Source organism: Staurois parvus, unplaced genomic scaffold (assembly GCF_062004578.1).
Source record: "Staurois parvus isolate SC_StPar_1 unplaced genomic scaffold, SC_StPar_1.0 ptg001302l, whole genome shotgun sequence".
In the NCBI taxonomy this organism is placed as follows: domain Eukaryota; kingdom Metazoa; phylum Chordata; class Amphibia; order Anura; family Ranidae; genus Staurois; species Staurois parvus.
The window spans coordinates 2,205,882-2,257,814 of NW_028319098.1; the positions used below are offsets into that span (position 1 = coordinate 2,205,882).

The window sequence follows — 51,933 nt, forward strand, 5'->3', positions numbered from 1 at the left end:
AGTTATGACAGGTTAAACGTAATCATTAATGAGGACAGTGATTGCTTTACAGCCCACCTTTCTCAAGGCAACAGACACCATGTTGCCTACTATATATTTTTCTGCATCATGCCTTTTGTGTGGAGCACCAAGACATTTATTTTGGATAGAGTGCCATGTGTGTGTATATATGTGTATGTTTTTAACATGTCACCATTTTTCTCAGTAAATATATTTCTAAAGGTGCTATTGACATGAAATTTTCACTATATGTCGGTAACAGCCCATGCATTCCATACATACAAAGAAACCAAAACAAATAAGTTCAGCAATTAACCACTTGCCCTGCTGAGGATTTACTCCCCTTCCTGACAAGGCCATTTATTGCATTATGGCGCTGTGTTACTTTAACTGACAATCGCAGTCATGCAACGCTGCACCCACACGAAATTTACTTCCTTTTTTTTCCCACGAATAGAGCTGTTTTGTTTTTGTTTTTTTTGTTTGTTTCTTTTTTGGTGGTACTTGTTTGCCTGTGCATTTTTTATTTTATGCACTATAAAAAAAAGACCGACAATTTTTAGACAAAATGTTTTGCTTTTTCCTACTAAACATCCAGTAAAAAATTTTAAAAATCAAATTTTGTCATAAATTCAGGCCAAAATGTATTCTGCTACATGTCTTTGCTAAAAACAAAATCCCAATACGTGTAAATTAATTGGTTTACGTGAAAGTTAAAGCGTTTACAACTGGCGGTATATATACTGGGATTTTTTTTAATGGCGGCAATCAGCGACTTATAGTGGGACTGCGGCAGGCATTCTGACACTGGGGGGAACCAGTGACACCAATACAGTGATCAGTACTAATAAAAACCACTGACACTGTACTAAGGACACTGGGCAGGAAGGGGTTAACATGTAGAGTGATCAAAGTGTTAACTGTGTGCTATTTTACACTGCGTGGCTGTGTTTGTGCTTCACTGTAAGCACACTGCTTTGCATGGCTTTGCGTTGGAGATGCTCTGCAATCACCAGGCACCGGTGAGAATTCAGTGGCCGGGACCCGATGATTGACACCCACAAATGGCGGCGCGGGTAGGGTCACGTGCGCCCCCTCCCCGGAAATGCAAAATCACGTGTACATATATGTGATTTTGCACACCCGTGCCGCTCTGTAGCAGTACTTCTGATCTAGGGAGACAAGAAGTGGTTATGTGTAATAAAATGGAATGAAACAGGGAAAAAGTATTAAACATACTAACTGAAATTTATTTAATGCTTCATACAAAATTCTTTGTTGGTAATGACAGCTTCAAGACGTCTCCTGTATGGAGTAACTAGTCGCGTGCATTTATCAATTGTAATTTTGCCCCATTCTTCCACACAAACAACCTCCACACACAGATTCTTCAAATCTTGAAGGTTCTGTGGGCCTCTTCTTCTATGAACTCTGATCTTTAGTTCTTTCCAGAGATTTTCTATTGGATTCAAGTCAGATGGTTGGCTGGGCCATTCTAGCGGCTTTATATACGTTCTTTGAAACCAATTGTGAGTTTCCTTGGCTTTGTGTTTGGGATCATTGTCTTGCTGAAATTTCCATCCTCGTTTCATCTTCATCATCTGATGGATGACAGCAGATTTGTATCAAGAATGTCTAGGTAAATTTTTCCATTCATTCTTCCTTCAATGACATGAAATTAGCCAGTACTGTATGCTGAAAAACAGCCCAGACCATGATGTTCCCACCTCCAAACTTCACTGTTGGTATGGTGTTTTTGGGGTGCTGTGCAAACATGGTATGTATTATGGCATCCAAAGAGTTAAATTTTGGTCTCATCTGACCATTTATTATTATTATTCTTATTATACAGGATTTATATAGCGCCAACAGTTTGCTCAGCACTTTACAATATAATGGGAGACAATACAGCAACAATACAGTTCAATATAAGAGGGATAGGAGGGCCCTGCTCCTTGGAGCTTCCAATCTAGGAGGGAGGGGCTAGTGGTACAAAAGGTAGTAACTGTGGGGGATGGACTGGTAGCTAACAATGGAATTTTCTACTCTTCCTGCCGGCAGGATAGGCTTCCTTGAAGAGAGAGGTTTTCAGAGATCGCCTAAAAGTGAGCAGAGTAGGCGATAGTCTGATAAATTGGGGTAGAGAATTCCAGAGGATGGGGGAAGCTCTAGAGAAGTCCTGGAGACGAGCATGGGAGGAGGAGACAAGGGAGCTAGAGAGACTAGGAGGTCGTGCGAGGAGCGGAGAGTACGGTTTGGGTGATATTTAGAGACAAGATCGGTGATGTAATTTGGGGTAGAGTTATAAATGGCTTTATATGTTATTGTTAGTGTTTTAAATTTTATCCGTTGGGCAACAGGAAGCCAGTGGAGGGATTGGCAGAGAGGGGTGGCAGATACAGAATGGTTAGTAAGGTGGATGAGTCTGGCAGCAGCATTCAAGATAGACTGAAGAGGGGATAGCCTGCGATGAGGTAGGCCAATGAGGAGGGAGTTACAATAGTGAAGGCGAGAGATAACAAGGGAGTGAATAAGTTTCTTAGTGGTTTCCGAGGTTAAGAACGCGAGTATCTTGGAGATGTTGCGGAGGTGAAGTCTACAAGATTTAGACAGCGATTGGATTTGGGGCTGAAAGGACAGATGGGAGTCTAGGATTACACCTAGCACCCTGGCATGAGGGGAGGGACTGATGGCTGTGTTATTGATCGTGATGGAGAAGTCAGAGGAGGGGGCATGGGCTGGGGAGAATACTAAGAGCTCAGTTTTGTAAAGATTGAGTTTGAGGAAGTGGAGTGACATCCATGCCGATATGTCACTTAGTAGGTTAGTAATGCGAGAGGAGACTGAAGGGGTGAGGTGAGGAGTAGAAAGATAGATTTGTGTGTCATCAGCATAGAGATGTACTTAAAGCCATGGGAGTTTATCAAGTGACCAAGGGAGGAGGTGTAGATGGAGAAGAGTAGGGGTCCAAGGACAGAACCTTGAGGGACCCCTACAGAAAGAGGAAGTGAAGAGGAGGAGGCAGCATTATGGGTAATGCTGAAGGAGCGCTGCGATAGGTAGGAGGAGAACCAGAAGAGAGCAGTCTCGGGGGCCAAGGGAGAGGAGTTTTTTTGAGTAAGAGGGAATGGTCAACCGTATCAAAAGCCGCAGAGAGGTCAAGTAGTAAGAGTACAGAGTAGTGGCCATTGGTTTTAGCAGCTAGTAGATCATTAGTGAGTTTTAGTAGGGCAGTTTCAGTGGAGTGGAGTGAGCGAAAGCCAGACTGTAAAGGGTCAAGAAGGTTGTTGTCGGTGAGGTGGGAGCTCAGGCGATTGTAGACTAAGCGTTCTAGGAGTTTAGACCAGACTATATTCTCCTAGTATTTCACAGGCGTATCTACATGTTGTGCAGTAAACTTTAAACGAGCTTCAACATGCTTTTTCTTCAGCGATGTAGTCTTTCGTGATGAGCGTGCATACAGGTCATGCCGCTTGAGTGCATTACTTATTGTTTTCTTTGAAACAATTGTACCTGCTAACTCATGGTCTTTCTGGAGTTCTCCACAATTGGCCCTTGGCTCTTGGACAACTCTTCTAATAATTCTTTTCACTCCTCTGTCAGTAATCTTGCAAAGAGCACTTGATTGTGGCCAGTTTATGGTGAAATTATGTTCTTGCCACCTCCGGATTATGACCCCAACAGTGCTCACAGGAACATTCAGAAGTTTAGAAATCCTTCTGTAACCAATGCCATCAGTTTGTTTTGCAACAATAAGGTTGAAAAGATCTAGAGAGAGCTCTTTGCTTTTACCCATCATGAGATGTTTCTTGTGTGACACCTTGGTAACGAGACACCTTTTTATAGGCCACCAATTAAGACTGAAACAGCTGATATTAATTTGCACTGACAAGGGGCAGGATTGCTTTCTAATTACTGATAGATTTCAGCTGGTGTCTTGGCTTTCCATGCCTTTTTGCACCTTCCTTTCTTCATGTGTTCAATTTATTATTTCCCTGTGTCATTCCATTTTATTACACATAAATTAATTTCTGAACTTATTTGTTTTGGTATCTTTGTATGGATTGCATTGCTTGCTACCGACGTGTTGTGAAAATGTCATGTCAATAACACCTTTAGAAATATATTTATTTAGAAAAATCTTCATGTGTTTAATACTTATTTTACCCGCTGTATATATCTATTTGTTTTTTTTTTAACATTGCTTTGACACACACGGGGGAGATTTACTAAAACTGGAGCACTCAGAATCTGGTGCAGCATGGTAGCCAATCTGCTTCTAACTTCAGCTTGGTTAATTAAGCTTTGACAAACCTGGAAGCTGATTGGTTTCTATGCAGAGCTGCACCAGATTTTGCACTTTCCAGTTTTAGTAAATATCCTCCACAGCCTAAGTAGCGAAATACAAATTGGATGGTGTGCTATAACTCTTAATGACCAATTAGAAATCCTCTTTCAGAAACTTCTATCCAACATCTTTCTACACTTAACTGATCCTAGTCCTGTTGTCTGATATGGCTTCTGTATTTTTCAGTCTGAAAGGGTCTACTTCCAGGTCTTGCTGCCTAAAGGTGGAAAGGAGAGAAGCAAACCCATCTTCTTCTGCAGGAGGTGGAGTATTGGTAAGGCAGTGGACTATGCAGCTTCATTAGCAAGCCTGAGGAACGACAATGACAAGGCAACAGCAAAGGTATGTTCTAAATAACTTTTCCAGCCACAGCTGAGGAAACCAATCTGTTATACTGGTAAATTGTATGAACTGTTATAGAATGCTGAACATTATTTTAAATACGAACTACCTATGACTTCACGTATGTAATAAAATCTGTTTTAAAAATTCAGCAAAATTCTTTAGGAATTTGTATTGATCATATGCAGATGCTAACCCTCCCGCTGCCACTGACGTAAGTGTGTGTACACTGCACTAGACAACTGTCAGCTTTCTGATGAAAGCAACTCAGCAGCTGTACAGCCTCCCAATCACTTTCTGTGACCTCTGTAACTGTGCCCATGCTCCCCCTCCCTCCCCTAAAATGTTGGGTGCTGCCGAGTGGTGGGGAGGGAGACCAGCAAACACCCGTTCGCTGGTCTCCCCTAGCTGTAAAGAACCCAGAGGTGATGTATACAGTGTCATTTCCAGTATATGTTATCACTTTCCTTGGTTTCTGCAGCCAGGGAATCAAACAAATTGACCATGATCTGCACTCCATTAGTTTCAATGGAAGGCAGATGAGACAATCTGGACTCCATTATTTTCAATGGAAGGCCAGTGAGACAACAGGGGACCGCTGAAGGAGAACCTGTCACAAAGGAACCCCTAAAGAGAACCTGTCACAAAGAAATTATAACATGGGAAATGTTTTGTCCCCTAAGTGATATAAATTTTTAGTGAAAAAAAAAAAAAAGTGTCAAAAAATCGTTACACCTAAGCACCCCCAACCCCACCCCCTTGAAAAAATGGTAAGCCAGCACTGCCCCCACGTATACGCACACATGAATGTAAACACAACCATCAGGGGCACCTATGTATGAAAACATTGCTTGTGCTGCACATGTTGCATACCGCCGTGCATGTCATAGTGAGAGCATAATTCTAGGGCCATTATTGATGGCTAATTCTAAACTGATGACCTGTAGGGGTTTTTTAAGCATTGCCTATGGAAGATATAGGGTGCCAAAGTTTGTCGTTGTATTGTGGGCGCATGCAGTTTTAAAGCTTAACATGTTGGATATTTTATATATTTGGCACAACCTAATCTTTTATAGTCATGGCCAAAAATATTGGCACCTCTACGTTTCTATTAGATAATGCACCACTTCGCCCAGAAAATTGTTTTAATTACAAATGTTTAGGCATTCTCATGTTTTTCTTTTGTTTGTATCGATATGATATAAAAAAGTGGAGAAACAAAATGCCAGATCTCAGTCCTATAGATCACCTATGGAGAGATCCCAAAACAGCAGTTGGGAAATGGAACCCTTCCAATCTGGGAGACCTGGAGCAGTTGGTGAAAGAAGAGTGGTCCAAAATTCCAATAGAGAGGTGTAAGAAACTCAATGATGGCTACAGGAAGTGATTGACTTCAGTTATTTTTTCCAAGGGGTGTGCTACCAAATATTAAATTGAGAGTGCCAATAATTTTTTCCATTCCATTTTTGGGGTTTTGCGTGGAATGTGTCAGATTTGGCTTTTTGTTATCCACTTTTTTTGTGTCATATCAATACAAACAAAAGAAACATGAGAATGCCTAAACATTTGTAATTGCAACAGTTTTCTGAGCAAAGTAGGGCATTATCTGACAGAAATGCAGGGGTGCCAATATTTTTGGCTATGCGTGTATATTACTATAAAATTGGGTAATTTATCTGCCGTAAAATCAACTTTAGTTTTTATTAGTTTATAAAACTGCCGGGTTGGAGGAAAGCATGTACGGGTACTTGCAGGTATGGCTTTGTGCTTTGTTGTTCTAAAGTATGTACAAGTTTACTTTAAATGTATATTTTTATTGCAACTAGTGTAAGTATATGATTTAGTTTTCTTCAGCCTTTTAAATTCCCCTGTGCAACAGCACTCTGGGGAGAGAGAGACACAATATGAGGTGCCAATCAAGCTCTGCTGCATGTACCCATGACCAATATGTGCTGCTGTTACAGTGGAGGTCAGGATCTGGCTATGCTGTCTGGCAGTGGTGTCTAGTTTACAAAACTGATTGCACCATATTAACAATCTTTTCAATAAAACCGTTACTATATATGTATTTCAGTTGATTCTGAACCTGAAGTACTCCCTGGGTTCAAGAACCTCTATGCCTACTATATCCTTGCACATTTTCGAGCACAGGATTGAAGTTGGATAACAGAGGATTTTGTAACTAGTGAATATAGCTCTGGGGCTCTCTGAAATGCCTTTTGAATCTGGCTGCTAGACATTGGTAAAATGAGTGGTTTTTCCCTCCTTTGATACATACACACTGGGGCTGATTTACTAAATCTGGAGAGTTCAAAATCTGGTGCAGTTCAACATAGTAACCAATCAGCTTCCAGTTTTTTTTTGTCAAAGCTTAATTGAACAAGCTGAATTTAGAAGCTGATTGGCTGCCATGCACTACTGCTCCAGAATTTGCTGTCTCTGGTTTTAGTAAATTTCCTCCACTGTTCCCTGGATATAATTAGCCTTTCATTAGTTTTATTTGTTGCTTGAAACTGTAAAGAGCATTGATGTGTATTGAACCAAAACACTTAAACAGGTTTGAAACAACTGGGAGTTTAGTAAAATGTGATTCTGAACATTGCTTCAGTTTGCACACATATATTTTCCTTATTAAATAAAAACCCACGTCAGTAAAGTTCCATTATAATATGGTTAGTATTCTCTGATCATAGTGTTGAATTAAATATATTGCAGTGATATTGTGCAGTCTAAACCAGTGTGTCTCAACCTTTTTTTCAGTCAAGGCACCCTTTAAAATTATGGACAGTCCTGAGGCACCCTTTAAAATTATGGACATTCTTGAGGCTCCCCATTCTAAAATGTGAAAAACTATTCTGATAGTTTCATATAACGCAGCAACATCCACATATGTAGGGTACCCAACAATAGAGGTGATTTTATTCTTCCAAAGTAAATACACTTTTGCATACTGGTACCGACCAGTATTCCAATGTTTCTCTTCTCCCTCAGTTTTTCTCCATCACTGAGCTAATGGGACCCTAGCATTGATGGAGAGGGGCGGGGAAGGGTCAAACTCAGGAGTATATTTACCACAAGGCAAACAAGGCATTTGCCTAGGGCAGCATTTCTCAGGGGGGCAGCACTGCCCCTCGGAAGAAGGGGCACATGAGGCATGGGGACCTGGTGCGTTCCGAGAGAGGCTGCGGGTTTCATGATGGTGTATGCACAGCTTAACTCGTTCCCGGGGATGTCTGGAGCTGTTAAAGTGAGTGCCTCTCTCGCCATTGTGGCTGGTGTATGGGGGGGCAGTGGTAGTGGAAGGCTCTCTCGGATGGGAGGCAGGGGTATTTTTGGTCAATCTCAGGCTTTCTCTGAGGGGGGTGCCAATTTTTTTGTTGCCTAGGGCAGCACAAAACCTAAATACACCACTGGTCAAACTAGGATGCTGTGCTGGCAGCTGACATCTTCCTTATCAACTAATGATGTCATTGGTTGTCAGGATACCGGCGGCTAGAAGGTCATAATGGTGCCCAATGAAAACCTGTGGCTTTGTGTAACTAAAAGATAGGCTTGTTCTACCCACTGGCTTGTATACAAGTTTTGGGCCATTTATTTTTGCCAAGGTACCCCTGCAGAAACCTCAAGGCACCCTGGCTGAGAGAGGCTGGTCTAAACATCTCTATCACCTTCACATAAATTGATGCCTAGTTCACACCTATGTGTTTTTCAGTGTGTGTGTTCAGTTTTGCAGAAATGCACTACTGTCCATTTGCCATGGTTTCCTGTGGTTGCGTGCACACCTGCATTTTCTACCAAGCGTTTTTGGAAAGGGTTTTTTTCTTGCAGCAGGTTGTATTTTTTGTTCCAGACAATGGAAATGCAGCTGAAATGCATCAAAATGCAGTGCTTACGTTTTTTATGTGTTTCTGCTCTGTTTTTGCTGGTTTCTTCCGCAGGACAACAGACACCTCCCAAAGACACAAAATGGATCAAAAATGCATATGAAAAAAAATGCAAAACACATCATTCGCAACCTGCACAGGTGTGAACCAGGCCTAACACAGGTTTTCATCCTCCACAGAGTATACCATACCCCCAAATTCCTACATTTGATTGGTTTGTAAGCTAACCACCACTGTCATGAATAAGTTAAGTTTAGACAGCTCAGGATAGTGATCTGTGTTTGGCTGGAGCTGGTCACATGGTAAAGGGTGCTGTGATTGGCCCCATGTATCATGTGACAGCTGTGGGCCAATCACAGCTCACTAGGAAGAGGAGCAGAGCTGTTATGAATGAGATTAATTCATAACAGCTTTGCTTACAATGTGATCACATGATCACTGGGATCTTCATTCCGCTGTGTCCTCTGGACACAGCAGTCACGAGGGTGGAACACAGGGTCCCCTGTGTTAGTGCAGCCAGAGCGACATACAGGTTGCCTGTAGCTGCCGCCCTGCCGCAGTGCATTGCAGGAAGCGGTTAAGGGAATTTCATGCACCTTCTTGGGATACTGGGAAGGGGTGAATAAAACGCTTAATGACCTTTTTGTTATTAATGTAGTAGTAGAACCACTCACCTGTTTTCTAGGTTACTTTGTTACTTCACTTATGGATGACTGTCTATCCCTGGCTGTCACTAGATCACTTTTTGTTGCTCACATGAAGCTTGCACTATGCTTGGATATCAGCTACCCCTCTGTCAATAGAGCATTGGATACCCGAAGTGAGTGGATGCATTTCATTTGAAAAACGCACATACATCTTGTGGAATGCAATGCATAAATTGGACTCCATCTGATCTTGCTGGATGGAGCCGATGTATCCCCTTCTAACCTAATATTGGAGTTTCTGACTCTTTCTCTTATTGCTATGATACTTTTCCTATTGTATATTATTGTACGATGTTCTGTTATCACAAAGGTAAGACCTCTATTATGGAAGAAAAAAACAAACATTGCATTCTAAGTCCAATCTTTTGTATTTTGTAGAAGCTAAGAGTGTGTCACCCAGAGACAGGACAGGCTCTGCCTTTGGACAGTAGAGTGGAAACGTGGCTTTCAAGTCCAGAAAATGCTTTGTACGACGGCGGAAATATTATCATAGAGTACCTGGATAATGACTGCAGTGTTGTTGAAGATGCCAGTTCCTACATAAACCAGTAATAGCGAACACTGGATCAACTCTCACATTTTGTACTTATTTATATATACAATAAATATTTTGTTGAAATATATGCAATTAGACTGTACTATAACTGCTTCTTTACAAAGAGATTACAAGATATTATTTGGGTGTAACAGAAAAAAAAAAAAAGTTTCAAGAATATGGAAAAAATACACTGAAAAACTAAAGTGGTTCTAAAGGCAGAGGTTTCTTACCTTAATGCATTCTATGCATTAAGTTAAGAAAACCTTCTGGGTGCAGCTTCCCCCCCTTTTCCCCATATACTTACCTGAGCCTGATCTCAATCCAGCGATGTGCATGAGAGCAGGTCTTTCTCTCCTCCCAGGAGCCGTCGGCTCCTGTTGCTGTCAATCACAGTGAGTGAGCCAATGAGGAGAGAGCTGGGGGTGGGGCGGAGCCAAGCCACACTGTATATGAATGGACAAAGGAATATGCTCGGGAGTAAGCCTGCTCAAGTGCCCCCATAGCAAAGGCTTGCTATTGGGGCACTCGGCAGGGAAGAGGAGCTAAGACCGCTGGCAGGGGGACCTAAAAAGAAGAGGATCAGGGTTGCACAGAGCAGGTAAGTATAACATTTTTGATTTTTTTTTTTTTTTTTATTACAACCTTTAGAACCACTTTAATGTACTAATATAAAAAAGTAGAGCTCTGTTCCAATCGCAATGTGGAATAGGGGTTTAAGAGGTGATTTAATGAGGTGTTTAATAAAGTAAAAAAAAAGAGAAAATCTTATTAAAAAATAGACAATGGTTTGATAGACAGTTCTTTAACAATCTAAGAGTTTACGTTAACTTTAGATTAATTGCAAGCTTTTAAAACAGCACTTTAAGTTTTATACAATTGCCCGACAAAGTAATCGAACCTGTTTTTTTTTTTTTTTTTTTTTTTTTTTTTTTTTTTTTTTAAAGCTGGCCCTTTTGATAACTAAAGTTAGCCTAAAAAATATTGGTTAAGCTCCCAAATCTGCTGGAAATGCACGCAACTAACCTCCAAAACCAACAGGGTGAAAGTGCTGCCATTCTGCATTTTGACACTAGGCGGCAATGGTGAACTGCATTCTAATGCGTCTTAACCATGCACACCCTTTAGCATCAGCATGGTAAGACATTATTTAACCTACAGTATTTATTTATTATTTATTTCAGGTACTTGTATAGCGCCGTCAATTTTACGCAGCGCTTTACATATACAGTGGGGATCGAAAGTTTGGGCACCCCAGCTAAAAATGTGTATTAAAGTGCATAAAGAAGCCAAGGAAAGATGGAAAAATCTCCAAAAGGCATCAAATTACAGATTAGACATTCTTATAATATGTCAACAAAAGTTAGATTTTATTTCCATCATTTACACTTTCAAAATAACAGAAAACAAAAAAAATGGCGTCTGCAAAAGTTTGGGCACCCTGCAGAATTTATAGCATGCACTGCCCCCTTTGCAAAGCTGAGACCTGCCAGTGTCATGGATTGTTCTCAGTCATCGTCTGGGAAGACCAGGTTATGTCAATCTCAAAGCTTTTAAATGCCCAGACTCATCTGACCTTGCCCCAACAATCAGCACCATGGGTTCTTCTGACAGTTGTCTAGAAAACTGAAACTGAAAATAGTTGACGCTCACAAAGCTGGAGAAGGCTATAAGAAGATAGCAAAGCGTTTTCAGATGTCAATATCCTCTGTTCGGAATGTAATTAAGAAATGGCAGTCATCAGGAACACTGGAAGTTAAAGCAAGATCTGGAAGACTAAGAAAAATATCAGACAGAACAGCTCGCAGGATTGTGAGAAAAACTATTCAAAAACCACGTTTGACTGCACGATCCCTCCAGAAAGATCTGGCAGACACTGGAGTTGGGGTATACTATTCCACTATAAAGAGATACTTGTACAAATATGGTCTTCATGGAAGAGTCATCAGAAGAAAACCTCTTCTACGTCCTCACCACAAAAATCATCGTTTGAACATTGCAAATGAACATATAGACAAGCCTGATGCATTTTGGAAACAAGTTCTGTGGAACGATGAGGTTAAAATTGAACTTTTTGGCCGGAATGAGCAAAGGTACGTTTGGAGAAGAAGGGGCACAGAATTTAATGAAAAGAACCTCTGTCCAACTGTTAAGCATGGGGTTGGATCAATCATGGTTTGGGGTTGTGTTGCAGCCAGTGGCACAGGGAACATCTCACGAGTAGAAGGAAAAATCAAGGAGCTTACAATCTAATGTCCCTATGTTGCATACATATAATTACTAGGGCCAATTTTCCTACCAGCATGTCTTTCGAGTGTGGAAGGAAACTGGAGTACCCAGAGAAAACCCATGCAACTACAGAGAGAACATCCAAACTCCATGCAGATTGTGTCCTAGCTGGCCAGGATTTGAACTGAATACCCCAGTGCTGATATCAGAAGTACTGATTTAATTCATTTTGAGTACATGCACCTGAGCATTCTTGGCATTTTCTATGCCTATCCTAAATTTCCTGGCACTTTCCTGGGCCCAGGGCGTGGCAGTTGCTGTATACAGCCTGAGCCTGAACTTCCAGGTTCAGCAAATATGTTGCATGCACAAGCCCGGGTAAACGCCAATACAAAGAAGCGGCAGCATTTACAAGAATACGGCTGCGTACACATATTCACCTGCAGGGTTTTGTATGGACATGGCAGCACATTCATTTGGATGGGCCGCTAAGTCTCCAGAACAAGCAAGGAAAAGATTCCTGCACCTTTTTTGAAATAATGGCCCACATGAAAACCACAAATGCAGTGTGGTTCCTAGTGCAAGAAGCCGTTCTGCAATTTCCAGTGCGTGGGGGAGCCATTAGGATTAATGGCATCCCCATGCATCTGAGTGGCAGCAAGTTTTTCGGTGTGGGTGGTTGCAGCTGCAGGAACAAGTGTGGTCCCACAGTGGCAATCACCTGCACAGGTGTGAACTTAGTCTTAGGGCTTGTTCAGACATGTAGCAGGGGCAGTAAAAACTGACTAATTCTCACAATTCTCTAAAATACTAGATTCTTTTACCTTTTTTCTGTGTCCCATCTGGAAGAGTTTCCAGCACTTCCTGTTCTGTCTGACACTTGTCCAAACGACAGGCGGTAAAGAACAATTTACCAAATGGGGCACATACAGCAGGTCATGGCTAAACCAGCTAGAATTATTTACAGCTACAAAAAACACTGAGGTCCTAAACATGTTTCCATAGTTTATCCAAAACTGAAAGGAAACCTTTTGCCTGGCGTTGGGTTAATAGCAAACGGCATAAAAGCAAATGTGTATAGTAAACCAATCAAAATCATTTTCCAGTATTCTGCCAACAGTACTCATGAAAGCTAAACCATTGCTGATTGCTAATTATCACCAAGCTTTTAAACAAAGGTAACTAGCTGAATCGTGACTTGTAGAGACTTGACTAATATAAATATGATAGTTCTCTCAGTCACTTATATGTATTCCTGATTGAGATGAACAAATTCTTTAGGGCTGTCAAGTCCAGGCCAAGATCTGTTATGAAAAGAATGTATGCCTATAGCCATGTAATATCAATTCTGGGCTAAACGCTAATCTGTCTTGTGAATGTGTGACGATGTTCTAAGCTAAGGACATCCACTCAGGAAACTAAGGCAGAACTGTACCAGGATTTATTTGCAGTCATTCTCCGGCATCCATAAAGCCATCCACAGGTATTGAATCTGTCCAATCTGCAGAGGGAATGTGTGCCATAACAAATGAGAAGCATTGTGAATCCATAGAAATCCATGTTGAATCATTGATAGAAACCTTCAGTTATTGATTTTAAGTGGCTAACAATTCAGATTAGGGACAGCAAACATAACACTTAGCATATTAAACAGTCATGGCCAAAAATATTGTCACGACTGCATTTCTGTCAGATAATGTACCACTTTGCCCAGAAAATTGTTGCAATTACAAATGTTTCACCATTCTCATGTTTATTTCTTTTGTTTATATTGGTATGACCAAAAAAAGAAAATGGAGAAACAAAAAGCCAAATCTGACACATTCCACGCAAAACCCCAAAAATGGACTTGACAAATTGGCACCCTCAATTTGTTATTTGGCTGCACACCCCTTGGCAAATATAACTGAAATCAATTGCTTCCTGCAACCATCAATGAGTTTCTTACACCTCAATACTTGAATTTTGGAGTACTCTTCTTTCGCTAACTACTCCAGTTCTCTCAGATTGGAAGAGTTCCCTTTCCCAACTGCTGTTTTGAGATCTCTCCACGAGTGCTCTATGGGATTGAGATCTGGACTCATTGCTGGCCAGTTTAGTGCTCTCCAGTGCTTTGTCTTAAACCATTTCTGGGTATTTTTTGACGTGCTTTGGGTCATTGTCCGGCTGTAAGATCCATAACCTACGACGGAGACCCAACTTTCTGACACTAGCCCCTGCATTGCACCCCAGAATTATTTGGTGGTCTTCAGATTTCATAGTGCCATGCACACGGTCAAGACATCCAGTGCCTGAAGCAGCAAAGCAACCCTAAAATTTCAGTGAACCTCCACCATGTTTTTCTGAAAACAGTAGAATGATGGGCTTTACGAAAAAGCAGTAATTTTGTTTCTTCTGTCCCTAGCACATTCTCCCAAAATGATTTTGGCTTCCTCAGGTAAGTTTTGACAATCTCCAATGTGGCTTTATGTTTGTGTCAGCAGTGGGGTCCTCCTGGGTCTCCTACCATATTGTCCCTTTTCATTCAGTTTGCAATGTATAGTGCAAGCTGACACAGTTGTACCCTGTACCTGAAGGTCAGCTTGAATTTGTCTAAAAGTTGATCGAAGTTCTTTATCCACCATTCGAACAATCCTTTGTTACAATCTTTGATCAATGTTTCTCTTTCATCCACGTCCAGGGAGATTAGCTATAGTGCCATGGGCTGTGTGCACAGTGGACACAAGAACATTAAGATCTCTGGTGATGGACATGCAACCTTGAGATTGTCCATGCTTTTCCACAATTTGTGTTCTCAAATCCTCAGACAATTCTTTGCTGCTCTTTCTCTTCTTCATGCTCCATGTGGCACACAGAGACACAGCAGAAAGACTGAGTTGATCTTTCACCATTTTAACTGGTTGCTGGTGTGATTTCTATATCGTCAGCCCGTTAGTTGATACAGGAGAATTTAAATACAAATTACAGGAGCATCATCAACTTGGAAAGCAATTATTTCTTACAACTTTGAGAAGGTGCAAATCATTTTGTCCAGTCCATTTTTGGGGTTTTGTGTAGAATGTGTTAGATTTGGCTTTTTATTTCTCCACTTTTTTGTATCATATCAATGCAAACAAAAGAAATAAACATGAGAATGCCTAAACATTTGTAATTGCAACAATTTTTTTGGGGAGAGAGAGAGAGAGAGAGAGAGAGAGAGAGAAAGGAGGTCCTTATTCTCCTATATTGATCTTTATATAGAGGAATCACCAGCAGATTGAAGGAGGTCCTGATTCCCCTATATATCATCTCATTTAGAATACTGTGTTAAATTCTGTAGACCTCACAAAACAAAATTGAAAAGACCGAATAAGTCTAAAGACAGATAACAGATTGGTTCTTCTCTCCTGCTGTCACATTTAAAATTGGTACGGCTGTGTGGAGCTCTGCCTATACGTCTGCATCATCCATTTAAAGGCATCTGCGAATTAATGAACTACAAGTCCTGTCTGCCACTGAAGTAGACAGATTTGTAGTTCTCAATGGAATACTAGTGCAGTAATCCGCACACAAGGTAGATTTGTATAATTGTGGTTATTGGGAAAATATTTAAATTATGTTTTTTGTTCTTAGAGTTCAGCTTTATGCATGTGATTAAGGTTCAGGAAAGTAGTATTTTTAATATGAATCAAGAACACAGACATGACTGACAGGAGGAGGGTTCACAGAAAGTACTATTTTACTGAAAGAATAGTTGATGCTTGGAAGACTTCCAACAAGAGTCATTCAACAGTAAGTGGACTGAAATACGCTTTGAGCAAACATACATATCGTGAAATAAAATGTATCTTTCCATTTATTTGTCTAATGTAATAGAATCTGATAAATTAGTGGTTTTCCAGTCTGCCTATCACCTCTGTATCTTTCCCTCCCAATGGGTTTTGGAAGCAAAATCACTTTTTAGCTCCCCCTAAATCCGTATGTTCGTTATTAAATGAAATACTAATTTAAAGTCAAAGCTCATCTTTTTTTCTGTAAACGTTCCTAGCAGATTTAGCTTCCTTTGCATATTAGAAAAGAATAACCCATGTGAAACACTCACTATTAAATATTGTACTCTAGTATTTATCTTGCCTATTCAGATTTCGTAGAAATTACAGGCCCCATGTCTCTACACACAAGACACTTCACAGGACACTGCAGAGAATGTTCTAGCAACAAAGTTGGTAAAGATGATCTGGGTGGGAGCAGCAGTGACTCACAATAACCCTCTTTAGATTTTTCTATATCCCTCTCATCCATGCTTTTACAGGCCTGCTCCTCTCAGAGATCACAGCACATTCCTTCAGGCTGTAGACAGAAAAGTTATTTCTAGCAAGACGTTTCAAGTGTAAGGAAGGGGATGTGTCCCCAACACGTCATTACCTGCTCAACCTGTTTCTCTGCTGCCTTTTTTCAAATAGAAGAGCCCCCCCCACCTACAAGATCTTTCATTACTCCTGGAGTGTCCTTTCACAACTCTTGCTGCAAAATGACAGCCTTCAAGGGAATATGGACCAGAGAATTCTGGACTTCAATGGCTGGAGAATTCTTAGCGGTCTTCTTATTTTTGGTAATTAGTTTGGGATCCACAGCAAATATGAATGTAACAGGAAACAGTGAAACCCACATTGCCTTCTGCTTTGGACTGAGTATTGCCATATTAATTCACTGCTTTGGACATATATGTGAAGCTTTCCTGAACCCTGCGGTAGCAATGGCCATGATATGTACCAAGAAAATTTCAGTGGCAAAAGGACTCTTCTATGTTCTCGTTCAGTGCCTGGGGGCAATAGCTGGAGCTGGAGCAGTGGCCCTCATTACCCCACAAGAGAAATGGCCAGTCGGTGTCACCAAGGTGAGTGTAAAGAATGATAGAGGAAAGAGCTTGAAAGTCTTCCCTAGTTTTGTAGCAGATCTTTAGTTTTAGTAAGAAATTGTGGGTCTGTATAGGAAAATATAGTCATCCTACTAATTTTCTCAAAGGATACTGAAAAGAAAATAAAGCTGGGAATGGTCTAATGCTGTTTTATAGTGATGCTTTCCCACTCCCGTAATTACCAATTTTGTTTTTAAGCCAGCCTTTTTCAACCAGAGTTTTTCTAGAGTTTTCTAGGGGTTCCTTGAGCATTAATCAGTTTTTACCACTGACACCAGTGATGTTTCTCACTATCCACCAATTAAAAAACAATATTCCCACCAGTCACCACGCAAATATGTCCAGAGCCGTTGGTATAGTAATTACTGGTAGGGGTTCCCTGAAAACTAAACGTTATATCAAGGGTTCCCTATGTTAAAAAGGATGAGACAGCTGTTTTCATACTGCAGTTTCAGTACACAGATAAGATGTCCTAGGTGGGGAACACCTAGTACTGTGCCCTATGGAAAATACAGCCAGCCCTACATGTAAGCACAGATATACTGCAAAGCTATAATGTCACAGAACAGTACACTTACAATATGCAGACACACTAAAATAATATGGGAATAAATCCTACACATTTATTTTTTTTCCCCAGGTTTCTTCAAAGAATCACATATTCAATTATTGATATGGTTCCTGTAATTAAATCTTTTTTTCTCCTTGGAAATCAGGAATCATAATCTGTTTTGAGATCCCGAAGGAGTTAGGAAAGGCTGTTCTCTAGCAAAGGTGTGCCCTACAGCAAGGAACGCCATAACAGCCTCGGAAATGGATTATTTGATTATTTATTTTGATTTCTACTGATATTGAGATTTAATTCTGTGATTGTACTTTATTATTAAAATGCAGTGTAGAATTGTTACATTTCAGCAGGTATGTCATCTTAAATACTCTTTTGTTACGTATGCCTGTTTAAAGTGTTATTAAACCCACAACAGTGAAATTAGTCTGTATATGCAGTAAAAGCATGCTTGTTATACTCCTCGTGTAACCTAAGGGGTTAATCCTCCGCATTGTTTAAAAAGGCTGTTTGATCCTGTCTTCTCTGATCCTCACCTTCGTCCACAGTCCCCAATATATCTGCTGATAGTACAGAGCCCTAGGAGGCACTGTGCACATACTCAGTTTGGTGCAATCTCTCACTTTCCCAATCAGCACTATCCAGAGAGAGGGTCAGGGGTCATGCAGCCTCATAGGACAGTCAGAGGAGAATGAAAGCTCCTCCTACAAGATTAACCAGTGCTCAGCCAAACACTGATAGAAGTCACAAGCCTGCTATATACTGCTGATGATAAAAGTTATTTAGCAGTTTATATTTACTAAAGTATCTGCATTTCCATGTTCTGTGTACTGTGAGAGACCAGATATAGTGAATGCAGGATCCTGGGTTTAGTAACACTTTAAAGAACAACCCGAACAACCCCCATCACTGATACTCATCTTCCTATGCTCCCCCACTTTTCCATATGTCTGTTGTAGTCAGGAGCTCTAACCTTCTCCATGTTGGATGGTTTTGGAGCTTGCACAGGGTTAATGACTTTTGCCACTTACAGTATTTGGGCCTGGTAATTGGCCACTCAGGATTGAACACTGCAGTCTGAAAGGAGGTATCATGCTCTTCCATCCTCTAAAGCATTGTTAATTTCACGCATTTTAGGGGAGTATCAGCAGGTTAGGGTGCGTGCGTTTGTCTTTTATAGAGAATCTGTCACTCAGTAGGTAAAGTGACAGAGTCTCTTTAAAGCCTAAATACAACTAGGACATTTTTGATAGGATAGGGAAGGGTTACAACCTCCATCTAACTTCCAGGGTAGGGAAGGGTTACAACCTTCATCTAGCCTCCAAGTAGGGAAGGATACAGCCTTCATCTAACCTCCAGGTGGGGAAGGGTTATGACCTCCATCTAGCCTTCAGGGTAGGGAAAGGTTATGATCTCTATCTAACCTCCAGGTAGGGAAGGGATACAATCTCCATCTAACCTCCAGGTAGGGAAGGGATACAATCTCCATCTAACCTCCAGGGTAGGGAAGGGTTATGACCTCTATCTAACCTCCAGGTAGGGAAGGGATACAATCTCCATCTAACCTCCAGGGTAGGGAAGGGTTACAACCTCCTATAACCTCCAGGTAATGAAGGGATAACACCTCCATCTAAGCTCCAGGGCAGGGGCAGGGTCATACTCTCTATCATAATTTTGCTTACCTTTTGGTTGTAACCCCACAGAAAAGATTTCTTCTCATTTTCTGACTTTGTGATACTAGGTTGTTCCATATGAAAAAAGAGGTTCCACATAAAAAGCTGTTTTCTTGCTGTCTCAGATATTATTGGAGTTATTTGTCATCACTTCATCTGTGAAAGTTCTCATTGTCCAGGTCATGGTATAACTAGTAGTATTATCTCACATTTTACTGGGTGGTCTGAGGAAGTTCTGTTTTGTAATGGGTGAGCGGTTTCTGATCTGTACAAAATTGCCTCTACTATATAGGTTATTGGTCAATATGGCAACTGCTGCCAGCTGCCTAAACGCCGCTATTTCTGGAAGAAATTATGTATTCACAAATAGTTCATTCAAATGCTAAAGCTTTCTTTCTGCTGCAGGAGAATGTGACTATCTCACACGGACAAGCTCTCCTGGTGGAAACGATCATCACTTTTCAGCTGGTCTTCACAATTTTTGCTTCATGCGACAAGAAAAGGACTGATATTAAAGTCCCCATTCCTCTAATCATTGGCTTTTCAGTTACCATTGGACATCTTTTTGCAGTAAGTGGAATTGTTCTAAAACCTTTGATAGAAACTAGGCTAATTTTTATATAGTCTGCTGAGGGCCATGGACATCTCTGTCCTAGAAGGACATGTGATCTAGATGAAGTTAACTTGGTGTAGAGCTATTCAGTGAGTTCACACCAACCAGAAAGTGCGTTTTCAAGACATGATGGCCCATTTTTATTTACATTTCAATCTGTTTGTTAATTTTTTTTCAAACAATACAAAGCAAATGCTCCATAAATGTTCTGGTTACAAAAACAACAAGCAACATGTAGGTGAACAAAAGTGAAAATCTCCTATATGTAAAGAAAGAGTACATTTGTCAGTGGCAATTCTTATTCCTATAAAGTGCACCTTATGAGCAGGTCGGACATCACAATACTTAAAGCACCCATCATACAGTATGTGCAAGGTATGAAGCAGAGCATCCACTTTTATTTAAAATGAAATAAAATTTGAAACACTTGCAGGGGGGTTCCACCATCATTTCAAAACATGAAACTAAATTATAAACCTCATGGGTCTCTCTTGCAGTGCTACTATTTACATTGTGGCAGGGCCGAGCAGTATCACAGACATTGATTTATGTGTTTATTGCAAGTACTTATATAACACCATCAATTTACATGTATATATTGTACATTCACATCAGCCCCTAACCCTCAAGGGGCGTACAATCTAAGGTCCCTAATTCACATTCATACATACTAGGGTCAATTTAGGCAGGAACCAATTAATCTACTAGCATGTCTTTGGAGTGTGCGAGGAAACCCATGCAGACACAGGGAGAACAGATATCAGAAGGAAATACAGATCCCCACGTTCTAGAGGTTGTTTAAGTGAGCCATGTAGCTTAGCTATGTGTTTTTGGAGTGTGAAAGCACCATTACAGTGAATGTAAAGTCAAACCTTTTCTTGTTTTCCTTTATTAAGAAGTGGTTAAGACCCAATTATGTTTTTGCTGTTTGTGTCCAACCATGGAAATTCCCTTTACTTAAAATCTTAGAGATATAACAGGAAATCTTTCCATTGCAAAAGAAAATCCCAGTGTAGACAACTGTCACTGCAACATGTTCCGCTATTGGAAGATTTCCCTCACCTCCTGTTCCTGTGACAACTTACATAGGAACTAAAGTCAAGATTACTCTCCTGTACTCCAACAGTCCATCATCTGTGAGGTTCCTCACTAGTACCAGCATCTTCTCTCTGGCTTCTCCCTGGTGCAGGTCTTTGACTGTCTTAATTGGCCAGCACAGGATGAAGCGACTCTTGAGCATGGCATTGGGATGGAAATGTAAGCTGAGCTGCGCATGAGCAGCTCAGTATACATTCTGTAGAATACTGTGAATAGGCAGATAAGTTCATTTTATTGCAGAAGAGAAAAATGGAGCCTAACGGACCTACGTTTGATCTATCCATTTACATTGTTGTACCTGCAATCCATCCCATTCAGTTCCAAAAGAAAAAAAAAAAGTGAAATGGACACAAACCTTTTCCATTTTTTTTGTTTGTTTTCAAACCTAAACAGACTCTGCATTCCTTGCATGCTTTGCAGACTCTACTCTGCTGTTTACTTTCCATTTCTAAGGACTACATATCCCATGGTACCTTTCTCCCTGCAAGCAGTGATTCCTGTACTGGCTCCGCCTCCTGAAGCTCCTACACTCAGCACCTCTGTGGTTCAGAAGGCAGGCTCTGTGAAATGTGTGACACAGCAGCACCTACTTACATCGCATAGTGTCTGTGTCACAGAATTCAAGGAAGTAAATGTGGATGAATCATATTAATAATAGACTAGAAATAATTGAAATAAAACATGGAAGGGATTATATGATCGTATGATTTTACATTTTGGCTATAGATACATTTAAAAGAGAAGTGTGTAAATAATAAAAAAAAGCAAACATCTGTACTCGCCTCCCTGATGTAGCATTGGTCTGATGCTGCAGCTGTCCCTTGCCAGCTCTCAGCCTGAGAACTGAACAATCACATGATTGCTGATCACTCAGTTCTCAGTCACCTCTTAGCAGAGAGTAGTGACTATCACTTAGGCTAGGTTCACATCTGTGCAGGTGGGTCTGCTGCGGATCCGCATGAAGATCCGTGCAGCTGCACCACCCGCACAGAGGAATGCAGACCCGCGTTAGTTCTAATGGCAGGCCGCCCACACTGGAAAAAGCAGCCGTGCTGGGAACCGAGGTTCCTGTGCGGGCTGCGTTTTCAGAAGAAGTGCAGGGACTTCTTCTTTGCGTGTCACGGAGCATGGGAGTCCATTCAAATGAATGGGCTCTCGTGTCCGTGCAAAACGCGGCCTGCACGGACGCATATATGTGAAGCAGGGCTTACTGCTCTCTGCTTTGTCCCTCCAGCACTCAATGGAGTGCTAGGCTGGGGAGGGTGCTCTGAGAGGCTGAGCCAGCTGCCAGTCAGGCATCTGGGTGGATCCCAACGGTATTTCAGGATCCTTACAGGGACTCGAGTGGCTCGGCTGATTCTAGGTCACAGGAGTGCAATAGAAAGTACATTCCTGTGATCCAGAAGTGAAGTATGGCCAAAAATCTTTGGCCATACTTCTCTTTTAAAGAACATTAGTAGAAATGTCTTATTTATCTGTTGTGTCTACTTGTACAGTTCACTGATAGTAAGTTAGAGGATTGAATTTTTAGTTTGCCTCCCACAACCAAGTTTACAAAATGTGAAATATTTGTTGATGTGTAAATACTTGTCACATGATTTTTAGTGTTTTCAAGTTACAGTATTGATATATTTCCCCAATACAAATAACCTGTTGTACTAGTGGGGAGTACAGGAATGTGTCTTACTCCACCCTGATTGCATCATTTAGGTGTATGTTTAATAAACCGTGAAAAGGAGAAGATTTTTCACTGCTTATCTTAGTGATAAGCCCCTTATAAGGTGTTCAATTAATGGTGATAAACCAGGTAGGAACTAAAAAACAAGGAATATTTTGTGTTCTCTGAAGACAATAAATGCTCAGTGATAAGTACAGAGAAAGTAATAGGAATGTACCTGCTTGACCTGTTGTTGAATGTGTCTAGTTTGTCCAGAGCTTGAAGAAGGTAAAACAAGCTCATGACTGCAATAGCAGCTATGAGCTTCTATTAGTTTTGTTCACCTGTCTATAGATTGCTTTTACAGTGAAGGAAATAAGTATTTGATCCCCTGCTGCTTTTGAATGTTTTCCCACCCTCAAAGAAATGATCGGTCTAAAAATCGGATGGTAGGTGTGATGTAACACTGAGAGACAGAATAGCAACAAAAAAAATTCAAAAGAAATGCATGTCTAACAAATTATACACTGATTTGCATGTTCATGAGGGAAATAAGTATTTACCGTATTTTTTGCTCCATAAGACGCACTTTTTTCCCCCCCCAAAAAAGGGGGAAAATGTCAGTGCGTCTTCTGGAGCGAATATAAAGTGGCCGGTCTGGTATTTCTGCCGCCACCATGTCAGAATATCGGGCCGGCAGCTCAGCTCTTCTCTCCTGCATGACCTTACCTGTTCCTCGCTCCAGCGCTGTACGGTCTTCCCGCGCCGGCTTCTGTGACAGCCCGGTGCCCACTGCGCATGCGCGAGAAGCGCTGCGCTTTGTGAATGGTCCGGTGTCTTCTGGGACACATGACAGGTCACAAGAGGGAAGGACAACTCTGCGGAAGTGGGAGCGGGTACCTGTCAAATTCAGGTACCCGCTCCCCCTCCATCCTCAAAGGTCCGCTTTCTCTGGTCATCTCCTTTACTGTCTGCAGTCTCTGGTCATCTGTACTATGTCCCTGGCATTTTCCCTGTACTATGTCCGCAGTCTCTGGTCATCTCCTGTACTGTGTCCGCAGTCTCTGGTCATTCCCTGTACTGTGTCCGCAGTCTCTGGTCATTCCCTGTACTGTGTCCGCAGTCTCTGGTCATTCCCTGTACTGTGTCCGCAGTCTCTGGTCATTCCCTGTACTGTGTCCGCAGTCTCTGGTCATTCCCTGTACTGTGTCCGCAGTCTCTGGTCATTCCCTGTACTGTGTCCGCAGTCTCTGGTCATTCCCTGTACTGTGTCCGCAGTCTCTGGTCATTCCCTGTACTGTGTCCGCAGTCTCTGGTCATTCCCTGTACTGTGTCCGCAGTCTCTGGTCATCTCCTGTACTGTGTCTGCAGTCTCTGGTCATCTCCTGTACTATGTCCGCAGTCTCTGGTCATCTCCTGTACTGTGTCTGCAGTCTCTGGTCATGTCCTGTACTGTGTCCGCAGTCTCTGGTCATCTGTACTATGTCCACAGTCTCTGGTCATTCCCTGTACTGTGTCCGCAGTCTCTGGTCATCTCCTGTACTGTGTCCGCAGTCTCTGGTCATTTCCTGTACTGTGTCCGCAGTCTCTGGTCATTTCCTGTACTGTGTCCGCAGTCTCTGGTCATTTCCTGTACTGTGTCCGCAGTCTCTGGTATTTTCCAGTACTATGTCTGCAGTCCATTGATTCAGAATATTTTTTTTCTTGTTTTCCGCCTCTAAAACCTAGGTGCATCTTATGGTCAGGTGCGTCTTATGGAGCGCAAAATACGGTAATCCCCTTCACAAAACATGACTTAGTACTTGGTGGCAAATCCCTTGTTGGCAATCACAGAGGTCAGACGTTTCCTGTAGTTGGCCACTAGGTTTGCACACATCTCAGGTGGGATTTTGGCTCACTCCTCTTGGCAGATCCTCTCCAAGTCATTAAGGTTTGGTGGCTGACATTTGGCAACTCGAACTTTCAGCTCCCTCCACAGATTTTCAATCGGATTAAGGTCTGGAGACTGGCTAGGCCACTCCAGAACCTTAATGTGCTTCTTCCTTTGTTGCCTTGGCTGTGTTTTTTGGGTCATTGTCATGCTGGAACACACATCCATGACCCATTTTCAATGCCCTGGCTGAGGGAAGAAGGTTCTCCCCCAAGATTTGACGATACATTGCCCTGTCCATCATCCCTTTTGATGCGGTACAGTTGTCCTGTCCCCTTAGCGGAAAAACACCCCCAAAGCAGTATGTTTCCACCACCATGTTTGACAGTTGGGATGGTGTTCTTGAGGTCATAGGTAACATTCCTCCTCCTCCAAACACGGCAAGTTGAGTTGATGCCAAAGAGCTCGATTTTGGTCTCATCCGACCACAATACTTTCAACCAGACCTCCTCTGCATCATTCAGATCTTCATTGGCAAACTTCAGATGGGCCTGGACATGTGCTTTCTTGAGCAGAGGGACCTTGCGGGCACTGCAGGATTTCAATCCTTGTCGGCGTAGAGTGCTACCAATTGTTTTCTTGGTGACTGTGGTCTCAGCTGCCTGGAGATAATTGACAAGATCCTCACGTGTAGTTCTGGGATGATTCCTCATTGTTCTCATGATCATTGACACTCAACGAGGTGAGATCTTGCATGGTCTAGGGAGACTGACAGTTGTTTTGTGTTTCTTCCATGATTGCACCAACTGTTGTCACCTTCTCACCAAGCTGCTTGGCAATAGTTTGGTAGCCCAGTCCAGCCTTGTGTAGGTCTACAATCTTGTCCCTGACATCCCTGGACAGGTCTTTGGTCTTTGGAGAGTTTGGAATATGATTGTTTGATTGCTCTTGTGGACAGGTGTCTTTTATACAGATAACAAAATGAGATTAGCAGCACTCCCTTTAAGAGACTGATTCTAATCTCAGCTTGTTACCTGTATGAAAGACACCTGGTAGCCAGAAATCCTGCTTAATGATAGGGATCAAATACTTATTTCCCTCATGAACATGCAAATCAGTGCATAATTTGTTAGACATGCATTTGTTTTGAAATTTTTTTTTTGCTATTATATCTCTGTGTTCCAATATACCTACCATTCGATTTTTAGACTGATCATTTCTTTGTGAGTGGGCAAACATTCAAAATCAGCAGGGGATCAAATACTTATTTCCTTCACAAAACTCATTTGTGGTGTCAATCCCCATGGGTTTCCCAAACACAGCGGGACCACACTGGGGCACTGTGAAGCCTCCCTTATGGTTAAATCTAAACTGATGAGCTGTAAGGTCTTTCGAAAAGTTGTTTCTTGATTATTTTGGGTACTGTAAATTTTCAGCATTTGCATGGTCACTTGGCACCATCTCATCTTTTTCTGTGTACAAAACAATTGTGGATTAAATGACCTCCAGAAAGTTTTACCCCCTTCACAACTAGGGCATGTTTTTTGTTATTTAACACTGCGTTATTTAAACTGTCAATTGCATGGTCATGCAACACTGTACTCAAATGAAATGTATATAATTTATTTCACACAAATGAGGTTTTCTTTTGCTGGTATTTGATCACCACTGGGTTTTTTATTTTTTGCTTTATAAACAAAAACAGCCTGAAAATTTAGGAAAAAAAGTTCTATTTTATGTTAAATATCCAATAAAAAAATAAAATTTCTTCATAAATTTAGGTATTTAGGTGGTATCTCCTCATCTCCTTCACCGGCCCCCTCCCTCATCTCCTCCAGCGCACCCCCCCTCATCTCATCCAGCGCCAGTGGTGATCTGTCAGCATACAGTATGTCTTCTCTCTCTCTCTCCCTCCTATTTATTTTATTTCTTTTTTTCTTGTAGATCTTTCGCTCTCGCTGTCTCCTATTTCTCTTCTTTCTTTCTTTCTCTCTTTTTCTTTCTTTCTTTCTCTCTTTTGCTTTCTTTCTTTCTCTCTTTTGCTTTCTTTCTTTCTCTCTTTTGCTTTCTTCTCTCCTTTTTTTCTTTCTTTCTCTCTCTCTGTCTCCTCTTTCTTTCTTTCTCTCTCTTTCTTTCTCTTTGTCTTTCTTTTTTTCTCTCTCTCTCTCTCCGGTACCCTGACTGGATACCCACCATGGGGGGAGCTCAAAATTGAGAACAGTGTTACATGTGGCAGCAGTTTTCCATGCAATTCCCCATGCAAGAACCCAGTAAGGATGCCTTCTCTTGTATTTATAGCCAACCACAAGGGGGCAGAGCCATGAACACCCAGGAACCAGCAACATTAACCCCTTCTTACCTTTTGGGAAGCCTCGTAGCAAAATACACACTAAACATGTTTAACCAGTTCAAGGCCATACTGTAATGAAAATATGAGGTAGGATATAGCCAACTATTTACTATAAGTAGGCACTTGCCTACACGCATCTTCCCCAAATTGGGATCACCAAAAAAAAGTGAAGTTTGAGGGGGGGCTTTTGGCATACTAGAAGCCCCCTTATAATAAGCAGGGCCCTAGATGTCTGCCCCCTCCCAGGAGAATGAGTACAGAGACACATTATCACCCCTGAATACTTATACCACCCTACCCTTAACTCCAAAAAAAGCAAAGATGTGAATGTTACAATGCCCCCAATATAGATCTAATGTCAATCTTGTCTGTCACTAACAATGTAAATCCATCATTACTGACAATGACAATGCCGTTCCCTATTGCCATCTTGTAACTAAATGAGAGATTCCTAGCTGCTGTAGTATTGTAACCATAGGGCTCAGGGATCCCAGTTGACTTCAGTGACCATATTTAGTTACAATGTTGGGGGTTTTGCAGAACTCACTGGTTTTGCTGATCCTCTTGCAAACTGAACCCAAGCCCATTGATCCATTCCTAATCATGTCATCCAGCGTTGTACACCCATATTCAGTCATAATGACCTGCCACCCAATGATGTTTCCCTGCAGCACTCCTGTCACTAAATGACAGATCCCTGGCACTGTGGGAAAGTAAACAAATCTAGGATGTTTTTACAGGTTTTTTTTAACCCAATGTTTAATACATTTGATATGCTTTATTATATAACTAGAAGTTTGGATTGTACATTTTTTTTTTCATTTAACCTATTTCTGAGGAATATCCTATGACCCTTCACTGTGCATCATAGGTTTCCTCAGACAAGACATTGCTAAGTACCCTTGTGAACAATCCCTATGTTCCTTTCCCTGATTATCATGGTGATGTCTTACAGGTGCTTAATGCAACTTTTCACAGAGATAGTATTGCAATGTCCTGTTTATTAAACAGCTTTGAACTTTTCACTGGCAGCAGTAAGACACCACCGATATAAGCAGAGAAAACATGTCTTCCTGAAACAAAGGTTCTGTGGAGGGACATGCTCTTACAGGCAGTGGACAGTAGTATATTTGCAGTCCTTGAACCTGGCACTTACTTGTATGATACAGACCCAAGAGTACTTATGTGATCCTGTAATAGAAATTTATCATAGCAATTTACTCTACTTCTTTTATCCTTCCTTTTTATTCACTTAATGTAGTAGACCAGGACAGTTATCTCAATGCACAGCATGAAGTCTCCTGGGCAACTGCCAATTCCATCATAAGTGTAAGGCCCCATTCACAGAGCTCGAAGCTCCAAAACACTTGAGCAGAAAAACTCAATTATTTTCAATGGAGATGGTTTACATCTCCACTCCAAGTCTCCTGAAGCCAAACACCTTAAGCTCAAACAAGCTTTTTTTATTGCTCAGATCGGGCAGATTTGCTTTTAATTGCATAGAATCGAATGGAAACACGAGATTTGTGTGTTTTTGCATATTTCATCATGCATTTTTGATTTTCTACTCAAATGAAAAAATGTTATAAGAAATAGTAAAAATATATGAATAAATAAATGTAAAACAAAAAATAAATAAAAATAATAATTAACCCCTAACCTTAACCCCCTAACTTTAAAAATATATATTAAATAAATTATTATTATTATTAATAATAATAAAATAATAATACTCAAACTAAAACACAAAAAATAAATTAATAATAATAATTTATTATTAATATTTATATTATTACTATTAATAATAATGATATGTATTTATTTTGTGTTAGGATGTTTATTATTATTATTATTAATATTAATTTTTTTTTTTTTAAGGGTTAGGGGTTAACAGTTCATTTATTGTATTTATCATTTAATTATGATTTTTTTTTACTTCTTTAATTGTGTATTTATTTTAGTAGTATCAGTAGTAGTAGTATTAACACCCTAACAAAATAAACAAATAAGAAGACAATAAATAAAATATTAACCCTTAACCCAAACCTTAACCCAACCTCTAATTGTAACCCTAACCTTAACTTTAACCCCTTACCCTAATAAAAAAAAAAAAATAAGCTGATGGGAAAGCTAAAAAAGCTGAAAAACCTAGCAACAAATGCTGCAACACATGATATTTTTTCTCTATTGGCTAATGTAAAATCTCCAAAGCTCAAAAACGCCTGAAAAACTCTGTATGAAAACACGCAAAAATGTGTAAAAGTCACGCGACAAAAAGCACAGAAAAATGCTCATAGACTCTACACTCAAGTGTGAATCTGGCCTCAAGGGACTTTATTCCCAAAAGCAATATTTTAGTAATGTGTAGTTTGATGGGTTAGGTAAAAGGAGTGGTGGTGACAGGTGTGCAGACCATAGGAACTTCAAGTTCCAAAGTTCATTATATAAAAGTCTTCCATCAATGTATATGACCTTTATTTAAAGGAAATCTATTATAGAATATAGAAATATGGAAACTGCCATTGATGACTTCTGCCGAACATTGTGCAAACTCTGTCATTCATAGAAACATAGAAAAGTGATGGCTGAAAAAGGACGAGGTCCATCGATCGTGTCTGGCCATTTGTTTTTGTTTTGTTTTGGGTTTTTTTTGGTGGGGGGGGTTTGGTTGTTTGGGGGTTTTGTTGTTTGTTTTGTTTTTTTTTAGTTAATTTTTTGGTCTGAGTATAGATCTATGCTTGTCCCACGCATGTTTAAAGCTATTTACTGTTGACTGTCTCACTACCTCTTCTGGAAGTTTATTCCAAGCATCAAATACTCTTTCAGTAAAATAGTACTTTCTGAGATTAGTTTTGAAACTTTCCTCCAGTTAGTGTAAGGTCATGTCCCCGTGTTCTTGTTTCATGTTGAAAATACTGCCCTCCTGAACCTTATAAACCCCCTTGATGTATTTAAAGGTTTCAGTCATATTTATTTATTTCATGTACTTAAATAGCGCTGTCAATTTACTCAGCGCTTTACACATATATATTGTACATTCACATTAGTCCCTAACCCTCAAGGGGCATACAATCTAAGGTCCCTAACTCGCATTCATACATACACATACTAGGGACAATTTAGGCAGGAGCCAATTCACCTACCAGCATGTCTTTGGAGTGTGGGAGGAAACCGGAGTACCCAGAGGAAACCCACGCAGCCACAGGGAGAACATGCAAACTGCAGGCAGGTGGTGCCGTGGCTGGGATTCGAACCAACGACCCTAGCACTGCCAGGCGGAAGTGCTAACCATTTAGCCACTGTGCTGCCCGTATCATGTGCTGCTGTCATATCTCCCCTTTTCCTTCTTTCCTCCAGACTGTACATGTTACATTCCTGAAGTCGCTCTTCTTACTTACTTCGGATTCTTACTTCGTTGCTTAGTGAGTCAGTGACCTGGAAGTGTAGGCAGAACAGGAGTAGAGAATTCACTGACTGCATGCTTGTTCCTATCTTCATAGATGCACTTTAGCTACTGTATCAAGAAAAACAGAAGAATATTTAGCTACTGTATGTTTATATTCCTATTTTTAATTACTGTATATCTTGTTTTTTACCTCCTGTTTAGATTCAGTACACGGGTGCCAGCATGAACCCAGCACGATCACTAGCAACAAGTCTTGTGTTTAACCAGTGGGAAAGCCATTGGGTAAGTGTGAAAGGGTTTGTATGCATTATATACAGGTATACCTAGAGAAAGACAATTATTAGGAGTTGCTTAACTGGATTCATCTCAAAGTCATTAGTTCTCCAAAAACTACTACTGTATAAGAGAAAATACTGCAAGTTCTATTGTTACATTTTTATTGCTGTCTGTTACCTTGTCTAAGTTCTCACCTTGATTCCTGTCCCTGTTTCCTGACAGCAGAACAAAAATATGGGGAGCAGATGTCACTGGGACAGGGAGATGAGTAACAGACAGTAACAATAACCTAACAGAGAGCCTATTTCACATCACTCCCTGTACCTGCAATGGGGACACAGACCACAAATATATACAGGTGAAACTCAAAAAATTAGAATATCGTGCAAAAGTTCATTTATTTCAGTAATGCAACTTAAAAGGTGAAACTTGTATATGAGATAGACTCATTACATGCAAAGCAAGATAGTTCAAGCCGTGATTTGTCATAATTGTGAGGATTATGGTTTACAGCTCATGAAAACCCCAAATCCACAATCTCAGAAAATTAGAATATTACATGTAATCAATAAAACAAGGATTGTACATAGAACAATATCAGACCTCTGAAAAGTAGAAGCATGCATATGTACTCAGTACTTGGTTTGGGCCCCTTTTGCAGCAATTACTGTCTCAATGCGGCGTGGCATGGAAGCTATCAGCCTGTGGCACTGCTGAGATGTTATGGAAGACCAGGATGCTTCAATAGCGGCCTTCAGCTCTTCTGCATTGTTCGGTCTCATGTCTCTCATCTTTCTCTTGGCAATGCCCCATAGATTCTCTATGGGGTTCAGGTCAGGCGAGTTTGCTGGCCAATCAAGCACAGTAATCCCACGGTCATTGAACCAGGTTTTGGTGCTTTTGGCAGTGTGGGCAGGTGCCAAGTCCTGCTGGAAAATGAAGTCAGCATCCCCATAAAGCTCATCTGCGGAAGGAAACCTGAAGTGCTCCAAAATCTCCTGGTAGACGGCTGCGTTGACCCTGGACTTAATGAAGCACAGTGGACCAACACCAGCAGATGACATGGCTCCCCAAATCAACACAGACTGGAAACTTCACACTGGACTTCAAGCATCTTGCAGTGTGTGCCTCTCCATTCTTCCTGCATACTCTGGGTCCTTGGTTTCCAAATGAGATGCAAAAGTTGCTGTCATCAGAAAACTGAGCAGGTCTGTTTTTCTTTAGCCCAGGTAAGACGCTTCTGATGTTGTTTGTTGTTCAGGAGCGGCTTGACAAGAGGAATACGTCATTTGGAGCCCATGTCCAGGATCCACCTGTGTGTGGTGGCTCTTGATGCACTGACTCCAGCCTCAGTCCACTCCTTGTGAAAGTCCCCAGCACTTTTGAATGGCCTTTTCCTGACAATCCTCTCCAGGCTGCAGTCATCCCTGCTGCTTGTGCACCTTTTTCTTCCACACTTTTCCCTTCCACATAACTTTCTATTAATGTGCTTTGATACAGCACTTTGGGAACATCAAGCTTCTTTTGCAATTACCTTTTGAGGCTTTCCCTCCTTATGGAGGGTGTCAATGATGGTTTTCTGCACAACTGTCAGGTCAGCAGTCTTTCCCATGATTGTGATTCCTACTGAACCAGACTGAGAGACCATTTAAAGGCTCAGGAACCCTTTGCAGGTGTTATGGCTTAATTAGCTGATTAGAGTGGGACACTTTGAGCCTAGAATATTGCACCTTTTCACAATATTCTGAATTCTAATTTTCTGAGATTGTGGATTTGGGGTTTTCATGAGCTGTAAGCCATAATCATCACAATTATGACAAATCACGACTTGAACTATCTTGCTTTGCATGTAATGAGTCTATCTCATATATTAGTTTCACCTTTTAAGTTGCATTACTGAAATAAATGAACTTTTGCACGATATTCTAATTTTTTCGAGTTTCACCTGTACATGACTCAGGTGCTGTCCCTTCCCTACTCTTTCGAAAAACCTAAAAAAGTTTTAGCTGGACTTTAGGCTAGGTTCACGTGTCTGTGGATGGATAATACACGTGAAATTGCACACGTTCCCAAGCCAAAGAGAAACGCACTGCACTATAGCAGATGCACAGGGGTACCATCAACTCTTAACCACTTGCCAACTGCAAATAGCCAAATGACGGCTACGCTGCAGCTGGACAGTTCTGGGAGGATTTCATATGACAGCGGCCTTTTACCACGTGATCAGCCGTGTCCAATGACACAGCAGATCACCGATAAATGCAGTTGCCGGTTATCGGCTGCACTTTCCTCAAACTGTCACAGCGTGAGGAAAGTAGTGCCGATAACCGGCAATTGTCAGAGGAGGGATCAGAATCGATCATCAGGGCATGGGCAGCACAGTGATTAAATGATTGACACTTCCGCCTGGCAGTACTAGGGTTGTTGGTTCGAATCCCAGCCACAGCACCTCCTGCCTGGAGTTTGCATGTTCTCCCTGTGCCTGTGTGGGTTTCCTCAGGTTACTCCAGTTTCCTCCCACACTCCAAAGACATGCTGCTAGGCTAATTGGATCCTGTCTAAATTGTCCATAGTATGTGTATGTATGAATGTGAGTTAGGGACCGTAGATTGTACGCCCCTTGAGGGTTAGGGACTGATGTGAATGTACAATATATATGTAAAGCGCTGCGCAAATTGATGGCGCTATATAAGTATTTGTAATAAATAATAATCAGGGCACTGATGATCAGTGCCCACAGTGCCACCCAGAAGTGCCAACCACATGTGCCCAGCAGTGCTGCCCATCAGTGCCCATCATTGTTGTATATCAGTGCCAGCTCATCAGTGCCCATCAGTGCCCATCATTGTTGCATATCAGTGCCGCCTATCAGTGCCCATCAGTGCCCATCATTGTTGCATCAGTGCCGCCTATCAGTACCACCTCATCAGTGTTGCCTATCAGTGCAGCCTCATCAACGCACATCAGTGAAGGAGAAAAATTACCTGTTTGCAAAATTTTCTAATAGAAACAAAGAAACTTTTTTTCTTCAAAATTTTTGCTCTTTTTTTATTTATAGCACAAAAATAAAACACCCAGCGGTGAGAACATACCACCAAAAGAAAGCTCTATTTGTGTGAAAAAAAATGATAAAAATTTCATATGGTTACAGTGTTGCATGACCGCGCAATTGTCATTCAAAGTGCGACAGCTCTGAAAGCTGAAAATTTGCCTCGGCAGGAAAGAAGTATAAGTGCCTGATAGGCAAGTGGTTAACGGCACCTCTCACGCTTTGGTAACCACAATACGTTTCCGGTGCAACATAATTCGAAAAAATGGGTCAGGGACCTCTTTCCTGGTGTTTCTGAGGGTATGGCAGCCTATTGAAATGAATGGACTGCCTACATGCAGACTGCAATAATGTGAACCTAGCCTAGTTTCATCCAAATATTGCTTTATAGCAGGGGTGTCCAACCTTTTGTCTTCTCTGGGCCACATTGGAGGAAGATGACTTGTCTTGGTCCGCACATAAAATACATTAATAATGAGAATAGCTGATGAGCAGGAAAAGTCAGGCAGATCTCAAGTTAATGATCGCTGATGTAGATAATGTACCTATCTGAGTAATAAAACCTCATCTTCTGGTAATATTTTTTAGTATAAAAGAAAAAGAGGGCAATATTTGACACTGGTTTTGATAAACTAACACGTCAATATTTGGTTTGATGGATGTAGTAGTAATTCAAGTTGCTCATCAGATATTTTGTTTCTAATGTTGGGTGCTTCACCCTTGAAAATAGTTGCTCACAAATATGAGTGATGCTGAGAACTGATGCCATGAGTAAGGCATGACTGTGAAGAGTGGGAAGATCAAACTTAGAAAAGTCCACTGTCAAATTTTTCTTCAGCCGCATGTGTTTGCTAAGTGTAAATGCATTTTTATCAAAATATTCCCAAATAAAGTTTATGATTTTACATTGAGCCGCATACATAACCATCTTGGGCCGCATACACAGCCATCTTAGGCTGCATACATAGCCATCTTAGGCCGCATACATAGCCATCTTGGGCCGCATACATAGCCATCTTGGGCCGCATACATAGCCATCTTGGGCCGCATACATAGCCATCTTGGGCCGCATACATAGCCATCTTGGGCCGCATACATAGCCATCTTGGGCCGCATACATAGCCATCTTGGGCCGCATACATAGCCATCTTGGGCCGCATACATAGCCATCTTGGGCCGCATACATAGCCATCTTGGGCCGCATACATAACCATCTTGGGCCGCATACATAACCATCTTGGGCCGCATACATAGCCATCTTGGGCCGCATACATAGCCATCTTGGGCCGCATACATAGCCATCTTGGGCCGCATACATAGCCATCTTGGGCCACACACATACCTGTCCTGGGCCTCATACATAGCCATCTTGGGCCACAGGTTGGACACCCCTGTTTTATCTCAAACAATCTGCTCTCATTCCCTTTCTTTTCTCTTCTTCCCCCCTTCACTTCTCTTCTTTACTGATTCTCCTTTCCTCCCCACACCACCTCTCCTTTATTTTCTCTTTCTCCTCTTCACCTCATTTCTCATTTACCCACTTCAAGCCCAAACACTTTCACCCCCTTCCTGTCCACGGCAATTTTCAGCTTTTAGTACTATCACACTTTGAATAGCAATTGCACGGTCATGCAACACTGTACCCATATGAAGTTTTTAGCATTTTTTTGAGACAGATAAAACTTCACCAGTGGGATTTTTATTTTTGTGCTATATAAATAAAAAAGTCCAAACATTTTGAAAAAAAAAAGTGTTTTTTCTTATAAAATTTTGCAAATAAATAATCTTTCTTCATAAATCCTGGCCAAAATGTATTCAGCTATCTTTTTAGTAAAAACAAAATAACCCAAATTAGTTTATAACCAAAAATTATAATTTTTCAAAACATTTTTTAAATTTTTATTTTATTTTTTTATATTATTATTTATGGAGTTTTTTTTACCATACTGTCACCCTAGCAGTACAGTGTCACCATAGTGACACTGCACTACTTGTGGGGGGTGATGAAGATTTTTTTTTTACACTGATTACTTTTACACCCATGAAGGCTGTAAAAGCAATCATTTCTCCTTCTCTCTGGCTGCATTCTTGCAGCCATTGAGAAATACTGTGAGAGCTGTGATTAGTCCTAGCTTGTCACATGGTACAAGGCTGTTGTGAATAGCCTTGTACCATGTGACCTCTGTGATCATTCATCTGTGATCAGCAAGTGACATATTGCTTACTACTATTCATGTGATCACTGTTTGGCTAATCAGTGATCACATGATCAGGACCTCACACAGAGGCCCTGTACAGCAATCGGTGTTCCTGCACAGGCAGGGAATGCGGAGGCCATTTATAAAGGGCCACCCACGCCTGCACTGCTCCCTTCTGGCCGTTTATGTACATGGGCCAGACGGAAAGTTGTTGATCCACTCTCCTCCCCTCCCCACCCCTCCCTTCTCCGCTCCAATCCTCTCCTAGTCTCCCCTCCCTACTTCTTTTATCTTCCCCCTTCACTGCTCCACTCATTTCTCCTCCACTCTCCTCCTCCTCTTTTTTCTGTCCTCTTCTTCTCCTCTCTCGTCTTCCCTCTCATTTCTCCCCATGCTCTACCCTACCTCTTTTCACTTTACCTCCACTAAAGGAAAATTTCCAAAATGAAACATTTTATACAGTATGTTGCATATCTTCTTTTTCTTCACCTCTCTGCAGATTTATTGGATTGGTCCAGTGATGGGTGGTGTCCTTGCTGCTTTTATCTATCAATATTTATTCTGCCCCGATCCTGAGATTAAATTTCGAGCTAGCTTTAAGAGACCTCGAAATGAAGATGAATCTGTTCAGTTGACAGTGGTGCCTGGAGGAGAATATAACAAGCTGACATCCAGTGACACATGAGGCTTTGTTATCCATTATGCTGCCATATTTTGGAAAAATAAACTTTTGGACTTTGGAGCTCCAGTTCCTGTTGAAATACAGATGGCCAACATTAACTGAGGACTAACTAAAAAGCTGCTTATTACTACTGAAATAAGGTCTTATGTTTTTGTCAATTGCAAAAGGGCCAGTCAACATATTGTAAATTTCAGGTTGGTTTATATAAACAGATCTTAAAGTGTATGTACAGCCAAAACTTTGGATAGAGCAGAGAATGGGTAAAACCTTGTCAATTTATGTTTGTTCATTGGGCCTGTTTGGAGAGATTTCCCTTCACTTCCTGTCTATTAGAAGCAAGTAGTATAACATTTCTATATAGGGGTAATCTCCTCCCAGACAGCTCTCACTTCAACAGATTACCCATTGAAAGATTTACCCTCATCTATGGTGACAACTGTAAAATGTTGGGTTTTCCATCATGTTGTCTTTGTGGTAGTAGTCACCAGAACAAAAGAATCCCCATAAAGGACACAGAAAGCAGTATAAAGTTGACAAAGGTTCTAATCATTCCTAGTCTATCCAAAAAAATGGTAAATGAGTAATACAGTTAAAAAAGGTTTCCTTGCATATATTTCAGATATAAATGCAGTAAGTACATACATTGATCTGTATTTTGTTTTACTGGTCCTTTTAATAGGTTTTTTTTCTGTAAGTCTTGACATTTTTATTAATATGTTATTAATATATGTATAGTGTTTCTGTATGTAATGTTTATATCAAACTATGGATCAACTCTATTAAATGCACTGCTTTTAAAGCTAAACTCCAAGCTAAACAAATATTATCTATGTACAAGAGGCATTTGTATTCTTCCTTGAATCTTGGCGTTCTTTGTGTATTTCTTCCAGATCTGTGTGGTATCCCACTGAAACTTTGCCTCTCTACAGGAGCTTCCTGTAATAAAGACCAGTCATTGCTACTCTCTCTACTTGTGCAGGGTGACTGGTCTTGTCTGAAATTTGCTGTAGGCTGTCTGAAGTGGGTGGGTCTCCTGAGTCCCTCCCACAATGCTTCTCTCTGCACAGGCTATGTACACTACAGTGATGATATCACCACTATTTTAACATGGGGTCACATGGGGCTTTGCAAGTGCATTTAGTACACACAAAGTGGTTTTATATACTTTATTGGCTATTGAGGAATACGTTTAAATAAAAAAAAAATTGTGCCAACAGTTCAGCTTCAAAGTGGTTATAACCCTCTTGCCTGAAAAATGAACAAAGGGTGTTCATTAGAGCGTATTTGTTTCAATCCAAAGCACTGTGTGTGATTTGTGTCTGCTTCCTGCTCTGCTATCTGCATAATTGCTGACAGCTAATGCCAACCCCAAGAGATGGAGGGGGACAAGGGAGGGGAGCTCCAGCACACAGCCTGGGAATGACAGCCTCCAATGTACATCTTTCTCTATGGGTTTTTGTAGAGGGAGTTGTATTCTTTCCACTCAGGTCTCAGGTTACAGTCAGCTTCCTGACCTATGTTGCAGTGTGTGATGTCAGATTCCCCCCACCCTCGCTTTCTGGAGCTCTGAAATGCTGTGTAAACTGTGTGTTTTAGGACACTGTAGAAGAGAGAGGGCTGCAGATAAACAGGCACAAGATGATTTGTTTCATCTCTGTGTATCAGCTGAGACTAGTCTCTTCACTTGGTACATGTAAAGGTTTACAACCACTTTAAGGTGATTTAAAGGATTTTTTTTTTAAATACCGAACATTTCTTTACTTACCTGCTCTGTGCAATGGCATTGCACAGAGTGGCCCCGAACCTTCCCTTCTTGGGTCCCCTGACGGTGCTCCTGGCTCCTCCTGTCTGTCCAGTATCCTTATAGGAAGCCACTTCCCATAGGGGCTCTTGTGCATGCTCACTCCTGAGCCCTGCTGCTCCATCCACTGACAGACAGTGAGACTTAGCCCCGCCCCCTGCTCCCTCATCACTGACTTCGATTGACAGCAGCGGGAGCCAATGGTTCCCAGTGCCCCATCAAAGCCAATGAGACACAGAAGTGATAGGAGAGAAGGGCTGCAAATATGCACAGCGCTGGATTGAATGAGGGCTCAGGTAAGTAAAGGGGAGAGGGGGTGAGTGGCCAAAACTGATGCCTAAACATTTTTTACCTTAATGCAAGAAATGCATTAATGTAAAAAAAATGTTTAGGCTTTAGAAGCACTTTAAGCCTTCGAGAGGATCAGTCACATTCCTTTGTTTAAGCCCTATACACAGCAGTGTGATGTGGAATTAGGTGCAGCTCCAAGCTGGTTATGCTCCTCTTTACTTATGACGATGGATTGGTACATTTTCAATACATACTGTCCATGATAGGCTGGAGCAAATGGCATCATAGTAAAGCTGTTGCGATTAAAATGTCTGTTTTTCTCCTATTTTAAAAAAGTGGTGTAGACAAGTTACCGAAAAGGGTTTCATGCTGAAAATATTACTTATTAGGATCAGTCCACTCAAAAAATCTAGACCCGAAGCAGAAAAATGGCCAGAGGGGCTGCATAACTAGGAGAAGGAATGGTTCAGGAAAGGGCTATGATTTAATCATGATGTGGCAATGGAGAACTGTGAGATCTTACCTAATTGGTAGTCGAAGGTCAGATGGATAGGGAGAGCTGCAGAGGTAGAAACTATGGTGTCGGCATTCCAGAGAGTTTAGCTGGAGAGAGTAGTTGTCCCAGCCTGCCTCTTCTTATAGGGAGTGGGTGGTGGTATAATTCTCACAGCAGCATTGAAAGTTATGAGGTCTTTGAGAATCCGTGGAAAAGTTGAGATTGTTACAAAATGGGGACCCTTCTGGTAATATTCCTTCCCCTTTGCCAGTTGTTAGTGGTTCTATCAGGGGCTTGTATCTCCAGAATAAGCAAAAAATAAACCATTTGAAACTACAGTATCCATGAATCAAAGACAGGGTAGATTTTAGGTTTTGGTGAGCACTCAAAGAAGACTCCCTCCTGGCAGCATTTGTCAAAAGATGTTATGCTGCTGTGGCTGACGAAATCCGTATCCGTATCCAAAGAACATTCAGGACTTGGTGTCCTGGTACATTGTGTTAGCACATGTGTCAATGAACATTTTTGCATACATTAAGACAGCCCATTCAAATGTATAGGGTGGCAATGCACCAAGTCATTTTAAAAAAGGACAGGTACCATTTTTGGCAATGCATCGCACCATATGCAACATACGACAATGTGTCACCATGTGTTGTAGTGCGCTTCAACATATGTATGTTTGTTGGAGCTGCATTGCCCTAATGCATTGGAATGGCATTCAAAAGGACACTAGTATAGTGTGCTGCCTCACCAAAAAGGTGCAAACGGCGTCTCGGCCATGGGTTTTTCAGTTACAGGTGAAAAACACACCAGGGAGATTAAGAGTCCCTTTTAACAGCTATAGAAGATGGGTGGAGTTGCCCATCTGAAAAAAATAACTTTATTGGGTGATTCAATCTTCTTGTTTGTAGCTAAACCAAATCATGTCTTTTATGTACCAAGGGTTTACTGCAGAGCCGGATTAAGGCCCAATGGGTCTCTAGGCAGGGTAGCAGCTCTGAATAAGATGTAGTGGTTTTATACTCAACTTTAAATATCTACAGAACAGTCGTTTGTTATGTAAATTTCTAAACTTGCTTTGATTTTGATTAATATGCATCCTTGTAGAGATACATAAACCATCTAGATTAGAACTTATTGGTTAACACTGCTATGGATATGTGTTCATGAATCAAAAAGGCCAAAAAGTGCAGTGCCAAGGGTCAGAGAAGGGTGACTGGCAAGGGGGCTAAGAGATTAAATAAATAGGTGTACCTCCACTATTGGTTCAGTTACACTTTAGAACTGGGAAGACAAACACTTAAAGTGTTTCTAAACTCACTACAGTAAAATCAGTCTGTATATGCAGTAAAGCATGCTTGTTATACTCACTGTGGACCCTAAGAGGTTAATCCTCTGCATTGTGTAAAAATGCTGTTTGATCCTGACTTCTCTGATACTCCCCTTCTTCCAGTTCCCCCCTCTTATCTCCTGAAAAGACATCATGTGGAGACACTCTGCACATGCTCAGTTTGGTGTGTATTGTTGGAGGTTTTTTTTTTCTTGGGAGAGTGCATGTGAGCACAGGGCCAATCAGCACTGTCCAGACAGAGGTCAGGGGTTCTGCATCCTCCTAGAGCAAAAAGAAAACTCCTCCTACACGTTTTAACCAGTGCTTTGCTTGACACTGATAAAAGTGACAAGACTGCTCTAACTGCTGATGAGAAAAGGTATTTATCAGTTTATATTTATGAAAATAATTGCATTTCCATGTAGTGTGTACTGTGGGAGACCAGATTGAGTGAATTCCGGGTCCTGGGTTTAGCAACACTTTAATATCTTTGTAACTATTGCTTTCTCTCCCATAATCCTGTCAAATCTAGGTGATGACTTAATTTTAATCATATTCAATTCAATCAATAATTTTAATCATATTCAATTCAATCGACTCAAGCCTATACACATCCAACTGACTCCTAGTTTATCATTATACATGGTGTAGGAAAGAGAATTAGATCATTCAGATTGTAACTAACAGGGTAGTCTGGGCATTAACACTGAACAAACATGTCTGTTAATGTTTCCTTTATAACCAAGTTCAAACCTGAGAGCAAACTGAGTACCACAATAACAAGGACAATATGGTATCCAAGCTTCAGTATCCCATAGCAGCCCATCAATAATAGATATTTTACTGATATATGACCACAGTAATCTGTTCTCATTGGTTGATGCAGAGTACTGCGTATTGCATTCTATCATTACTGTTTGCACTTCCTTAAGTAAGCTTCCAATGTCTGTGCTTTAGTTGAAACTGGAAGCTCATTAGAAGGATGATTTGTTGTAGCATGTGTTATGTATCTCTGCTTTCTTATGTGAGTATATATCATATCATTTTTTTAGCATATTGATCAAGTAAATATTTTAGGTGCATTTCAGAAAATATTGGCAAATAGTTACTATTAACCTGTCGATGACGCCGCATTTTATCTTTTTAGGAGGTAGATCTGTCAGCCGGTGGGAGCCAGCTGCGGATTCAGACCCGTGTTTTCTTTACCGGTTGGTTAGCATTCATCGTGATTGACACTGAATTTACTTCCGGGGACATTGTTTTTGATTTTTTTTATAAAGGACATGTGAAAAACTGTCTCTGTGCTTTTATTGATTTTGACAGTTTTTTGGTGAATGAGTAGAGGTACAATGTACCCCATACTCATTCACATGGGGGGCTGGTATCTGAGGGGCCCTTTGTTAAAGTCGGCTTCCAGATTCCGATAATTCACCCGCAGGCCCCCACAACCACCGCTCAGGGTTGTGGGGAAGAGGCCCTTTTCCCCATCAACCTGTCGACAAGGTGCTTTTGGGGGGAGCCCCCCTACCCTAAAGCACCCCTCAGTGTTGAGGGAATTGGCCTGGTATGGTTCCAAGGGGGGGGGCTCATGTGTCCCTCCCCCTTTCCTGGCATCCCAGGCTGTATGCTCAGCCTAGTATGATCTAGTATGCATTTTAGGGGGACCCTCACTAAATTCTTATTAAATTTTGGAGTGGGGTTCCCATCAAAGTCCATACCAGACCTAAGGGTTTGATATTGATTGGGGAGGACCCCACCCCATTTTTTTTCATTTTGGAGTGAGTTTCTTCTTAGAATTCACATCAGACCCGAAGGGCCTAGGATGGATTGGGGGGATTGGGGGGTCCCATGCTTGGTTTTTTTTTCTCTAATTTCAATTGCCTGCAATTCTTTTGTTTACATTAAGCCATCAGAGGGGAAGCCCGCTGAAAGCTGATGAGTCATTGGTTAAGGATTTGGGAAGCCAGTTTACCGGCCCGTTCCTTAACAACCAGCTAAATGTCGGCAAAATGCCAACACAAAAATAGAAAAAACCAGCAGTGTATAGTAACCCATAACAATCATACAAGATTATATCAGCAGATATGAGTTTTGCTGTTTGTACTGTTGGTAAATAAATTAAGAGTTTTAATGTCATCACTACATTTTGCTGTAAGGATTATTTGTAACATGTAATCCTTATTTATACAGAATATTTCTTAGAAATGATTTTGATTACAAAGCTGCCAGCAGGATAGGAAATTGCTATTCATATAATATTATTATCTTGTACCTTCTAACATGCACAACTTTCCTTGTGGATACGTCTTGCTGTTACTTTAGAATCTCATTCAGCTAAAGATAACTACAAATGTGCCTACATTTCTGTGGACTGTTTGTGTAAATGGATATTTTATGTTTTTCATTATCTGAAATCAGACTTTTTCGGGGATATTTGCATGTATACCACTGCCTACAACTACCTTGAATAAAAAGTGTTTTATTTATAATAAAGTTATTTTGGATTGTTTTTATGGAGCCTAAATTGTCTTCTTCTATATCTTTCAATAGAAATGAAATGCAAAAATTGGGTTTTAAGAGGTTGCTATTGTCTAAGGATGCTTGTTTTAGCAGTGAAAGAGTCCGAATCGGTTGTAAAGATCTACAATGCAGCGGCTTGTGTGCGGTGTGATATGGCTGGATAACTGCAGTACCGATGCGTCATTCACGATGCATAGCACTGTTCTCTTTTTTTAAACTATCTTTATTGAAATGTCTCAGCGACATTTCATAAAGTTCTACGGGCCGTGGTAGAGTAGAAATTGGATTGCGTCGGACTGTGCTGCGCTAAAAAAAAATGTCTGTGGTGCCTTACTTTTCTACAGTGCACACTGCCCACACACCACTGCAATGCAATGTTGTGAACCAGACACATAGGAGACAAGCCATTTTGCCTTGCCTTGCAGTAAGACTGTGCTACAAAAGCCACCCTACATAGTCCCAACACACCTGGTGTGAATGGGCCCTAAGACTCATTGGAGACAGGCAAGTGAACCCACAAAAGAGAGTATCTTCCATTTAGTCAATGCTCTCCCCAGACAGTGTGTGTAGACAAACAAGCAAGGAGTGTAAGGCTGGCCATACATTACACAATTTTCTTGAGAAGTTTGCTTTAGATTTACCAAAAACCATATAATATGAAGTCAAACCTTAACAACACTTTCAATTGTATCCAATTAGGCAAGCCCTTGCACTACATAGTTGAAGGTAAATCCAAAGGAAATTGGACAGAAAACTGTATAGTGTATGGCCAGCCTAAGTCCAGATATGTCTGGCCTTCCAAACAGGCACTCAGACCAGGCTGACACTTGAGAGATGTTCATTCTGGGCTAAAGATTTGCAAGGATATTCCCACTCTTAAATGGCTAAAAATGTACAATATGCTGGCATGTGGACGGAGTTTGTCAAAATTCTTTATTTGGAGATAATTAACCCAACTTTTGTTGAGCCGGGTGGTGCCGTCATAGCTCAAATTTTGGCCACAAATTCTATTTATTTAGCTCCAAATGGAGAGCTTTGACAGTCTGTCCACGTTGCCTTTAGTGGCTTCCACCCACATTTAACAACACCATTTTGAGCCATCCAGCTAAAGAGTGGCTTCCAACACTTGGATGTGGATCTGGTTTGTACAAATCTAATAAAGCTCTTTTCACTGTTTGTTGTCTAGTTGTATGCTTTCAATCCTTTCATTCACTGCTATTGGGAGTTGTTTTTTTTATTTATATATGTATGTGTATATATATATATATATATATATACAGTTGCAAGAAAAAGTATGTGAACCCCTTGGGATTACGTGGAGTTTTGCATGAATTGGGCATAAAATGTGCTCTGAACATCATCTAAGTCACAACAATAGAAGAACACAGTCTGCTGAACATAATACTACACAAAATTAGATGTTGCCATGGTTTAATTGCACATAACATGTAAACATTCACAGTGCAGGGAGGAAAAAGTATGTGAACCTTTGGACCTTTGGACTTAATAACTTGTTGACCCTCCTTGTTAACCTCAACCAAACATTTCCTGTAGTTGCAGATCAGACCTGCACAACGATCTGGGGTCATTTTGGACCACTCCTCTTCACAAAACTGTTTCAGTGTAGCAATATTCTTGGGATGTCTGGTGTGAATCGCTCTCAAAGTCATGCCACAGCATTTCAGTCGGGTTGAGGTCAGGACTCTGACTGGGCCACTCCAGAAGGCGTATTCTGTGCTGTTGCAGCCATTGTTTTGTTGAATGACTTGTATGCTTTGGGTCATTGTCCTGTTGCATCACCCATCCTCTGCGGAGCTTCAGTTGGCGGACAGATGGTCGTACGTTTTCCTGCAAAATGTCTTGATAAACTCTGGAATTCATTTTCCCATCAATGACAACAATCCGTCCAGGCCCTGAGGCAGCAAAGCAGCCCCAAACCATGATGCTCCCTCCGCCATGTTTTACAGTGGGGATGAGGTTTTGATGTTGGTGTGCTGTGCCTTTTTTTCTCCACACATAGTGTTGTGTGTTCTTCCCAAACAACTCAATCTTGGTTTCATCTGTCCACAGTAGATTTTGCCAGTAGTGCTGTGGAACATCCAGGTGCTCTTTTGCAAACTTCAAACGTGCTGCAATATTCTTTTTGGACAGCAATGGCTTCCTCCGTGGTGTCCTCCCATGTACTCCATTCTTGTTTAATGTTTTCCTTATTGTAGATGTGTCAACAAAAATGTTAGCATGTGCCAGAGATTTCTGTAGGTCTTTAGCTGACACTCTGGGATTCTTCTTTACCTCATGCAGCATTCTGCGCTGTGCTCTTGCAGTCATTTTTACAGGACGACCGCGCCTAGGGAGAGTAGCAACAGTGCTAAACTTTCTCCATTTGTAGACAGTCTGTCTTACCGTGGACACATGAACATCAAGGCTTTTGGAGATACTTTTGTAACCCTTTCCAGCTTCATGCAAGTCAACAATTCTTGATCGTAGGTCTTCTGAGAGCTCTTTTCTGCGAGGCATGGTTCACATCAGACAGTGCTTCTTGAAACCAGTAAACCCAAAACAAGTGTGTGTTTTTTAAGGGCAGGACAGCTGTCAGCAACACATCCAATATCATCACACTGATTGGAGTCAAGGTTGGCTCACTCCTGGCTCCAATTAGCTCTGGGAGAAGTCATTAAGCTAGGGCCTCACATACTTTTTCCTCCCTGCACTGTGAATGTTTACATGTTATGTGCAATTAAACCATGGCAACATCTAATGTTTGTGTAGTATTATGTTCAGCAGACTGTGTTCTTCTATTGTTGTGACTTAGATGACGTTCAGAGCACATTTTATGCCCAATTCATGCAAAACTCCATGTAATCCCAAGGGGTTCACATACTTTTTCTTGCAACTGTATATATATAAAATTGGTAGGTCCCAACTCTTGCATAATATTCTTGATGTGAAGTGAAACATTTTTGGTATGCCTTTGCCTTATAGTACAAATAAAATGTATGTGCTGGGACCTGTAACAAATGTAGCACTACCCCTTTAGGAGTTGCTGAGTTTTTTTGTCCCCCTATAGTCATGCACAGCCAGGCAACACACATTTTCTTCCACACCTACACAGTAACCAGTCCTTACGTTTGTTTTTGTAGTTTTCATAAGGGGTATTGAACTTGGTTAGGGTTGAGGGATGCATGGGATGCCCAAGGCACTGTGAACTGCGAGGACAACTCCTTAGCAACTATGTACAAGCCTATTGACAAAAAGAAAAAAAACTGTCTCTTCTCAGAGAGGACTCCGGCTCTCTGGTGTACCTTCTCAGACCCCAGATGAATCCTCATCTTCACCCAGCTGTACAGAGGGTATTCCCTGGGCAAGGGAACCCAGAAACTGCCACTTTAGCAAAGCATCCACAGATGAGAAGCTAGTTGGGTTTGCCACCTGACTGCTCTCTCCCCTTATCTAGCCCAGGGGGTGTAATATTACTCACTCAGTCCTCTCCTGTGAGGTTGATGGGTTGGTGGCTGCCTGCAGGCCTTACGCTTTGCTGGCTCCTTGCCTGTTCCACAGGTGGTTCTCTCTCAGGGGACAGTGAGACTGAGAGATCCTCCTTTCTAGCTCCTGCCTACAGGTAGGCACCTTAACTGAGCCCCCTCCCAGGCTGCACACTTCAGCCTCCTCACTCCATCTTCCACACTGACTACTTCCTGATTAGCCTCCCGCTTGGGGATTGGTCAAGTATGCAAATCAACCCTTCCTCGCCCCCACCCACTGCCTTCTAGAAACTTTGCAAGCTTCTAGAGCAGGGGAAGGTATCAGGGAACTGACCTACAGAGCCCTCAGCCCTGTCCTAAAGTTCACCTGGCTGACTCATCCCAGGCTGACTCATACCAGACTGCTATCCAGCCTCTAACTAAAAAAAACTTAGCTAGCTCCCCCTGGCTACCTAGAGGGGTGCTACACAAATGCAAGGGTCTTTACCTAAAGTGGTTGTAAACCCTTACATATAGCCAGTGAAGTGACTGTCTTCAGCTGATACAGAGAGATGAAACAAATCCTCCTACATACGTTGTACCTGTTTATCTACATCCCCTTTCCCCTACATCCATTCAAAGTGCAGAATTTATATAGGACCTCTCAGCTCTGTAAAGCAGGGGACAGGGAGCTGAACTTACATCAGTGAAGAGAGCTCTAAGAGCTGATTGGAGGTAAGGGACATACCGCCCTTCACACAGCTCACAGGAACAGAGCTGAGGCTGTCAGTCACAGGCTGTGCCCTCCCCTGTCACCATTTTTCTCTTGGTGTCAGGAAAACTTGTCAGAAATGACTGATGCTGATAGCAGAGGATGGAAGCAGCAGACAGAAAAGACACTTAGGGGTTGATTTTCTAAAACTGAAGAGTGCAAAATCTGGTGCAGCTCTACATAGAAACCAATCAGTTTCCATTTTTTTTTGTTAAAGCTTCATTGAGCAAGTTGACATTAGAAGCTGATTGGCTACCACGCATAGCTGCAATAGATTTTGTACTCTTCAGTTTCAGTAAATCAACCCTTTAGTGCTCTTGATTGAGACAAGTACACAATGTAGACGGATATACTTTGTTTATATTTCATGTCTGAGGTTTTCAACCACTTTAAAGTGGAACTTTAGTCAGAAAATTAAGGGCCGGTCCACACTATAGAAACTCAGTGCAGATGCATCCAGTTGCGTTTTTGCATGCGCGTTTTTGACGCGGTTTTGGTGCATTCCAGTGCCTTTTTTATGCATTCTGGCACATTTTTTCCTTTCTTTTTCTTCAATTTAAATAAGGACATGTGCGTTCCAGTGCGTTTTTGGTGTTTTTTGGTGCGTTCTGGTGGATTTTTTATGCGTTTTACCGCGTTCCAGTACAGATCTGTGTTGAAAAAATACAGCCTGTTTTTTTCTGCTCCTGGTATGCACTGGAACTGCAAGCACTGATGTGAACTATGACATTGACCACCATACAACCTACTTTCTGTGCATTTTGGATGCAGAAAAAACACAACTGAAATGCATGTAGTGTGAACCAGGCCTAAGTCCTGCTTGATCACTTCAGGCTGGCCCCTTTTGTGGCTATAGCCAGGGTTTTTTTCCAGCAGGAACATGGGGGAACACGGTTCTGGCACCTCCAGCACTGAATGTATGCAATGGTAAGGGTTGTTGGGGTGTGATGGAGGGTCTATTGATGCTGGCTGCTGGGGGATCTATTGTTGCTGGAGAAGAAATTTATTTTTGTGTGGGGTTTATTGTTTCTGGAGAGGTCCATTGTTGCTGGGGGAGTTCATTTTTGCCAGGAGGGATCTACTGTTGAGGAAGAGATCTATTGATGCTGGCTACTGGAGGGTATGTCAATTCTAGCTTCTGTGAGATCTTTTTTTGCTGCTGGGGGTCTATTTTTGCTGGGATGGATTTTTTTTGGCTGGGGTGGTATTTTTCGTGGGAGGTCCATTGATGCTGGGGGAGTGTATTGTTGTGGTGGGATCCATTGTTGTTGAAGGGTCTGTTGTTGCTGTCTGCAATAGATCTATTTTACTGCTTTTTTGTTATCCTTACTAAATTAAATACAAACTACTTAAAGGAGGTGTACTGTGAGGTGGGTAGAGGATGGAACTAAGGGATGGTGCTCGGAGGTGGGTAGGGGTCGGAGATAAACGGTGACTCAAAGAGGGGCAGTTTCTGCACCTATTTTCTGAGAAGAAAAAGCCCTGGGTATAGCTATGTAAAACATTCAAAATAAGCACCTATACTGTTTAAAATCCAGTAAAACACTGCCTCACCCTGATCTACAAATGCTCAGTTGCTCTCTATCTTTGGTAACTGTGCTGAACATGTAGCACATGTGCTGGCAGACGAAAGATTTATTGCTGCTCAGGGGCTCTGGGCTTCAGAAAAATGGCTGCCTCCAGCAAGAAGAAACAGGAACAATGCTGGAGGCAATTTACAGCACACATTAATTTTGTTAAAAAAATGTTTAATGTGGAATATATGTTCCTTGCTAAAGAACACTATTTTTTATCAAGTTGTTATGGGTAAAGTTTTGCTTTAAAGCCAGTCTCCACTTTGGTTGAAAAAACAATCCTCTACAGATCAATTACATACTATACTCAGCAAGGATTTTAGGGCTCATGCACTCATGCGGTTTGGCCTATCAGCGGCAAATCCCACCATTTTTGGGAATCACAGGTGTGGCCTCCAGTCCTGCTGCCAGCAGCCTGTCAAAATCTGAAATATGTGATAGTTAGATGCTGCTGAATGCTGTACTGAACTGTACTCAAGCTTAGACCACATGGATTTAGGGGCATATGCCCTGAACACAGGCAACAGCAATTATTATTATACAGGATTTACTGTTTATAGCACCAGTTTGCTCAGCGCTTTACAATATAAAGGGATACAATACAGCAACAATACAGTTCAATACAAGAGGGTTCGGAGCAGGGGTGGACTGACAACTCATGGGGCCCCCAGGCAATAGGGGATCATGGGGCCCCTGTATCCTTTCCCAAACTTAAAAAACCTATGAAAAAGGTACCAGGGGCATCTCATGGAGCCCTCTACTGACCTGGGCCCTCGGGCAGTGCCCGAGTTTCCAAATGGTCAGTCCACCCCTGGTTCAGAGGGCTTGATCCTTGGAGCTTACAATCTAAGCAATCAGGGCATATGTCCTGTTTAATATCACTGTAGAAGGGTCCCATATTTAACACTGAAATATACTTTGCAGTATGAAAACACACATGGCCACTTTTCTTTTGCTTTACCGTCATAGAGCGAGGTTGAAAACTATGCAGACATACCCAACTCTGTCCACCTACAGACAGTGTGACTTCAGCAGCACACCTAGTCCGGCAAGCAACTGGATTTTCATGACACATCCTGAGTCAGTCAATTGTGTTTCCTGCTATGGAGGAATTTCCTGTGTTACAAAAGCAACAAAGGTAAACCAGTAACAAAGATGCATATTAGGGACACTCCCTGCTCTCTACACCTACAGGCCCCAGAGGCAAAGTATAAGGTGACTGCGACATTCCCTCCTCTATGCACTATGCAGTAGGATGGCTTCGTCATCACAAAACTATATTGATACAGTAAAGGTTAAATGGTATCTAATAATAAAAAGTCCAAAACATGACCCACAGAAATCAAAGGGTTTCAACGGAACACACCAAAAGCTAGAAGTCTGCTTTTAATGTTGACAAAAATGCAAAAACATAATATAAACAGTCAAAAAAAAATAGGAGAGGAAGATTGCTCCTTTTTCTATGAATGGCTGTCTCAGTAGTGGGAGTAGCTGATCCAAGGTACAGCACATGCTATGTTGGCCATCCCACAGCAAAATCCATTACACCTCCAACATTCTGCAAACAGCTTTGTTTTCTACATAGCGTGCTCCACCATGTTTCTTTTAGTACCATCATATAGAGACATATATGAGAAAACTTTTTCTTTTTCAAAAATAAATGCTAGTTTTTGAGTAACAGGATTTCATGTCCAAATTTACTGCACGGTAACTTTCACCCACACAGTACATATATATATATATATATAATTATACAGGATTTATATAGTGCCAACAGTTTGCTCAGCGCTTTACAATATAACAGGAGACAATACAGCAACAATACAGTTCACTACAAGAGGGATAGGAGGGCCCTGCTCCTTGAGCTTACAATCTAAGATATATATATATATATATATATATATATATATATATATATGATCCTGTCTTCTCTGATCCTCCCCTTCCTCCATGGTCCCCATTTAATCTGCTGATAGAACAGAGCCTTGGGGGCAAGCTGGACATGCTCAGTTTGGTGTGTATTGCTAGAGGGTTTTTTTTTTTCTTGGGAGGGTGCATGTAAAACAGGGCCAATCAGCACTATCCAGACAGAGGGTCAAGGGTCATGCAGCCTAATAGAACAGTGAGAGGAGAATGAAAACTCCTCCTACAAGCTTTAACCAGTGCTCTGCTGGACACTGATAGAAGTCACAAGACTGCTGATGAGAAAAGGTATTTAGCATTTATATTTACTAAAATAATTGCATTTCCATGTACTGTGGGAGACAAGATATAGTGATTGCCGGGTCAAAGGTTTAGTAACACTTTAAGTTTCACTTTAAGATAGGTATATAAGGCAATAGGGGATCATGGGGCCCCTGTGTCCTTGCCCAAACTCAAAAAAGCCTATGAAAAAGGTACCATGGGGCCCCCTACTGACCCCGGGCCCTCGGGCAGTGCCCGAGTTTCCAAATGGTCAGTTCGCCCCTGGTACAGAGTAAAGCAGGGTAATACTGGAACCACCCAGAGCCCATCACCAGCGCCCTTTGCGTGCGAATGTCTCCTGTCTGTCCTTACCAGGAGCTCAGCAGAGACCTGCACTGTGCTAGCAAATACATTGTTAGGTGTATCTCTCTACTGTCTATGCTCTAAGGACACCTAGGTATCTCTCTGTGTCTATAACTTATATTCATCTCATTTCTGCTTTCCTGACACATCCCAGCCTCAAACAGGAAACATTTGAATGGGCTGAGTTGACAGACATTGTGTTGATGGCATCAGTTTGAGATCCGAGATCATTTAGAATTCATAGGTAAGTACTTTGTACCTGCAGGTGACCTCCTTTTGACCGGTTCTCCACCCCCTTTGATCAGGTTTGCATTTCCCTAGACTTGTATTGGATTGAAAAACTCTTTTGAAGTGAAAAAAAAAGCCCATCAACTCAGCCCCTTAAAGTGGATGAAAAGCCCAATAATAATTATTCTTTAAAATGTTCCCCCAGGAGAATTCATGGGCATTTCTTTTCTTTCATCTGGAGGAGGGGCTTTCTCAGCTAAGCACACCCTCCTGCCTCTATGCCTGAGCTAAGAGCAGATGGATTCCAGGAAGTAAATGCTACATGAATCAAATGTTATTATTTAAAATGTTTTTTTTCAAAGCAATTTTTCAACAAAAAGCTTGCAGGCATGGATGGATGGGGAGTTCAGGTCAGAAGCAAAAAGCTTTTTGAAGCAAAAAAAGCTCATCATTTAAATTGGAAGAAAAGTCTAACTATAATTATCCTTAAAAAAGTTCCCTCTCCCTTCTCCTACCTATCTTGCCTATCCT

The 51,933-nt window shown here is 41.4% G+C and overlaps 2 protein-coding genes across 2 annotated transcripts in view; both read left to right on the top strand.

Moving 5' to 3' along the window:
- ZFAND1 (zinc finger AN1-type containing 1) overlaps nucleotides 1-9,904 on the top strand; it is a 19,758-nt gene extending 9,854 nt beyond the window's left edge. Inside the window, exons 7-8 of the mRNA XM_089660992.1 lie at nucleotides 4,535-4,690; nucleotides 9,660-9,904. Coding sequence (XP_089517118.1) covers nucleotides 4,535-4,690; nucleotides 9,660-9,833 — 330 coding nt within the window. The 3' untranslated portion in view covers nucleotides 9,834-9,904. The remainder of the gene's footprint in view (nucleotides 1-4,534; nucleotides 4,691-9,659) is intronic.
- A 6,301-nt stretch (nucleotides 9,905-16,205) lies between these two features.
- Nucleotides 16,206-42,809, top strand: LOC149437151 (aquaporin-4-like). The gene is made up of 4 exons (XM_089660989.1): nucleotides 16,206-16,921; nucleotides 19,586-19,750; nucleotides 30,376-30,456; nucleotides 36,197-42,809. The coding sequence occupies exons 1-4, from the start codon at nucleotides 16,427-16,429 to the stop codon at nucleotides 36,380-36,382; spliced, it is 927 nt and encodes a 308-aa protein (XP_089517115.1). The 5' UTR covers nucleotides 16,206-16,426; the 3' UTR covers nucleotides 36,383-42,809.
- Nucleotides 42,810-51,933: the final 9,124 nt, after the last annotated feature.

Coding starts and splice junctions, on each gene's coding strand:
- LOC149437151 (XM_089660989.1), top strand. CDS start 16,427: ATGTGTCCCCAACACGTCATTACCTGCTCAACCTGTTTCTCTGCTGCC. Junction 19,751..30,375: donor CCATTGGACATCTTTTTGCA/GTAAGTGGAATT, acceptor CCTCCTGTTTAG/ATTCAGTACACGGGTGCCAG. Junction 30,457..36,196: donor ACCAGTGGGAAAGCCATTGG/GTAAGTGTGAAA, acceptor ACCTCTCTGCAG/ATTTATTGGATTGGTCCAGT.